General features: G+C 42.3%; 1 protein-coding gene across 3 annotated transcripts; it reads left to right on the top strand.

The window, feature by feature from the left end:
* The first annotated feature begins 25,302 nt into the window (after positions 1–25,302).
* Positions 25,303–51,695, top strand: AADAT (aminoadipate aminotransferase). 3 transcript variants are annotated; one of them, XM_065404913.1, is made up of 14 exons: positions 25,303–25,369; positions 29,083–29,151; positions 33,447–33,615; positions 35,719–35,851; positions 36,677–36,751; positions 38,173–38,379; positions 39,449–39,514; positions 40,893–40,975; positions 42,487–42,583; positions 43,660–43,721; positions 45,852–45,916; positions 49,233–49,339; positions 49,928–50,029; positions 51,369–51,695. In XM_065404913.1, exons 2-14 carry the CDS (start codon positions 29,085–29,087, stop codon positions 51,408–51,410), a joined length of 1,275 nt encoding a protein of 424 aa, XP_065260985.1. In that variant the 5' UTR covers positions 25,303–25,369; positions 29,083–29,084; the 3' UTR covers positions 51,411–51,695. The 3 variants fall into 3 exon arrangements, with proteins under 3 accessions (XP_065260985.1, XP_065260984.1, XP_065260987.1); XM_065404912.1 differs by having other exon boundaries at positions 29,033–29,151; XM_065404915.1 differs by lacking the exons at positions 42,487–42,583; positions 43,660–43,721 and having other exon boundaries at positions 29,033–29,151.
* The last annotated feature ends 20,394 nt before the right edge of the window (positions 51,696–72,089 follow it).

The raw sequence follows: 72,089 nt of genomic DNA, 5'->3' as shown, positions 1-72,089 counted from the left end.
TGCATTATAAATATTCAGCAATATCAGAGGGAATTAAAACAGTTTTGTTGCTAAGTAAAACTGGAAGGCTAGAAACCCCGGGCTGCATATTTCTGAGACTAAGTGGAATAATGCAGTTAATGTAATAGAGACCAGATTAGGTTTCCCATATATTGTAAACAGTTATAATCTATTATCAGTACAGAAAATGAATTTATAGGTTTGATACATTATATGCTCAGACATTATAAATATTCTATAATTATAATGGGTCATTCATTTAAGGCTCTGAGGCTCCAGTTTAGGGATCTGGGATTTAAAACCCTGTGTCAGGATGTAGGAAAGTAAGCCACATGGGATGGTCTAAACCACAAACCGTTTAGAAGTTTTTGCCAGTGAATCCAATTTCCTTCAAATTATTAAGACTCTTTCCCTCAATCTAAACAAGCCATTGTTTGCAAAGCTTTTATAGACAAGCTGGGGAAGCATATTTGGAAAACAAAGGACATGTCAATTGTGGGCAACATGAATGAACTCCTTGAAATAACAGCTGTGTCTTGAGATTACATTAAAAGGTATGTGACCTGGCTGTAAAGCATCCCCATAAAAATGATGCTTCATCCTCCATTCACCATGTCTGACTGGCTTCCCCAGCTTGAGAAGTTTCACTTTAACTCTTAAATACTACTTTTACATAGCTGGGTAGAGGAAAGAGACACAGGAGAGAAGATTCATATGTAGCTGGGACCTAGCTAGTTAACAATATGGTTCAAAACAAAAGCATCTAGCAGAGGAAGGAAATCTGTTGACAAAATTTTCCTAGTCTACAGTCCCACCACCAAGACTTGAAACTTGATAATATAGGACTGGCTGGTTAGCAATGACAACTGTTGAAAAGACTAGCCTACGAGACTATTTCAGCTTCCTTTTGGCCACTGAATCTATGCTGCTATATATGAATTAGGGATAGGAGAAATCAGCCAGGAAAGTTAATTGACCAACTTCATTTCATAGGTGTAAGAACTGCACTCTCTATAGAGATGGGCCAGTGCCAAATGCCCAAATCCAATGTTGGATCCAAGCTTTGCATCTCAGGCCTATTATATTAATTGCATATGGTACAAGAGGCCTTGAAGAAGAAAGAGGGAGGTGTTAGTACCTGTTAGTAAATATTAACCTTTTTAGCCTTTTACTGTATATTAAAATCAGTCTCATTAACTACTCTTTTAGAATCTTTTACAATATTAACAAGGAACATGTCTGATTTCTAAGGCCCAGAGCGTTGGTTCTTAACCTGCCAATGACCTGTATTCAGGAATTTAATGTGGTTGAGTGTTGGGCTATAGCTAATTATCCTCAGCATCTCAGGTCTGAGGGAATCCAGGGAAAGATCCCCTCAAACTAATAAATGGTGTCTCTGCAGAAGCATGTTATAAACAGAACTAGGTGATTGATAAGGGACACTTGTTAATGCAGATGGGTTCTGTAATGGATGAAATAATGACCCATTGAAAGGTGTTTAAATCATAATGTGTTGGTTATCACAGCTGTTAGTAATGAGAATGGAATTAAAAATTCCTTTTTGTTCAATCAGGTAAACTGAGGGTCATAAAAAAATTAGTAATTAGGAAAACAGAACACAAAATTAGTTGTGGAAAACCATTTTTCCCCTCTAAAAATGTGTGTGTTACCCCCTATAAATGACAGAAGTCTCAGGAGTCAGGGTGGGGAATGCAGACTGCCAGCATCCTACTATCTATGTCTACACTGCAATTAGATACCATGATTTACCTAGGGTAGCCAGGCATCCGGTTTTCAACCCGAATGCCCGGTCAAAAAGAGACCCTGGCAGCTCTGGTCAGCACAGCTGACGGGGCCACCAATAGTCTGGTTGGCCACAGCAGCCAGCTCCACATGGCTCCCAGAAGTGGCTGCCATGTCCCTCTGGCTCCTAGGTGCAGGAGCAGGCAGAGGGGTGGCTCCACGCACTGTCCCTGCCTGCACCAAAGGGGCTGCCCCGAGCATCAGTTCCACAGCGCCCATTGGCCAGGAAGCTGAGATAAGCGCCACGTGGAGCGTGCATCCCAAACCCTCTCCCACACCCCAACCTCCTGCCCCAGCCCTGAGCCCCCTCCTGTACCCAAACTCCCTCCCAGATCCTGCAACCCTCCTATACCCCTGCCCCAGCCTGGAGCCCCCTCCTTTACCCCAAACCCCTTATCCTCAGCCACACCCCAGAGCTCTCACCCCCTTCTGCACCCCAACCCGGTGAAAATAAGTGAGTGAACTAGGGTAGGGGGATGCAGTAAGCGGGGGCAGGGCCTTAGGGAAGGGCAAGGGTGTTCAGTTTTCTGCAATCAAAAAGTTGGCAATCCTAGGCTTCTCCAGTTACAGGGCTGTTTAAATGCAGTGCAGACACTTGGGTTCAGGCTGCAGCCTCAGCCTTGGGACCTTCCCACCTTGCAGAGTCCTAGAGCCTGGGCTCCAGACCAGACTAAGCCCAGTAGTCCACAATGCAGTTAAACCTCCCTGCAGCCCAAGTCAGCCAGCACAGGCCAGCTGAGGGTATCTAATTGCAGTATAGATATAGCCAAAGGCCAGCTCTTTACCAGACACCACAGATGGTAATGCATCTATTCTTTCTGTATAGTGATATATTAATCTGATCGATAATCTTGGATTAAATAATTCCATTTGAGCCTGTTAAATTCCGAGGCTTGGAGAAAAGAGGCCTGACAGAGCTAGGTAGAGTGGCATACAAGAGAGACTGACCTATCAGGACAACCCAGTATCCATCAGATCCAGCATCCTGTGATCAACGGTTATCAATGCTTGATACTTGCGAGCCAGCATAAAATATAAAGGGGAAGGAGTAGAGAATTTATTCCCGACTCCAAATTGAGATCACTTATACTATAAAGAATGTGTATTGGTAGTTCTTTGCATTTGTAGCCTAACAATAAATACAGACTCTACCCTAATCTGTACCTTGTCAAACTCACTCCTAGGCAGAGGGCAAGCACAAGGCTGCCACTTAAACTCTCAGAGTAGCCCAGAAGAGTTTTGAAAACCCAAAAAAGTTAAGGGATTTTATCCAATTTATCTTTTTATGAATTACAGGTCAATGTCATATTTATTAAGAGAACCCTACAGGTTGTACAGACTAGTCTGGGGCTGGCAAATCTGAATAGAGTACAGCCAACAATCATGTGAGAAAATGTTAATTAGAGCACAGTAGTCCAGTCTGAAGGACTGAAGAAACCAAACCCAACCTTTCTCATCTTGCTTAGAGCATGAAGAAGAGAAGACTAAGATGGCCACTACCAGCTACAGTGATGTTAATAGCAGAAGAACAGAAGGGGGAAAGTTGTTCATGGAAAACTTAAAACCTCTGTCAAAGGAATAGCTTCTTGGGTGAAATGTCATAACTCCTTGGGAACTTATTAGAAAAGTTTCCAGACTCAAGGATATCCTGGTGTGAGCAGAGATGAGAGCTGGTCAAAAATGGGGGAGGGGGGCGGGGAGATTGAGGAAGCCATTTTCCACTGAAAAAAACAACAGTGTTGAAGTCAAAATGCATTGTGCAATCATGTTGATTTTGGTCACATTTTATTCCAGATGTAAAAATTAAGGAATTCCAACATCAACACCAACATTGTAGGACGTTTAAAATTTTGTTTTGAAATGAAGTCATTTATTTTGTATATTTTTAAAAAGTTGAAGTCTAAATGTATCATTTCGACTTTTCAAAATGAACCCTCCCCCCCCAAATGTTAAACTTTTCTTCAGAGAATTTCTAAATGTTCAGGTTTTGTTCCAATTCTAATCCACATTTTGAAGTCCTCTGTGAAACACCATTTCCATCCTCTGCACAGCTTTAGAAAGTAGCAACAGTTAACCTAGACATCTACATAGCAATTAAACACCTGCAACAGGCCTGGGTCAACTGACTTGGTTTTCAGGGTTCAGGCTGCAGGCTGTAAAACTGCAGTGTAGCTGTTCAGGCTTGGGCTGGAGTCCAAACTCTGGGACCTCCCAAGCGGGAGGAAAAACTCAAGCCCAGGCTCCAATCCAAGCCTGAACATCTACACGGAAGTTTTACAGACCTGCAGCCATGCCTGAATCAACAGACCTAGGCCAGCAGCAGTTGTGCCATGGTCATTTATTCCAGTGTAGATGTACCCCAGTGGACTGCAAGGTTATTACAGGCTTTACAAGATCTGGTGAGCCTGCTCACAAGTTGTGATTGGGCTACACCCAGATACTATAGCTGGCAGATTACTCTCTCTGCCAGATATTTGATGTAACAGTACCACAGAGCCTGCTGACCTGCTATAGAAGGCTACATCTGCCCCACTTCTATCCAAATAGGAAGGGGGAGGGCAATAAACCCAGCTCACTTTCCACACAGATATGATGAAAGCCTTGTCTGTGCAGGAAGTTTAATAAAATCACTTTTTAAACTGATTAAACCAGTGCCAACTCCTACATGGAAGCAATCAATTTACAACTGACATATCTATTTATCTTACATTTATAAATTAAGAAACATCCTGCATACATCCTTCCTGTTTAGCTTTTAGAGGGGAAGGGTCAAGACACAAGTGTACCTTCTTTCAGAGTTACACGAAGAAGTTTTGAAAAGGTCAACCTCTTATTTTTGTGACAGCAAACATTTTGCACATACAGTTCAGTTACAAATGCAAATCTCAGAATTTGCACCTCCTACTACCTGTTTTCCGGTGTAATTTGGGTCATTAGAGGCTCAACTCCTCAGATTTGTAACTGCAGATTTTGTAAGCACAAATTTTGTTTGTTAAAATGGAGCCTTGGCCTCTGAACACACACCACCATACTGTTCTCCACATTGTTACAGTGCACTTTCTGAAGAAACTTCAAGCTTTCTAAACAGGAATATTCCCCAAGGGAAGAGTTATTAGAGTACTAGAGGAACGGATTTTCCACAAAGACTATTTAAAGTCCACGGGAGGAGGGGGGAGAAAATCCTATTAGCTAGCTCAAACCTTATAAGACTTCAAAAAGGTATCCTTTGAAGTTTAGGAAAGGCCTTTGAAGTGACCAAATATGTAAAGGGAAGTTTAAAGAATGTGTATTGCAGGATGCCAAAAATATCCACAGAGAATTTCTATAAATTGAAAAAAGCAACAGAGGGTCCTGTGGGCACCTTTAAGACTAACAGAAGTATTGGGAGCATAAGCTTTTGTGGGTAAGAACCTCACTTCTTCAGACGCAAGTAATGGAAATCTCCAGAGGCAGGTATAAATCAGTATGGAGATAACGAGGTTAGTTCAATCAGGGAGGGTGAGGTGCTCTGCTAGCAGTTGAGGTGTGAACACCAAGGTGTGAACTGCAGTTTCTCCTCCCTTGGTGTTCACACCTCAACTGCTAGCAGAGCACCTCACCCTCCCTGATTGAACTAACCTCGTTATCTCCATACGGATTTATACCTGCCTCTGGAGATTTCCATTACTTGCGTCTGAAGAAGTGAGGTTCTTACCCACAAAAGCTTATGCTCCCAATACTTCTGTTAGTCTTAAAGGTGCCACAGGATCCTCTGTTGCTTTTTACAGATTCAGACTAACACGGCTACCCCTCTGATACTATAAATTGAAAGATACAATGGTAACTGCATTGGACAAGTGACATTCTACCAAGCATGTAAAATTAGCACTGGACACCTCCACAATCAGAGTAAACTGTTGTGAGTTTCTAACAGGGACTGACCCTTTCAGGAGTTAGGAAGCTGGACAGAGCACCTTCTTTCCAGAGCTAGGGACAATCAGACTGAGCTATGCACTGCTTTTGATCGGTACAGAGCTGGATGATTGTGTATGTATGTTTGTTATTACAGGCACAGTCTTTAATGTTTAAGAACTTGCTGTAAGCATCCTGTTTGACACTGGCCACTGCATGCTTTATGATCCCATACAGACACAATCACTCATTCTAGTTTAGGATTCTTATTGAATGAAGCCACTTAAAGCTATTTTCTAATTGTAGGATATTGCAATTTTGGGTACTTGAATGTATGTCTGTGCTAATAGAATTTTATGCCTAAGAAAATGTGTGGTTTATTTTTTTAAATATACATTTTATAGCTGCTGTGTTTTCATAAGATTTTAATGTGATTTATTGTATTAGGAAATATTGTGCTAAATAAAGGTTATTTGTTTTTGAAGAATTACTGCCTGAGGGTCAATCCTTTGAGCAGAAAGCTGTATCCGTGTCCTCCCAAGGGTTAAGAGTTAGTCTGTTCTGGGGAGTTTTCCACAAGTTGGAGGGAAACCCGCTAATAAAACCCTGCCAATTCCTCTAGGGCTGGCCACCTCCCGTTACCTACTTAATGCAGAAAAAAAATTGACAATTGGTTTACTGGTATAGGCAGGCCATTATAGGGGTGCCATAGATCAGATTTTGGGGTAACATGGGAGCCTAAACTGTTCCCAGTGGTTCTTATCACATCTTCCAATGACTTTTTATTCCAAGGCCCTGGTGCCCACCATGCTGACGCCTGTTCCCGTTAGCCCCTTCCCCCTGTGGCTGGCAAGCAGTTAATTATGGCACAAGTGTGGATAGCCCCATTTCCCCTGTGACTCGCTCATTTACTCCAGTGACTCTGCTCACCGTGTTAATCACTGTTTCCTGAGAGAAGCAGTGTGGACAGGTCAGAGTCTGACATCTGGTAGAACATTGTTTACCTTTGGTAGGTAGAAATATACTCACTTTACAGGAGGGACAATTGAAGTGCAAACATCCCATTTTCAAAAGAGCCTAAGTGACTTGGGAGCTTAGGTCCCATTGAAAAGGCTCCTAAATGCCAAAGTCACTTAGGAAAAATGGGACTTAGGCACTTTTGAAAATTCTACCCATCAATGCCTTACTCAAGGATGCATTGTAGGTCTGTTAGAAGGAATGGGAACAGAAATCAAGAATCATAGATTCCAGCCTTGAACCCTAGCCTTGTTCTGTAAAAGTCTGCTATACTTGACTCTGTTTAGATTAATCCCATTCTGTCTGATGGTCAGTAGGGAATGCTATATGAGTTAATAGAGGCAGTGCTCACTGAACCAAAACCACATTGCTTTAGGTATGGACACCCTTGATCTTCAGCTTGGAGTGCAAGCCTGCTGACGTGCTGAACTGGAGTATCTTGTTACTTTGGGTGAAAACCTGGCCACAATCAAGTCAATGCAAAACTCCCATTGACTTCAATAGGGCCAGGACTTCACCCCTAATTTATTAAGCATCCACTAGTCAAGTGTATCAGCAAATAATTGTTAGTCCACATGAAGTTCTTTTAAGACATGAGAATGAATCCTGACAGATTTATACTCTTCATCTGTACACTACCCCTCAGCGTAGATATTCAACGCAAAATATGTCAGGCCACAACAAGTCAGTGGCCCACCTCATCTGGTGTTCTGCCTTCAATAGTGGATTATACCCAAGGCTCCAAAGAAGCTGGAAAAAACCCACACAATGCAATACAGGAAGGTAAAATGCTTCACTATGCCATCTAGTTATCCTGCCCTGAGAACCCTTTTAATTTCTGCATATACTTATGCAACTGAAGTCTTATTTGTATCGATATCTGCCTTTTTAATCTTCCTAATTTATATCACTTGATAATATCCTGAAGTTCCATAGGTTAACCACTGAGCTTTAAAAAGCCCTTCCTTTTTATCCATTTTAAATTTATTACCTTTTATACATGAAAGCAAACAAACAGGGAGAGAGAAACAATAGCAACTGCAGAGCATAGAGCATTTGATGAATGCTAAGCTACCATTAGAGTGCTGTTCATAGACTATGAGATAGAGTCAACTTCATCATTCTTACTGAAAGTGCGATTGCTTCCTCTGAATAGGTTGACAGAGTGGTACAAGTTCATAGATTATTGCTGCTTGCAGAACGGTTTATCATCTTCTAAATTCAGTGAGGTATGAAAAATGCAGAAAGCTAATGTTTTTGTAAACCACACAGTCATACAAATGAACTTGGTTGATGCTGTGTCTGAGGATTTTGAATCCTATCCCAGACAAGGCAGAAGGGAAACCTATGTGGAAGTTGTCTCAGACACCAGTCCTGAAAAATGGGATACAGCACATAAGGATACTGGAACCACAATTCAGTTGAAATGGAGAAGCAGCTATACAGAGTGACAGGAAGCACTTAGGCCTTGGGGGAGAAAGGGTTACACTACTAAGGTGGAGACAACTGTATTTGGATGTACTTGAAGAGGGGAGATGCTAGATTCAAGGTCTCTGGGGCATCCATTACTCCTGGAGATTACAGTGGGGGAGTGGAAGATTCTTAGCACCTTGCTGGATCAGGCTGACTTGGGATATGTCCACAACAGCAATAAGATGAACGGGCTTATTAGGTAGCATCCTTGGGGCAATTGTAGCTACCAAACATGTCCACCAGCTAATGGATGGGGGGGAAATGTCCACATATGAACAGCTCTGAACTATTAATAAGGAGTCATGAACCTAAGGTTGTGCACAGAGCCAGTACTCCCACCACATAAAGACAAGCTTATTACAGAAATGGACACCAGGAGCCCTACTGGTATGCAGCAAGCTAACAAGAGAGCAGCTTCATATGAAGAACATGAGGGGCAACTGGTCAAATGTGTGAGGAAGCCCATGTCCTGAAAATTCCCTTGCTCAAGGTCAGATCAAGAATGCAAAATCTGTGTGTTTTTTAAATGTGAGAGCAATGTACGAAGCTACTAAAACAATTAAAGAAATGGATAGATATTATCTTGATGTCCTTTGAATCAATAAATGTAGATGGACAGATTCCAACTATGTTAGAGAAACAAATAAGACCAGCATCTTCTCCAGGAATGTGGATGGTAGACATGAGGCTGGCTCAGAAATCCCAATGTCAAATCAAACAGAGCAGGCAATGATTGAGTGGGAAACTCAAAGAAAGAATTATTAGAGTTTGTTACTTTGAAGACTCTAGTCTGAAAGCAAGCAATCATACAATGGCACATACCAACCAATGAAAAGCCAGATGAGGAAAACAATGCTTTTTATGATTTGTTACAGGATGTATTAAGCAAGGTCCCAAAATATGATAGTGACTATGGGTAATTTTGAACACAGGAGGTTGGAAGTAACAATGGGGGTAGGATAAAGTGATGGGCAACTGCAGCAGGATATGGACCAGAATGGTTAACTATTAGTAGAAATGTATAGTGTGAGCAGCCTAGTGATAGGTGGAACAATATTCCCTCTGAAGTACATGAAGTGACACGGAACTCCCCAAATGGTATGACAAAGAACCAGGTGAAATGCAGAAGTAATCCAGGAACATCCAATGTATGTGCATATAGAAGAGCAGATATGAGCAGCGACCATAACCTTGATATCACTAAATTGAAGATCAAGTTGAAGATGAAGGTGAAAAGACAACTGCCCATCAATAGTGCACAATTGAAAGACAAGCACAAAAAATGCTTTTCAGCCTGGAGTGAAGAATAGGTTCCGTGTTCGAATAGCATTAACTGAAGAAAACCAAGAGGTTGATACTCTGTGGGAAATCATAGCATGCTGTCTAGAAAGTGAAAAGACAGTTCTATCACCAAAACCTAAAAAGGGAAGAATGGATTGGTGATACTATTTGGCCAGTAGTGGAAAAGAGAAGAATTGTAAAGCAAAAACTCATGAAAGCTAAGATGTGAAGAGACAAGCAAGCAGCAAGAAAACAGAGCTCTAGACAGAGGTAAAGAGGAGTACTTGCTAGATTAAGTTTTAAAGAGACTTGTAGATGTAGGTTTTCACTTGTAACTCTTGCTAACTTTATTTTACTTGGCATCACTTCACCTATGTCCCATTGTTAGTATATTGGTTTTATTCTTCCATTTAAACACAGTGCTGAGTTGGTTTATAGTAAAGGTATATTTCAGGGGTAGGCAACCTATGGCATGCGTGCCGAAGGCGGCACGCAAGCTGATTTTCACTGGCACTCACACTGTCCAGGTCCTGGCCACCGGTCCGGGAGGCTCTGCATTTTAATTTAATTTTAAATGAAGCTTCTTAAACATTTTAAAAACCTTATTTACTTTACATACAACAATAGTTGAGTTATATATTATAGACTTATAGAAAGAGACTTTTTAAAAAGTTAAAATGTATTACTGGCACACGAAACCTTAAATTAGAGTGAATAAATGAAGACTCGGCACACCACTTCTGAAAGGTTGCCGACCCCTGGTATATTTACTCCAGTTGAGTTAACAGCTTGTCACGTTTGTCTTTTTAGAGGAATAAACTAACTACAGTAACTCCTCACTTAAAGTCGTCCTGGTTTACGTTGTTTCATTGCTGATCAATTAGAGAACATGGTTGTTTAAAGTTGCACAATGTTATAATCCCTTATAACATTGTTTGGCAGCCGCCTCCTTTGTCCACTGCTTGCAGAAAGAGGAGTCCATTGAAACTTGCTGGTGGGGGCTTGGAACCAGGGTGGACTGGAAGCTCCCCCCCCCCCCCATCAGCTCCCCGCTCCCCTAAGTTCCCTGTGCGGCAGCCGGCCAGCAGGCTATCAATAGCCAGCAGTTCAGCTGTCCCTCCCTCCACTGCCATGTGCTGCTCCTGCCCTCTGCCTTGGAGCTGCTCCCGGGAACCTCCTGCTTGCTGTGCGGGGGGGGAGAAAGGGGTGCTAATGTCAGGGTGTCCCCCTCCCCCCTGCTCCTGCCCCCCACTTACCCCATCTCCATAGAGCAGCGGGGGACACGGGAGGGAGCTTTCTGGCAGCAGCGGCTGTCTCAACTTGCTGATCTACTTAAAAAGGCAATCCACTTAGAGTGTGGTCAGCGTACTTAAAGGGGCAATGCACATCTCTCTCTCTCTCTCACACACACACACAGTGTGTGTATCTCTGTCGGATATGCTGTCTCCCCTCCCTCAATTTGTGCTGCCTTGTAGAGTGTGAGGCTACATTAACAACAATGTGTTAATCCTTGAGGGCTCAGCCGAGTGCTAGTTCATCATTTAGCCAGTAAGGCATTCCCTGGGAAATATCCCACCCTCTTACTTCACCATCTCAACCAAGCTTCACAATCATCATCGCTGTGTACAGTATTAAATTGTTTAAAACTGTGTGTGTGGGGGGGGGTCATCATTTGTCTGGTGAAAAAAAATTCCCTGGAACCTAATCCCCCCTATTTACATTAATTCTTATGGGGAAATTGGATTTGCTTAACATTGTTTTGCTTAAAGTCGCATTTTTCAGGAACATAACTACAACGTCAAGCGAGGAGTTACTGTATAATATTTCTCTGAACTGTCCAGCAGAGAGCACAGTTTGGGAGAAATTCGGGACCGGGGCTGTCTAGGCAGACACTCAGGATGTGACATACATGCTTGCAGGCTGGTTGTGAGCAGCCCAGGCTAGGAGCTCCAGCAACAAAGCATTAAGACACCCTGGGTTACAGAGCAAGTGGTGACAACCTCTCACTGGTCAGACTGCAGCCCTGAACACAAACTGGACCCTCACAGTGGTTCCATTGAATTTCTTGGGTTTTTACTTGCATCATTTAGGCTCCTAAAACATTCTTCTGGTTTGTGTTACCATGACATACTAGCTATTTCTCTTTCCTACTTCATATGCAGTTTCACCTACTATGGCTTTTTCACTTCAAAGCCCCACTTTCTCAAAAAGTCAACCTTCTACCCATTTATCCTCTTTTTAGGCTACCTGACAGTTACCCACCATCACAACTTAGCTCATTTTCCTCAGGGCATAGTATGAAATAATTGGAGAGCATGTCCATGCCAAGGACTGAAAATATGGGGTTTATAATGTGTTGATAACAGATTCATGTTGACTACAGAAATTTGCTCCCAGAAAGCCACAATTAATTCCTTTCCACTACAGATGGACATGGGATGTGTGCGAAGGAAATCCAGCTCTCAGCATTAAAAGATCAGAGGACAAGGTAAAATAAGACAGACGTAGAACATCAGTTCAACTTTGCAACTGTCAAATTGAAAGTTAAATTTGCAGCAGATTAGATTATACAGAAAGGAAGAATGTTGTCCCCAAATTAGACATCTGCGTTAACCTTACAGTTCACACTAGCATGTGCTGAAAATTTTAAAAATAATGTCATGTATATGAAAGAAATCTAATGCTAGAGTCAGGGTAAATTTTTTTCATGGTGAGAGGCTTAATGATAAAGCAAAAAGGTAAACTTTAAAGAATTTTCTCTTCTCCAATCTGCAAAGTGCATGAGGGTATATACATGCTGAGGCAAAGTGTCTGATGCTGTCTGGAATAGGCAAGTTTAAGAGTAAGTGAAGGAATATAACAGCGTGTCTAGTCTCAAATTCATGCCTAAACATGCCTTTTCTCAGGGCATTGACCATTATGAATTGACAAGTAGTGTGTTTACTTTTAAGTGCTCCTGCCTACACTTGGGTCTCGATCAGCCTATGACCACCCCCACCCCTACGACACTTCTCTTAGAGCTTGTATGGTCCAGACCTGAACACATCTATTTGAAGCCTCTGGGAATGGAAATTAGAAACAGCATGGGAATAAGAACAGCCAGTGGGAGAGGACTAGTTGTGTACTGAACCAGAATTAACTCTGCAAGGGCTGAGCCCTGGGAATGGCACCTTTTGAAATCAAATTAGTGAGCACCCATATCCTAGAAGAGTTACAGATTAGAGTTTGCATGGCATCTCTTGTTCTCCTACAATATGCAACCAAATGACAGGGCTTAGGTTCTGTGGAACAGCATTTATCTAAACATGGTCAGGAGATTTCATTTATATTAGGATTATATTTAGGATATTAACTGGATATATTATTGATCCTTGCTCCATCCAATTTTGGCTTCAGCATCTTAGACAAAAATGTGATTTGAAAAGTGTCTGTTCTGGCTTTCTCTCAGAGCAATGCTGATAATCAGAGTTTATGAAAAAAAATCTATATAAAATATTTAGTTGTACTGGCAACTTTTGAATCAGTACAGTTTGGAATAAGACTATATTTTGAGAAAAATTCTGGAACAGGCATTCAGGATTTCTAGGTTCTATTCTTGGCTCTTTCCAGATGTGACATTGAGACAAAGGGTTAAGCAACTTGCAGGCTAAATGACCCAAATTCTACCTTTAAAGACATATTAGAGAAGTATATAAATGGTAATTAGGGCTAGTTCTTATACATAGTTAAAGCCACGTTAGATAGACTAGAGCTTTGAAATGAAAACCTGTATTGTTAGAGAATTAGAGGTAATACTAATTGTATATAGTTACTTATATCTTGTCAGATGTTAACCATGTAAACAGACAGTTCCTGTCTGTCACTATGTTACATCCAAGTTTCATCAAAATCCCTTTTGATCTTGGAATCAATGTAACAATATCATTGTCTTTATTTCTCTTTGAAATCTGTAATAAATTACAGAGTGGTACAAGTAGAAATCATTTCTTGCTGGTACTGCACTTATGGGAGGGACACAAGGGGGGGTATGTGATCTCCCTACCTGACCCTCCATCTGACTCCTCCGTGCCCCAGCCCCAGCCCAGGGCCCCCAGCTTTTGACAAGTGAAGGGAAATCTGTTCTCACTGTGAATGATGTTTGGAGTCACGTGGGCAAGCTACATGTCCATCACCATCGCCCATACTCTAGTTAGAATGTTCACAGGAAGAGTCCATTAAGTGTAGACAGGTGTTCTCCAGGGTCCACTGTGAGCTAAGTATTCCTTAATGGGCCATTCAACTTGACTTGTCCCTTTATGTTCTGGCTAAGTACCTTATGGGCATTACCACAGGAGCAAACATGTAGATGCCAAGATGATACCTGCATAGAAATAGCATAATCATAAGTACCAGCTATTTCACATACATGACTATTCCCAAGAGAGATTCTGAAAAATCACACTATGTACCTGAGCCCCTATGTGCCAGCACCATGCCCCACTGGAGTTTTGTTATCAGTTATGTAACAGCAGAGATGGAGCCAGTGACATGACTTTGTTTAGCCTAAAAGAGCAAGGTTAATTTTTAGCTGTTCAGGTGTGACTGCGCCTTTGAGCCTAGTCAGTGAAGGCATACTGGCACACATTCAGGTTAATACTTAAACATTGAGGCCAGCTGTAAAATGCAACTGATTTTTCATCTGTTGGATCTTTATTCTTTGTATATGGAAGCATAATATCTCATTTTATAGTGGAAATAGAGTGAGATTTGATCAAAGGATACATTTTTTTAACCTCAAATGAGTTTTTTGACAATGGAAAACAACAAGAAGAAAATCTTCATGAGAGAACAAAGTCTGTATGTCTCCTGATTTATGGGCACCGAGCAACTCTGGGAACAAAACAGGCAATGAGCTCTGCAGATGTGAAAAATTCCTAGAAACTGAAAGATACAATACACACAAAACCTAAAACCATCACATCTACCGCACAGAAAGATACAGAAAAGGGAAGGAGCAGAGAGGAAAGAAAGTATGAATGGAGAAAAGGAGAGGAAATATAAAGAGAAAAGTTTTATAGGAGAATCTTCCTTGATCTTTGAGTTCTCTTTCAGCCAGATATAGTGTATTGTTCCTAGACAGTGGCTTATATGCAATAAGAATTCCCCTAGTGTTTCAGTCCTATATTTGGTCTAACATAGCTCCCAGTGTTACAAGAGGAAATTTCTTTCTTTCACTACTGGTTAGCTGAGTTTTCTTGTTGAATAATTAGATTGAACTCCTTTGTATATTATTCTAGACAGAGACCTACATTTTCCCCCCGTTTTATTGTTTGGTATTAGATTCACCTTGTAATGCCAGGTTCATCATCACACATTTTTCCAAAACATGAAGGTCACATCTGGAAACAATAGCAGCAGAGGTGTCACATGCAGAATAGAAAACAATAAACCCAAAGGGCATGTAGCCAGATATGGAGGGACAGAGGCTGCTCAGCCTGCAAAACCGCAAGAGCTGCTGCCCAAAAGTGCATCTTTCATTTATCCAGTCAACCAGGCCACTTAGGTCCTTTAGTTCTGTGCCCATACTGAATTCAATCAGCTTCTTCATAGCACTGTTCGTGAGTGGAGGACACTAATGACCAACTCCTGTGCCTTTGACATGGTCCTGACCAACGTAAAACAGCAATACATATGCTAACAAACTTAAAGGCTTTGTTTAAATTTGTTAGCATATATATAATATGCTGCTATAGTGCCGTTAAGAATGAATGCAGCAGTGGTGAAAGGAGCAGAGTGCAGCTCCGCCCCCCGCAGCCATGTCCTCTGGCAGGGCTACACAGCTTTGTGGGAGCAGGAGGCAGAGCTGCCAGCATAGGGCCATCCAGCAGCCCCAAGTCTTTCCGGTACCCCTACCAGCTAGAAATCTCTTTCAGGAGTGCAAGTATGGCAGTACTCTCCATACCTGCACTCCTGAAACTACCTATAAATGGTGGGAGATAGGCAGGTGCCTTATGGTAATCCATGCAGCTAATTACTAATGGTACATAGGAAATAGGAGGTTCTGCTTCAAAGCCACAATGCTTCACCCAAGGAATGCCTGCTGTCAAGAAGCTGCCAGAGAACTATAAAAAAATTCTTGGGCCCTGATCCTGTTATCCCAGATCAGCTTAAGCTTTGTCAGGGGAAGCTTGAGTCACAAGACTGAAGTCTCCAGTTCCAATCTGGATGACCCTGATATTGGATTATAACCTATGGAACTAATTCTGAAAGAACTCTTTGCAACTCTAAAGCTCACAATCGCTACTGTGAAAGTGACGAAGAATTCTACTCAGATCTGTATGTATGGTGATCTTTTAAACAATACTCTTTTTTAATAAATCTTAGTTTAGTTAATAAGAATTGGCTGTGAGCATGTATTTGGGTAAAGTCTGAAATATTTGTTGACCTGGTGGACAATGTGGACAATCCTTTGGGATTGGTAGAACTTTTAATATGATGAAAAAGATTTTCAGTAATTCTCATTATATTTGACTTGGCTGTCTGGGTGGCAGCCCAAGGTTGGATTGTTCTGAAGGAACTGTGTTTTTGGCTAAAATCTGGGTAACTAGTAAGGTGTTGTAGAAGCTGTTTTGTTCCTGGATTGGTGAATCTTTAGAAATACCCCCCAGTTTTGAGGACCGCCTGCCCAGTTCTTTGCAGTTGGCCCTGATTGAACAATCTCAGTATTACCCTTCCCCTCCTCTCCCCAATCATACCAGACCTATCCTATTCTTGATGGGAAATGGAGCATAAAAAGGTGGCAGCAACTGCACCAGGATCTGGTACGTGAGAAATGTGTGTGTTTTCTTGCAGTTTGCACATGGGCATTTTCCCCTATTTGTGATTCCCAACAAAGAGGGTGGGAACCACTGCTGTACATCCTGCCACTCCACCCCATCTGTGTGCTGTCAGTCCCACAATACAACTGGACACAAAATGGATTACTTCAAATAGGTCCAAACGAAGAGCACCTTATCACAGCACTGAAGTAGGTTGTCACTTTTGTTTTTATTTTAAGCATTTCATTGGACATCTGTTATCAGCACCACAGTTAGCAGGGCTATTGTGCCACTATGCTTTACAACAGGGGTCGGCAACCTATGACACACGTGCCAAAGACAGCACGCGAGCCAATTTTTAATGGCATGCTACTGCCTGCCGGGGTCCCGCTCAGCCCGCTGCCGAACCCCGGTAGTGGGCTGAGCGGGACCCCGGCAGGCAGCAGCATGCCATTAAAAATCCTGCCCGACCCAGCCCACTCTTCTCCACCCCCCGCCTACTGCTCTATCTGGCGGGGGCAGAAGCAAGCTTGGTCCTGCCGGCTGCTGCTGTACGGCAGGCTCCACCGGCAGCCAAGCTTCCCCCTCCCCCGCCTCTTCCCCCAGCGTGCTGCGTCAAGCCCCAGCTCCTCTCCCTCCCTGCCACCGACGGCCGTTGCGAGGAACGGGGGAAGAGCAGCCCCAGCACCCTCGCTGCTCAGACCAGTAAGGAGGCGGAGAAGAGGCAGGGGGAAGCAGGGTGTATCCCTCCAGCCCCCTGCCATGAGCCACTCAGGGGGCAGGGAGCACCCCCCTGATCCCAGTCCACTGCCCTGACCCCCTGCATCCCCCGCACCCCCCGCACAACCCCATCCCTGATTCCTGCACCCTCCACACATACCCAGCCCCCCCACACCCCATGCCCTGACTCCTGCACCCCCTCACATGCCCCCAGCCCTCTGCCCAGACCCCTGCACCCCCCTTGCACCCCAGCTCCCTGCATCCCCCCACGACCCCATCCCTGACACCTGCACCCTCCACACGTACCCAGCCCCCCCACACCCCTGCCCTGACTCCTGCACCCCCCACATCCCCCCCCCACCCTGAGCACCAGGTTGGCAGCGGGCTGAGCGGGGCCAGTGGCTAGGACCCCAGCTGGCAAGGGGCCGGCAGCCAGAACCCCAGACCAGCAGCGGGCTGAGCGGGGGCGGTACCCCAGACCAGCAGCGGGCCGAGCTGCAGGTCTGGAGTTCCGTCCGCTGGCTCCTGCCAACCGGGGTCCTGGCTGCCGGCCCCGCTCAGCCCGCTGCCAGTTGGGGTTCTAGCTGCCGGTTCCTTGCCAGCTGGGGTCCCAGCCGCCAGCCCCACTCAGCCCACTGCCAACCTGGTGCTCAGGGTGGGGGGGTGCAAGAGTCAAGGCATGGGGTGCGGGGGGGCTGGGTATGTGTGGAGGGTGCAGGAGTCAGGGATGGGGTCATGGGGGGATGCAGGGGGCTGGGGTGTAAAGGGGCAGGGCAGAGGGCTGGGATCAGGGGGTGCTCCCAGCCCCCTGCCCGGCTCACGGCAGGGGGCTGGAGGGATACGCCCCGCTCCTACCCTGCTTCCCCCTGCCTCTTCTCCGCCTCCTTACCGGTCTGAGCAGCGAGAGTGCTGGAGCTGCTCTTCTCCCCTCCCTCGCAAGGGCCATCGGCAGCAGGGAGGAAGAGGAGATGGGGCTCGACGCAGCACGCTGGGGGAAGAGGCGGGGGAGGGGGAAGCTTGGCTGCCGGTGGAGCCTGCCATACAGCAGCAGCCGGCGGGACCAAGCTTGCTTCTGGCCCCTGCCCCCGCCAGAGAGAGCGGTAGGCGGGGGGGGGCGGAGAAGAGCGGGCTGGGTCGGACAGGATTTTTAATGGCACGCTGCTGCCTGCCGGGGTTCAGCAGCGGGCTGAGCGGGACCCCGGCAGGCAGCAGCGTGCCATTAAAAATCGGCACGCGTGCCATAGGTTGCCAACCCCTGCTTTAGACTTTTGGTAGAATTGGCCAGAGAGTTAGCCAGCAGATCTAAGAGACCCCATCCCTACACTAGACCAAACCCCGCTCCGAATTGCTAGGGAGAGCTTATGTTCTTCAGAGTCTGCTAGATCTATTTTGCTGCTGCACATTTGATAGTTTGCCTCATTTAGGACCTTCCATGCAGATAGAGTGCAGCATGAGGTCAGGATGGAAGGAAGTCTCCAGAGATATTTGGGATATTTAACATGGCTGATTTTATTCCTGTCCATTTCTTAAGATCTGATCAAGTCTGTGTCATACTTCCACTTTCATCTGTATCGCTGCTCTGATACCACCACCTTTTAAACTTCTAGTTGTTCCAGCTGCTACTAAGCACTGGCACTAGCTGGAATTAACCGTTAAGATAAAAATGCAGGCAGAAGAATAGCCCAGGCAGGACACCTCACTTCTAGTTTCATAAACTGCCTGCAGTAAAGCAATTACAATCTAATGGAATAAGCAGATAGGATTTTGGCAGGAATTTTTATTTAGTTCAATTTCATGATCACAAAATGAAGTGCACAGCTGCCATCTAGTGGTCAGTTACCATTAGTGCACAGATGTCTCTAATCTTGCCCCTTTTCTACAGGCAACATCTATACTGCTTAGCCCATGTACCACCAAATAATTCTAGTGAATTTTAACACTTCCTGTGGCACACCACAGTGCATGCTAGGCTAGGTCCTTTAATGATGGCCTATTATTTCCTATGGAACAGCATTTAGTTTGCAGGACATTCAGTGTCCTCAATCAGCCCACTGACTGCTCTTTTTTAGGATATATTTATGTGCCTTAAGTTATAGAAACGACAATGGTTCAAGTCACATTACAAAAGTAATTAAGTGTTGTAACAATCTTAAATAATCACAAAAATACTGTAGGTTGAATCTTGGCACAGTCTCATAGCAAGGGCAGCATTTTTTTGGGGGGGGGGGGGGGGGGGGAGTTCAGAAGGGAAAAAAAAAACCTACCAAACCAATCTTTATAATTTATTATATATAAATATAAATAACACTCCTTGGATTTAAACACACACACACACACTCCTGACGTGCACTGCTTTCTAGCCCCTTTGCACTCCTAATATAGGATAATTTGAGTTTAAAAAGAAAAGAGACTGGACCTATAACATAGTCCAACTGTTTTGGGATTTAAGGATGATGGGCGAATGTTTTTAAAGGAAAGAGATACTGTTCCTTAAAATGATGTGGGTCTTACACACTCAGAGAAAAATTTCTTCATGAATTTCACAAGACTTACTACAAATAGCATACACCCTATATAGCAACACAAACATCAGAATAGCTGATAAGTGACTACTCTTACAGAACGTGTAAACAAAGCATTCATTTTGTTTTGTGGTTTATAGGGTATGTAACTGGCGATTAATAAACCGCCAGAAGATCCAAACATTAAATAACCTATATTCTCTAATTTATTTTAGTTTGTTTCAATAATAAAGTACTGAAATCTACTAAGGGCCCCAATAAAGCCCACTGAAATCAGTGTAGCAGGGTTGCCAGTTTGGTCAGCAGGCCTAGCACTCAGGGCCTGCCGCCCTTTTCACCCAATGTGTCCAGGACCCCATAGAGGGGCTTCTACTCAGTCAGCTTCTGAATTGGTAAAACCCTAGTCCTGCCCATCCCAGGGCTAGGCAAAAAGGAATCTGTGGTGGAGAGGGGGATCTGGGCCCTACCACTCCAATGTTTCAGTTTGGGGCATGGCTGATTTTTGATTTAGTCCTTTCCACCAAACCCCCAGAGTCTCAGGACTGATGCAGACAACCCTCATGTCTCCATGGTTCTCTCTACTCCTGGGGTGAGATCTCAAGGTGGGGGGGGGGGAAGGGAGAAAGACTGACAGCTGGATCACCTCAATAAGAGCTTCTTCTGCTCCTGCTGCAGGGCAGCACTCTTTCTGGAAATGCTTCTCTCCTCCCACCTGCCAGGACTGCTAGAGCTCTTTTTATAATGCTCCTTTTCTCAGGAGCATGCTCAAGCAGCACCTGAGGGTATGGCACTCCGTACTACAAAGCCACACCCTGGAATCCCCATATTCAACCACTATTATAATTATGATAGGTTTTGTACAAAGTATGCCTTGTGAGATATCATTTTAAAAGTTTTCATCTGTTGAACTTTATTATCCTGTTGGGTCGTATGTGCTATCATTGTATGTGAAGTTATGCTGTATGTGTTTTACTGAAATATGTTCTGAGGTTAGGAACCCACAACCAGTCTTTCAGGTACAACAATGGAGTAGCCAGATATGCTGATGGCCCATTAAAGGGAATCCACTTTCCCAGCAGCCATCCCAGACTTCTCAGAGAGAGCACCTAGACAATGGAGACTGTTTGACCAATGTATGCAGACCCCACCTCACAAGCCTCGATCTTGCCAGCCGGAAGAAACTATTACTGGGCCTCTCCCTCCCCTCCAGCCCCCAAACTCAACACCTGGAAGACAAAGACTTTGAACTGAGGTTGGTCGTCCCAGGCTGGAAAAGAGCCCCAACCTGTGTATTGAAGGTCTGTAGTCTACTTCTACCATCTGTCAGGGTGACATACTGATTCAAATCCTGTAAAAAGCAACAGAGGGTCCCTGTGGCACCTTTAAGACTAACAGAAGTATTGGAGCATAAGCTTTCGTGGGTGAATGCCCACGTCATCAGACTCTTGCATCTGATGAAGTGGGCATTCACCCACGAAAGCTTATGCTCCAATACTTCTGTTAGTCTTAAAGGTACCACAGGACCCTCTGTTGCTTTTTACAGATTCAGACTAACACGGCTACCCCTCTGATACTTGATTCAAATCCTGTTTAGTTTGTAGAACTCAGGCTGTGAATTTATTTTATTTCTTAGGTAACCAACTTTGATCTGTACACCTGCTACTTATAATCACTTAGAAACCTCTATTTCTGTAGTTAAGATATCGGTTTTATATTTTACCTAAAACAGTGTCTTTTGGTCAACGTGCTTGGGAAACCTCAGCTCAGTGTAGAAAGGCTAGTATGTGCCTTCTCCACATCAAGGGAAGGGCAGACTGGGTAATGAACTTGCCCTGGTCAGAAGCCTGACCAGTGTAAGATGGTCCAGTTCTGGGGTGGAAAACTGGGGAGCTGTAGGGAATTTGCTGGAGCCTCTATTGTTGGCTCATGAGTGGCTGACAAAGCATTCATGTAATTCAATTTGGTGTGTCTCTGCCTGTGGATGTCTGTGTAAGTGCAGTACCTGCCAGAGGTTTGTGACTTAGCAACAGCACCACAGTGTGAGGGGGATAGCCCTCTGTCCCACCAACCTGGGGTCAGTGTTCACATTTCCCCCCAGGAACCCCATCACAGAGGAACAGAGCTTTCTCATCCAGCACCGCTCCAGCCTTTCCCCTGCCTCAGTGAGGGGTTTGTAAACACCTTAGGAGGGAGTCTTTCCACTGACTTCATTGGGTTGCAGATTGTGCCTTGGACAACACAAAAGGTTTAGAAATAAGATTATACACAGGATGACAGATTTAATTGTGTTGAAATCCAACTCACACCTGTTGAATCTAGCATTCCATAAATTCTGTATGCCTCTAGACTAATTCTGATCTGGGACTCCACAATCTCATCTCAGCATCATCACTTTTTAGCCATTATTCCCCCAAAAATACTTTAGGTGAAATCTTGGCCCCATTGAAGTCAATGGTAAATTGATTTTCATTACAACATTGCGAACACTCAAATCAAACTAAACTCTTTCTGCTCCAATGCACATTAAAAAGGTCTGGGAAAGAAACTTTCCATTTTGCATGCATTAATTACATGGAGACACTTGGCAGATATGAAACTGTACAATACCTATTCTTGATAAAGTCCCCTTTAAAAAAATAAAAAATAAATAAAAAAAATAAAAAAAAAAAAAACCACACCACACACAGCCAAAAAGGCATCCTGGTAATCTCCTCTGGCTTGCTGTCCCCATGTTGCAGTCAAACTCTGATCTTCACCTTCAGGCCTCAATACCTTCCAAATACTGGTCTAGGTAACATGTTAACTGACTAACGTGGACAAGGCAATGTGCCTTTAACCCTTGTTCAAGTGGTCAAGTTAAAGCCATGAAGAGAGCCCTCAGGAGTTCACCTGCTGCCAGGGCTACAGAGTGCAATTCAAAGAATTCCAGGACAGCTGTGAAGTGCTATAGTTGTGTAACCTAGATAAGAAGGGGATGTGTAGTAAAAGGGTCAGGAGACGATGGCACTGTTAGGAAAATGGACACTGCAAGGAAAGGTGGAGGCTGTGTGAGGGGTATTGAAGGGAGGCGTGTAGGAGCTGTGGGAGGGATGGGTTGGAGGGCTGGGAGCAAGCGGAGCTGTGTGGCAGTGGTGGTACAGCACCCCTTTCCCCTCTCCTTCTGTCTCACCTGCTTGCGCTCTCTCACCACTGCTGTACCAGGAATGGACTCACCACTGCTGTACCAGGGTTGAGTCACTGGATGCACTTGGGACAGACACTGCCTGCAGCACCATGGTTGGGCCCCACCCAGACTGGTACCACTAGAATGGGGCTTCACCTGCAAAGCTGGGCTGTGCACACAGGTGGCAGTGTGGTTCAGATTTGAGGCAGCTAAGTCCTCTCTAGTTCTAGCCACTCACTGCCTATGCTTAGAAGTAGCAGGGCCATGACTCAGGTGGCCCCACCCCAGCTCATGCCCCCTTTTATCATTTCTACCCTACCCACTTACTCTATAATGTACTCTACATTCCACTCAACTACATGCCCCATATGTCCTCTCTCACTTTGATGCCACACTTTTCAATGCTGTGCTCTACACTTGGGCCCAGATTGAGCAAAGCACCTAAACATGTGCATTGCAACCTTTTCTGTCATCATATCCTTCCTAACAGGCAACCTATTCTGGTTAGTACTACAATAGTGTTCTATACTCCTTTGCCCTTGTGACAGAGTGCTGTTGGCAGCTGTAAAATGAGCCCTTTGTAAGCCAGCATCCTGGTCACTAAGATTACCCAGGGCACTGGAAGCAATTATTGTAGTTGGGATTTGGAAAGGTAGAAGGGAGCGCTTGCACCTGTAGGGTGCCTGATGAGCTAGTAAAGTAATTAGTTTGACAGCTGGGTAGCTCTGAGAAGAAAACAAGCAGCATGAAAGGCTGAGCCAGGGAGGAAGGGGGCTCCATGGAACTACTGTTACAGTGTGATGTACCTGGAGCATAAGTAGTAACGAAGACACTTGGTGGAGGTACCTTGGTGGACTGTGTGTGTTGCTTAATTTTCAGAGAGGGCCAGCCAGCCAGCCCGCCCTCCTAAGAGCTGAAGGGGGAACCCATTCACAGTCCCACATTACTAAAAAGCCTGTGTAGGATTTAAAACAACTCAAATCATTTTACCCTGCAGGACACAAACAAATTTTAAGCACTTTAACCTTCTCTCCAACTGCTCTCCTCTTCCCACCTCCTGTATGATGTGATATTTACTATGATGTATTTACACACACTATCATGGTACTATGTGTAAATTATAATGTAAGTGCTTCAGCTCAGGGCCCTTGCTTTATCCCCGTCTGTAAAGTACAATGCAGAAAACTGCCAATAGCTAAAGAATTAAATAAAAAAAAAATATTTCAAGAATAAACTCAGAAAGCAATTACTTCCTATCACATCAGTTTTAGATGTTGAATGACGCAGGTCCTAGACTGAATCTAGAATGCCTAGCAGAAGCACAACAAGGTTGGACCAGCTACACAATACAGCTTCTGTCTCGGTTTTCCCACCTGTGTGGGTGGCATCTCTTCTACCCATCACCCCTTGGGCCACACACTTCCCCACTCCCCTTTCCAAGAAGCTCTCTTTCCCTCTGCCCACTCAGCACCCCCATAAACTCACACCCAAACCCAAGATTTTCAAAAACAGGCAACTAAAGTTACACTATGATGAAATTTTCAAATGTGTTAGTCTCTAAGGTGCCACAAGTACTCCTGTTCTTTTTGCAGATACAGACTAACAGCTGCTACCCTGAAACCTAAATTAACTTAGGAGCCCAAGTCCCTTTTTCCAAGAGACTTAGGCACCCCAATGTCCAAAACTGAGACTTCGGTGCTGACATTTATTTTATGCCCAGAATTAGGCAAATACTGAGCTGTTTTTTCAAAGTGCTGAGCACCCCTCAACAGGAGATACTGGTGCCTCTGGAGTTTGGGGGGGGGGGGGAGGAGAGAAGATCTGGCCTCTTAGTAAGGTGACTAGATAGCTAGGAACGTAATTTTAGTCTTTTTATTATTTAATCGTGGCCTGAACTCTGATCTGTCCCTCTGCACTTTCACTGCCACCTCCCTAAATAAAATAAAAAAAATAAATTAAAGGAGATATCCTTATCTCCTAGAACTGGAAGGGACCTTGAAAGGTCGAGACCAGCCCCCTGCCTTCACTAGCAGGACCAAGTACTGATTTTGCCCCAGATCCCTAAGGGCCCCCTCAAGGATTGAGCTCACAACCCTGGGTTTAGCAGGGCAATGCTCAAACCACTGAGCTATCCCTCCCCCCATCCCGCTCAGCCAGCAGCTCTGTGGGCGTTTAGCAGGGGGCTGTGACTTCAGCGGGGTTTCACTTTCCCAGTGCTCATGTGCGCTCAGCAGCATATGCCCACCAGGGCGCGTTACAGTTTGCACAGGAGCACGGCTGAAGCCGACCTTGCACCGACCGCATCCGAGCCCGAGCCTGTGCGCGGAGCGGGGATCCCAGCTGCCCGCGAGCTGGGAAGGTGCTGCGGCCCGTGACCGCGGGTGGCTCCTGCCTCTGGGAGGAAGGTCAGTGCGCGCGTCTGCCACGGAGCTAGTGCGGACGGAGCAGTGGCTGCTGCTCTCCGCGTCCCGCTGTCCGGCGCGACCTTACACACCGGCCTACGGCCTTAGACGCTTAGTGCTGCCGGAGCTCGCGCTGCTGTCGGGACAGACACGGGCAGGAGGCGGAGAGTGAGCGCTGCAGGAGCCCCTGTACGCAGCAGGGCCGGGGACGCTGGCGCCTGCGCTCTCCGAAACAGCCACTGAGCGAGCCTCCAGCCTGACCCGCCACGGCCTGCCCGCGGGAGCCAAGTCTCCTGCCAGGTAAGGATCCCCTGCTTTGCGCCCCCATTTTTACAACCAGACGCCGGAGCACTGAAATCCAGTGCAGTCCCCGCAGAGGGAAATATGAAGAGTTATCAGCTCCGTGCTGTTCAGTTTCAGAGAGAAAACACCTGCCTGCAGTGTAGACTAGAAAATCAACTACAAGCTCAGAAATCTACGTAACAGGTTTACATAGAGGTCATACAGTCAGTTACCTACCGGGTAATGCATTGCAGAGGTGGTGAGTGGAACTAGGATCAGTCCAGATATTGATTAAATTTTAATCCAGAAGGAAATTTGAACAGTTTATAGTAATTTCAGAACATGCATTTGATCGGACCATCACCGTCCAAATTCACCTACCTTTTGACTTACCCTATTACTGACAGGGTTAGTACTACTTACACTTGCTTCTGCAGTTGCATGCAATTAGATAGTAACAAGTAACATTAATTTTACTTCTGAATTCTACCCTGCTTCCTTGGATACAGTGAGTTGTATTCTTTCCTGGTGCAATACTGAACAGTCAACAGATACAGTTGGACTAGTATTTCAAAAGTGATATTTTTGTCCTGGGGAAAAGATGAATTCTAGGTCCTGCAGGAAGAGTCTATTTCACTAGCCACATACATTTCTATTTGAAATATTTTCTAGAACATACAGCAACTGATTCTGGTCTCACACTAGTGTAACCAGGAATAGCCTCACTGAAATCAGTACAAATGACACTAGTGGAAAACTGGTGGAAGTGAGAGCAGAATTAGGGCCATGCTTTTGATATCAAGTTTGCAGGTGGATTTTTTTCAGTGAATCAAAAGAAAGTCAATCATCCTAGTAGCTTTCAAAAAACAAAAATGTCAACCTGTTGACAGTGGACTTACTTGCTGACACCTCCCCCTCATGCCTGGAAATAGTATTGTATCTCTTTCCTTTCCAGAAGCTCTCTGCCAACAGTCATTCTGGTCCTGTGATGGTCTAGCAGCTCTACCTGTTCTTGTAGCTTGGCCCTCCAGCCAGTCCCTTCCAGGATAACAGACAATCCAGCATCCTTATATCTGATTCTTAGCTGCAGGTCTTAGCCCCATGGGCCTTACACCATGTTCTTCAGACTATAAATTATTCTTAACACCTTACATCAGAGGGCTTCACACCCCCTTCCCAGTAGCTGGTAGGCAAGCCCAGGTCCACTTACTATGCCAAGCTCCAGTTTAGAAGCCTTAGTATAAGTGCTATCTCCTCAGTCCCTTCATGGGCTCTTTGTAAAAATCAGCACACACACCAGGGCTTCTTCAGAGAGATCCAGGTGATACCCTCCCCATTCAGTGCTTCCTCTTTGCCTTATAGGGGCCTTCCTATGCCCCACAGACCTCTGTACTACCAAAAAGGTAACTATAGTATTTTTCTCTACAACCATCACCTACTCCAGACTGCCTCTTTTTATAGCATCACCCAACTGGGCCTCATCTTTTAATTACACCTGGGCCACCTCCAGGTGCAGCCTGGTGGGTTAATTGACCTACATTAATCCTTTCACCACCTCTGTGGGGTAGGCACCTCATCACACAGTATTCCCAGGATGATTTTTGTAGTCTGATAGGGCAGCAGGAGTTCTTAATTGCATGGTGATGACAGGAAGTTTGAGAATTTTAAGGAATACTAAAATTCTTTCTTCCAGCATTGAGGACCACCACAGTGTCCTATCTCTTTGGTCTTGGTTCTGTTCTGTCTCTTGTAAGCCATAAACACAAACAATGCAAGAGATCTTGTGAGGCTCAGACTGGCACAATATTCCATTCCAGCTGGGGGACAGTAAGATGAGATAACATATTACCCAGTTTCTTCCCCTCTCTGACAGATTAGGACCCAGCAAGTTGTAAGACTGGGCCCATCCATAGTAACATTTTCCTTAAGTTCTAGATACAATTCAGTCTGCCTATGATTATGAAAAACAATGCCTGTTGCTACACTGGAGAGCTTTGGCATGCAGAAGCACAGAGGGCATACAGGAGGTTTTCTTCTACTGCAGCAGGAGACCCTGCAGTTTGAGAATGAAAGGATATTTTAATTGGGTTTTTCATATAAATACAAATAACAGTTAGAAATAATATTACAAACAGGAAGACATTCACTAAAGCGACATTGATTGCTATGTGTTAGTAATCTATAAAATATAAATACAACTATGTACACTTGATTGCTCCAAACTTAAAATACTTTTCATATTTTTTGCCCAGTAGGTGAATTTTTCTTTCACCATCCTTACTAATTGACTTTAGTTACTCTTGTTCTCTATGAACAGATAGGTATTTCCTAACCAGGAAAAATATTGAGGTTTTGGAATTTGTTTTCTTTCTGCATTGGAACAAAACTAAAACCTTTTGAAATTGTTCACAAAACATCTAGGGAGAGTGGGAGAGAGAGCTTCCTAATCACTGGGCTATTGGCTATTCTGAATGGGTGGGTGTCTCTTTCTCTCTCCCTCCCTGCCTCCCTCCAGCCTTTTACATCTGATGGAAATTGTTTACTGTAGTAAGGTCCTTTTGGAGGCAAACGAAAAATCAGTTTGAAACATTTTGAAATACATTCTTAATTATGCATTATTTAAACCACATCTCTGTCTCCTAGTCAGACAAGTGTTGTGATACATTGTGATGGCTTGCATAAGTTAGAGAACTTAAATGCTATACCTAATTCAATTAAAAAAACAAAGCTGGATTCTCATTAGAAAGAGCTGATGGTTGCTTCATATCTGTCACTCTTCTACACTCGTAATTTGTCTTTAAAATTCTATTTCACGTAGAGAAGAAAAAGCTTTACAGTTATTTTGGTTTTTGGGACCAGTGACATAAGCGAAGTATTCAGTTCATCTCGTTCCCTCATACACCTCCAAATTATCCTGATAAATGTGACATGGCTATTTACACTAATCTTAAAATCCAAGGATTTGATCCAAATCTAACTGAAATCAATTGGAGTCTTTCTGGTGACATTATTGGGTGCTGGACTCGACCCCAGAGGAATAAATCCCAGAACAACTGGAATGTATATACTATAATTATTTAATGTAATAACCTGAAATGCTTTATAGATTCTTTTCTCCATTGTGTGGTATACTATCTTAGAAATATAGCATTTCATTCTCTAATGTGAAGTTTGTTTTTTGTCCATTTTCATTTGACAATTTTATTTTCCCCTTCCTCTCCTTGTCTTTTAAATAAACCCAATATAGAGCTGCTACTTACCGGTACTTCCTTTTTTGTGTGTGTGCATCAGAATTGTTGATGTTCCCCAAAAATGTATACAGCTCTCAAAACAGTGATGGTTAACTTCTACAGCAGAAACAAAAAGAGTGAGAGAGAGAGAGCACAAAACCACTATACATTGTTTTGTGAATGGGCTCCCCAAAATAAGAGCCACCTAAACATTCATTAAGAACATTTAAAAAAAGCTATTTTGAATCAATATGAAGGGAATTCATTTTAATTCGATTAAATTGTGAGCTTAACAATGTGATATTCCCGCACTTTAATTATCTTACTAAATGGCACAGTTAAATTGTATGTTGGAGAAGTTTTTTACTGATGGATATTTTTTATGTGTTTACAATCCAATGTCATGAACCATGTTGAAAAGTGATGTTTCCTTTTTCCTTCCTTTTTCTAGTCCGTTGTGTCCCGTTTAACTAATGATCTGAACTGCTGCTTGTCTTATAGACATGAATTACTCTCATTTCATCACTGCAGTAAGTGCAGCAAGAAAGGCATCTCCAATAAGACTTCTGAGTGAGTACACACTGGCCACCCCTCACTGACAGCTCCTAAACCATATTGCCCTGTCTTCTGAACTCAGCCATGACACTGCAGATAAATACCGGAGCAGTCTTACAAGAAAACTGTGGGCAATTATAAGCTAATACATACATAGCTAACAAATATGCTGTGTGTCTTATTTGCTTTCAGTGGATAAAGGCAGAGGTAGCTGAGATCGTTTGCCTTTGATCTATAAAATGAATATGCATTGTACCCAATGGAAACCACCCCACACAGAGAAAAGAAATGGAAATAGTAACACTGTTTAATTCTTTTAAATTCATGCCAGAAAATATTTCTGCCAATGCCCCTGCTTCTGGAGTTGTGGCCGTTAAACTGTGATTTTTATTGCTGAATTTTTATTAGTTGTACAGGTCCAATTGACTATTAGGAAAGATGAGACTGACCTTCAGGAGGACTTCCTCTTGGATTCAATAATTGACTATTATTGAATCCAAGAAGAAGTCCTCCTGAAAGTCAGTCTCATCTTTCCTCACACTTCTGATTGCCTTAGCCGGTCACTTGAAGAAGTCTAAGGCTTAAGGCCAGAAGGGACCATCATGATCATCTAGTCTGATCTCCTGCATATTGTAGGCCAACCCCCCCCCACCCCCACTCCTATAATAGGCCCATAACCTCTAGCTGAATTATTGAAGTCCTCAAATCACGATTTAAAGACTTCAAGTTACAAACAATCCACCGTTTACTCTAGTAAGTTACTCTAGACCGTACCAGCCATATTGATATGTTGAGTAGCTCCTGTACCCTATCAACTTCCTTGGCTGTTTCACTCCATTACTGCTTCTTACTTGCCCCACTCTGTGCAGCTGACTCTAGATGCATACTATACACCAGTGGTTCTCAACCAGGGGTATGCATACTCCTGCGGGTACACAGAGGTATTCCAGGGGCTACATCAACTCATCTAGATATTTGCCTAGTTTTATAACAGGGTACATAAAAAGTGCTAGTGAAGTCAGTAGAGACTCGAGCATGCAGGGGTGTAATCAGAAAGGCCAAAACACAACTGGAGTTGCAGCTAGCAAGGGATGTGAAGAGTAACAAGAAGGGTTTCTACAGGTATGTTAGCAACAAGAAAAAGGTCAGGGAAAGTGAGGGACCCTTAATGAATGGGGGAGGCAACCTAGTGACAGATGATGTGGAAAAAGCTGAAGTACTCAATGCTTTTTTTGCCTCTGTCTTCACAGACAAGGTCAGCTCCCACACTGCTGTCCTGGGCAACACAGTATGGGGAGGAGGTGAGCAGCCCTCAGGGGTGAAAGAACAGGTTAAGAACTATTTAGAAAATCTGGACATGCACAAGTCCATGGATCCAGATCTAATGCATCCAAGGGTGCTGAGGGAGTTGGCTGATGTGATTACAGAGCCATTGGCCATTATCTCTGAAAACTCGTGGTGATCGGGGGAGGTCCCAGACAATTGGAAAAAGGCAAATATAGTGCCCATCTTTAAAAAAGGGTAGAAGGAGAACCTGGGGAACTACAGACCAGTCAGCCTCACCTCAGTCCCTGGAAAAATCATGGAGCAGGTCGTCAAAGAAACCATTTTGAAGCACTTAGAGGAGAGGAAGGTAATCAGGAACAGTCAACATGGATTTACCAAGGGCAAGTCATGCCTGACCAACCTGATTGCCTTCTATGATGAGAGAGCTGGCTCTGTGGATGTGGGGAAAGCAGTGGATGTGATATATCTTGACTTTAGCAAAGCTTCTGATATGATCTCCCACAGCATTCTTGCCAGCAAGTTAAAAAATTATGGATTGGATCAATGGACTATAAGGTGGATAGAAAGCTGGCTAGATTGTTGGGCTCAATGGGTAACGATCAATGACTCGATGTCTAGTTGGCAGCTGGTATCAAGCAGAGTGCCCCAAGGGTCGGTCCTGGGGCCGGTTTTGTTCAACACCTTTATTAATGGTCTGGATGATGGGATGGATTGCACCCTCAGCAAATTCACAGATGACACTAAGCTGGGGGGAGAGGTAGATACGCTGGAGGGTAGGGATAGGGTCCAGAGTGACCTAGACAAATTGGAGGATTGGGCCAAAAGAAATCTGATGAGGTTCAACAAGGACAAGTGCAGAGTCCTGCACTTAGGACGGAAGAATTCCATGCACCACTACAGGCTAGGGACGGACTGGCTAAGCAGCAGTTCTGCAGAAAAGGATCTGGGGATTACAGTGGATGAGAAGCTGGATATGAGTCAGCAGCCTTCAAATACCTGAAGGGGGTTCCAAAGAGGATGGAGCTAGGCTGTTCTCAGTGGTGGCAGATGACAGAACAAGGAGCAATGGTCTCAAGTTGTAGTGGGGGAGGTCTAGGTTGGATATTAGGAAACACTATTTCACTAGGAGGGTGGTGAAGCACTGGAATGGGTTACCTAGGGAGATGCTGGAATCTCCATCCTTGGAGGTTTTTAACCCGGCTTGACAAAGGCCTGGCAGGGATGATTTAGTTGGGAATTGGTCCTGCTTTGAGCAGGGGATTGGACTAGATGACCTCCTGAGGTCTCTTCCAACCCTAATCTTCTATGATTCTATGATTAAAATTTCATACAGGCAAAATGAGAAAGTAAGCAATTTTTCAGTAATAATGTGCTCTGACACTTTTTTAGTTTTATGTCTGATTTTGTAAGCAAGTAGTTTTTGAGTGAAGTGAAACTTGGGGGTACGCAAGACAAATCTGACTCCTGAAAGGGGTACAGTATTCTGGAAAGGTTGAGAACCACTGCTACACACGCTACTGTTGATAGCTGATTGTTCCATATGGCAGGAAAAAGTGCTCCTGTACTGCCAGCTGAGGCCTATGTGGAGACAGTTGCAAAATAAGAGCCTAAAAACATACACCTCTTGTAACTGCTTTTAGACTACATCCCATCACCTCCTCACTGTGGTCAAATTCTTCCCTGGAGTGTAGGCTGGCAGTTGCAATTTCACTTCAGTGTGCGTTATGTGCATGACATCAGGTAAAATTTAGATCTTCTTTGTTTTTCTAGATCGGGGTGGCCAACCTGAGCCTGAAAAGGAGCCAGAATTTACCAATGTACATTGCCAAAGAGCCACAGTAATATGTCAGCAGCCCCCCATCAGCTCCCCCACCCCGTTCCCAGCGCCTCCCACCCAGCAGCAGCCCCGCCAATCAGCACTTCCCCCTCCCTCCCCACACCTCCCGATCAGCTGTTTCATGATGTGCAGGAGGCTCTGGGGAGAAGGGGGAAGGAGCGAGGGCACTGCAGGCTGAGGGGAGGCTGTGGGGAGGAGTGGAGTGGGGACAGGGCTTGTGGCAGAGCCAGGGGTTGAGCAGTGATCACCCCCGGCACATTGGAAAGTTGGTGCCTGTAGCTCCAGCCCAGGAGTCGGTACCTATACAAGGAGACGCATATTAACTTCTGAAGAGCTGCATGTGGCTCCGGAGCCACAGGTTGGCCACCTCTGAACTAGATACTCTTCATTAACCTGCTTCAAGTGGTATTTTGGTAACTTCTGAATTTATAAACAGGAGCATTATGTGGTATGTCTTGTAAACACTAAACAAACTAAACTAAATGTGTTGCTTTCAAAAATAAGAGTTTTCAACATTTTCCCCCACAAAGTATAGCATTAAGATATTAGGTGTTAAAAGTTTAAAAACTAATTATAGTTACAGAAACAGCTTGTTCTAATGATTAGAAAAGCAATCCAGACTGGAGTAAAAAAACTGTTTATAGATTGATTGATTGATTGATTGATTTTAAGAGGAGGTAACTTTCCCTGCAATTTTTCCAGTAAATATTCGGGTCTTACATACCCCATTCTGCTGGATTACACTACTGAAAACTGGAGAATAAGCAGGATTGAGATATCACAGATATCAAACAATTAAAACCTGATTAATAGGAGGTGGAAGAAATTTTTACTCAGACTATTTAAAACATTTCATTTTACCCCTATGTAATTCAAACAGCTGGAAGGAAAGCTATCTGTTAAAGATTCACCATCCATGCCTTTTCAGTTAATGCCAAGAAAGCTCACAATGTATTTTTGAGTCAGCCAAGAAAATAAATGATAAATGTTGGCATGCCTGATATCTAAAAAGACTTCATTATCCAACAAAGCGTACAAACAGGCACAAATCTGCATTAACTTTTCCTCTGCAGGTCCCCTTTAAATATTCTATAGGAAATGAAGGGACGGATGGGGGAAGGTGAAATGTTATATCTTGAATAGGCTAATGAGTAATGGAAGTTTTCTTCCTCATCTTTCACTGTAGCTGAATTGATGCAGAAGTCTCCCCCATCACTAATCTCCTTGGCTGGAGGGGCACCGAACCCCAACACTTTCCCATTTAAGATGGCCACTATTACCACTGGAGATGGAACTGCTGTGAATATTGGGGAGGATTTGATGAAGAGAGCCCTCCAGTACTCTGCCTCAGCAGGGTACTTATGAAGACACTTTATAAGAATAACAATAAATAACAGTTGCTGCTTTAATGGTTGATCTTTACAAACATGTTTTATTAATTGCTTATAATTTTCCCTGTCTGTATATGTGGAAAAAGTGACTAATTATTTGTGAGTGGAGGAATGAATTGACAAGTACCAATATTTATTGATTAACATCAAATAATATTTGAGAGGCCTGAGTCCAGGGTCAGTAACTGTGACAGTGTCCGGTGTATTGCAGCACAGTATTCAGCATATCAAAGTAAACAGCCTTGCAAAGCATTTTCTTTATATCCCCCCAAATCCTGGTTTATTTGGCTCCTGTTTATACCATTGAAAAAACACCACTTATTGTCTGGGGTAGTTAAATTAACTATGATATTTGCCACTGTTAGTACAGGAAATACTGCAGATATCACAGTAAACTCAAACATCACCATGCAGGAAACATGGCTTGTTTTAGTGGCATCCACTGTAGGGGTGTTAAAATAACAGTATTGGTTCATTATTTATGTAATATGAGGACTACTCTGAAATGACAGTGTTCTATTAACGTTGCCTCCTGGATAAAGTGTTAAACATAAAGCTAGTACTTGTGAGACAATTGTCTTGCTGAAAAGGGACTAGTTGGGATACTAACAGTTATGGGTACATCATAATAAGAAATTTTATACCTGGCTTAAAAATATTGTTTAACTGTTTTTTCTGTCATGAGATTGTTTTGCTCTAGAAACACTAGATTTTTTTATTTTTCCTAACACTGAAGTCCTTCTTCAGAGCAGAATGAAAACTCATGTACGGTCCTTTATATTGGGGTCCCTGTGCCACTGTGTGATGTTACTTTGCTAAAATGGTGTCTACCATCACAAGATTTGCAAGTGCCTCTTCAAAACACTGCTGTACTGAGCAGGAAAGCAGCTGTTTTATAGAAACTTGAAATCCATTCACTGTTTTGATTTATTTTCAGATGCCAACCACTTTTTTCCCACTTGTGTTGTTTCCCCCAGCCCCCCAATTTCGTATTGGTGTAACAGCCCAGATTGAATGCAGTAAGGAGTTAGTGCCACATTTTTAAAGGTATTTAGGTGCTGTAAGATGCATAGAGGTGCCTGGCGGGATTTTCAAAAGTACCTAGGTGTGCGCCTGGGAGTTAGGCACCTAGGTGCTTTTAAAAATCCCACTAGGCACCTATCTGCATCTTCAGGCACCTAAATGCCTTTAAAAATCTGGCCCTTAGTCTGCATAAAGTGTGTTCCAAGTGGAGCTGTGCAAAGATTTTTTAACAAAACTCCCCCCCACCCCAAAGCTTAGATTCGGGTTAACTAAAACATCATATGAATTTGTTTAATTGTTTCAGTCAAAAACAAAAAATTCTGAAAAAAATCAAAATGTTTCACTGACATTTTTTAAATGAAATGTTTTGATTTGAAACAACTTCTTGTTTCAAATGTTGCTTCAGTTTTAGTTTTAAAGGTTTAAAAAAACTCAAACAAAATGAAAATTTGTTTGAGCCAAAACAAATTTTTTTCAACTTTTTTGGTTCAGCCAGCAAACTAAAACAAAAAAAGTCATTTATTCACGCACCTCTAGCTACAGACAGAGGCCATACAAGTCACACCTGCCATACCTGGATCTGAAAGGATCACCTCAATGCATGAGACAGAAATTCAGCCTCCGTGCCCATTCAGTCCTTTGTTGACAATCTCTCTGCAGAGGCTGTCAACTGTTTATTGTATTATAGACACTGGTCCCTAAGGGCTTTTTATCTTAAATACACACACACACACACACAGTATTATGTTTCTCTCATTTCATTATCTGAGAGAAAATATTTTAAACCAGTGCTTATACCTATCTGTATTGCTAAATAACAGAGAAAGAGAAACAGACAATTTGGGTAGCAATGTACGCTAGATTTGAAGGGGATTTAAAGGAGCAGAACATAGGGCGACCAGACAGCAAATGTGAAAAATCGGGATGGGGTGGGGGATAATAGGAGCCTATATAAGAAAAAGACCCCAAAATCGGGACATCTGGTCACCCTAGCAGTACAGAATATCAGGATAATAACGATGAGACATAAAATCTGTGTTTCAGAATTCCTGAGTTGTTGTCCTGGCTAAAGGATTTACAGAAGAGTCTCCACAATCCTCCCACTGCCAACTACAGTCCTGATCAGGGCCAAATGGAGATATGTGTCACCACCGGCAGCCAGGAAGGCTTGTCCAAAGTAAGACTAAAAGCAGAATACATTGTGGCTTCTGTAAAATGTAATTACTTGTTGCTTTAAATAGATGTTTGCTTTCAATCACTTGAATTTTATTTCCTTGTATAGGAAAGGCATGCCTACTCTATGATTACAGTTGTTAAGGGTGGCTTGTTAATGAAATGATATATTAAATACCATATCTGAGAAAGTAAATGGAAGTTGGGACAAAACTTTGTCAGACTCTAATGGTCTTCCATGGCTACACAAATATCTAGGATCTTTATTATGAAAGAAAGAGAGAATATCATAAGACATTTTATTCCATTTACTTTCATAATTCTATAGCAAATGATTTTAAGAATCCTGTAGTGGAATGTAGTGGTGCAATCGAATTAGAGTTGGTTGCTGTACGGTAGTTTTTATTGTGCAATAAGATATGTTTGTAAGAAGATATTGTTCTGAGTAAGTTGGTTTTCAATTGGATGATCTTCTCTCTCTCTTTCTCACACACACACACACACACACACAGTTGACCCTTTCTATAATTGAAAAACTTTTGTATTGTGATAGAATATTGTTAAATGTCAGTATTTTTTTTTCCAGAAGACAGAGTTGTCCTGTTTGAAACTGGCATTCTTCTCCTCTGACTTGTATCTCTCTGTTTGTCTTCCAAAGTGGAACTTAAATCCATTCACTGTTTACCTAGAAGAGTTTACATTGAATTAAATGGTGATGGAAACACTAATATGTAATTAGGATGTGTAGTTCCATTAGAGCCGGCAGCAGTATGCAGAATGTCCAGTAAAATCATACAGTCTTGTAAAGTAAATGCTTCCCATTTTGTAGGTGTTTGAGATGCTTATTAACCCTGGAGACAACATCCTTTTGGACACACCCACCTATCCTGGGACTCTAGCAGCTGTGAGTAGTGTTTCAGTATGAAAAGTTGTGAAAGTTACAATGATCATCACCTTGGGACACAAATCTACATTAAAACATATGGGCTGCCTCACTATTGTAAATGCATCTAAGACCTCATCCAGACTAGAGTTTTTGAGCCTGTTCTGACTTAAATTGGTTGGCATTGATGAACTAATACAATTGTAAATGCAAATGTTTGTCCCACACAATGTTTTGTTCTGGAGCCCAGTTCACCCTAATCCTAGGTTTCTATAGAGAATCACAGTAGAGATGAGATGAGATCTTTCTGATAAAGTCAGTCTAAATGCAAGTGCATGATCAGTGAGATTCCTCCTATTTTAGATTCATGGTGCGCCTCTTTCTTAATGATTTAATGACCTGATTTAGTATTCTGTGCCTATAGTAGGATAAAATGGGGATGGGCCTGGAACATGTATGTAGGTGAGGTCCCAGGATATGAGAGCAAGTCAGAGAGGTAACTCTTAAATGACACTAGTTTTTGTGGATCAATATGCACCCTGTGCAATTAAATACAGCCCTTTAATGCTTAATAGTTACAGATTAGGAGAAATGCTGGAATAAATCCTATACCACTCAATATTTCACTTGACATCTGGGTAATATTGTTTCGTATACTATATTTTTGACATACCTTTTGATTATGCAATGGGCCCATATATTGAGGGCATTGTCGTTTCAGCAGCAATTTGTTTATAACCTAATAAATACAGGGTTAAATAGTACAAAAATAGAAATTCCACAGAAATAAAACTACAGGGACTTTTGTTAATTTTTGCTATAACTTCACACATCGCTATTGTCCCATGTCACTCATTAACATTACTGAAATCTCAGTCCCATTGCTGAACATAATACCCGTTCAGAGCAGTTATTCTTCCTCCCTTTGTCAGGGCAGAGCAGGTTATAGTTCTGTCAGTTCAACTGAAACTGCATTTCTAATTATTGCACTGTTGAGAGACCTGAAGCTTATCTGTACTTTTGCATTGGAGTGTTGAAATGTGAGGGATCCCACTGCAGTAGAATCCACAACGAACTCCTGGGCTCCTCAGATGTGATGCCATGTGCCTGATAGGCAGGCATGTAGTAATAGTTTATCTTGGACCAACCAAGACTTATCAGAGTCTATATAACTGGTTTTAAATATTGGGAGCACAAGGTGATCTAGTTAAATTACATTCTGAGGGTTATACAATGTGTTCAGAGAAACTTTCCCTTGAATCATGAGCTAAGCAAGTTTGAAATCAATGCAACTCGTTTATAACTATCTAGTTCAATCTAGATTTAAGGGCAGATACTGCATTGCTGAAGTTCTGTAACATCAGAGACATAATCATAATTTCAGAATTACAGACTCAGTGACTGAGATTTGTCTCCTATTTTGTTTGTTCCCCTCCCCCCAGCTAAGACCTTTGGGCTGCAACATAATCAATGTTCCCAGTGACCAATACGGTATTATTCCAAAAGCCCTGAAAGAAATTCTTTCCAGATGGAGCCCAGAAGATGTCAGAAAGCACAACAACAGTCCCAAATTCCTGTACACCATTCCAAATGGTGGCAATCCCACTGGAACCTCATTGACTACTGACCGCAAAAAGGAGATATATCAGGTATGCAGTGAGAGCCTGGCATCACAGCTTTCATGTAGGGAATAGACAAATGTGGGGTTTTCAGTTTGAGGAATTCCACTGCAAAACCAGCACACCTTATAAGCAACTGAATAGCAAATGTTGCTAAAAATCTCATGCCCCATTACTATATCAACCTCTTGTGTGCCCTGCCACTTCTCCCAGGTCTTCCCTTATTGGTTTTCCTGCATGATTGGGGTGATCTAGTGAGTATAGTGTAGTAAATTATAGTCCTTTGTAGCCATACCAACCATTGTGCTGACTTATATGTTGTGTTTACTCACTGGGCCCTGGTACAAGCCTAAAGAGGTGTTCGACAAGGATAAAAACCAACTCTATCTAATGAGATAGAAGTTGGAGCAACCCTTAGAACTGCAAGGGACACAGGAGGCAGATGTGCTCATTGACAACACAATGAAGGTAGCTGTCAGGATCACATGCCCATAGAGATGCAGGGTAGTTTTTACTACTCCCTATTTTGGAAGTGCGATTCTCTATAACAAGAAAAGAAAATGTATAATATAACCCTTGCACTCAGTGCATTTTCTTTTTTAATTTTTTTTTTTTTTTTTTTTTTTTAAGAAAATTACATAGAAATCAGTTAAGCTAACATTCTAAGTAACCACCTGGCTAGAGAAAATATTCAAAGTGCCATGCTTTAAAAGCATGAGATCTAAGGTCCATGCATACAAATGTGTCCAAAATTGCCATTCAAACTGGTAGGTGAGAAACACATAATTTTTCTGCATGCAGCGGTCCAAACCGTGCTCACAAATATAGGCACATTATTGCACATGGAACCCGGGCTTCAGTTTTTCAAAATTTGGCCCAATTAGAGCTGCTATTTTTACCAGTTCACATACTTTTGCAGTTACATGAGTTGGTAAATTTAGCATTTGAAGGCGACTCTTGACGTGATGTTTGTGTGCTGAATCAGCAGAATACAGAGCAGCTTACAGGGCAATGAATATAAATAACTGGGATTACATAGGGACTATTTTTATTACATTTCAATAAACCTTTACATTTTGGGGTTTAATTTCTTTTTTAGCTTGCAAGACAGTATAATTTCCTTGTAATAGAAGATGATCCTTATTATTTTCTTCAGTTTGATAAGGTAAGTTGTCATTTGTACTGATTGGTATCAATATTTCTTTGGGTTCAGAAAAGAATTAATACTTGGACAACTGTGGCTCAAACTACATGCTACTCGTATTTAGTAGATTGTCAGATTAAATTAAGGCATTACTAGTAAACACTCAGTCATGAAATTTTTAATTACATGCCTCTTCAGCCATCATGTTGCATCAGTCCTTGTCAATTACAGTGCGTCAAATTCTTCAGTTTTTAAGTGAGGAAAATTCCCATTGACTCCATTGGGGCTGTACTAGCAGATATGCCTCCGAGCCAAGGCTGCCTCAGGCACATACAGATATACCCCTTAAAAGGGCATTCCATTGTAGAGGGAATGGGATGCAAGGCATGGGAGAAGTCATACAGGCTGTATTGCCTTTTCTTTCTAATCTCTGCCTTCATCCAATGCAGCCCACCCTGCCTCCACCCCTTCTCCTTGTGCAGATCTCAACCCATGGAGATTGGTCACGGGAATAGGGAGAATAGTGCCACAAAGGCAACTGCCACCCTCCCTGACACACAGTGGGAGGGGGTGGGTGCTCAGATCCACACTTGCAGGGTCTCCTCCATACATGGATCTGGGTGGGGGCGGTGACCTGGCCCTCACTTAAGTACATAACTTCAGGATTAAGATCAGCTTTTACGGAGAGTAACACCCCTCCCTTAGCAGCTAATGGCTGCTGAGTAGGTCGATGGAATGAGTACAGTTTAATATTTTTCTTTCTGTAACAAGGTTCTCCCCTTCCTTTTGGGGGTGAGGAGGAGTCTGGTTTGCTTGGGCTAGCAGAACTGAATGCCTGCGTGGAACTCTTATAAGCATGTGGGCATGCAGAAATTGTCAGTATAGTAGCCGAACTTCTGCTCTGGGAATTAGAATCTGTGCTGAACTCAGGAGGGTGATCTTACCAAATCCCCAATTCTGAGGGATGTCCTCCAGTTTCTCCTAAAGGGAAACTGCAAGCTTAGGGAAAACATTAAAGAACATATTCCCCTCCACTCAGTAAAAGTATTTTGACAGAGAGCTGGGTATTTGGCTCTGACCTCCTATCATAGTTCCAGGTAGAAACTCCAGCACCTAGCATTTGTGCGGGGTTAGAGGTAAAGGAATTTCTGATTGACTCTTTCCTGACATTCAGGTGACCCTATCATCACACCACAGTAGGGTGCTACTCTAAACAGTCATTTGTCAGGCAGGTACTGGACTTTGATACTAGTTGTGCATCTCCAAAACCAGGATTTTGTCATATGATACATCACCCCTTGAGTCAAGAAATACTGAAGTCTGTGTTAGTAATAAGTAAAGCCTTGGTGTAAGCCTTATTAGCTACTTGAATTTTAAACTCTCATTCTTTTCTTTCAAGCCTTGGGCTCCAACCTTCCTCTCAATGGATGTTGATGGTCGAGTTATCAGGACTGACTCTTTCTCTAAAATTCTCTCCTCTGGGTAAGGTCTGTTTCAGACTGTCGCCTGCTGGTTAGCACAGGCTGCAGAGTCAAGAGACATGGGATTCTAGTCCTGAGTTTGCACCTTCACTTCGTGAAGGTAGGCAAGTCACTCAGCCTCTCTGTGCCTTGGTTTTCCCATCTGTAATATGCGAATAGTGACCTACCCGCTGTTGCAAAGTGCACTGAGATCTTCAACTGTTCACGACCTGCTCATCTCCCGTTCCCTCCATGTCCTGGCAGTCACCTATTAATCATGTTTATTACAGTAGGGCCTAGGGCCCAACCAAGAGTAGAGCCCTGCTCTGCTAGGCACTGTGCAAACACAGAGTAATACATGGTCACCGGAGCCCACTCCCCTTCTGACAGCCTCTGAAGCCACTGTCTCCTATGACAGCCTGTCCTTACACACAACCTGTCCTCAGTTTTCCCTAAACTAGAGGACCATGATGGAGGCGTTAGACTCCTCCTCTCTGGTTCTTGATGTTCTCGCCTCCCTTGGCTTTCATAGCACTGGCTTCTCTCCCTACCTCTGACCATTCCTTCAGAACTTTTTTGGCATGTTGTCGTCCTCTCTCCTACAGTCCACGAGAAATAACAGGGCTCTTTCCCTGGGCATCTTCTCTTCTAGCTTTACACCTTTCCTTCAACCACCATCTTTTGCTGAGGACTTGCAAGTCTGTTCTCCACTCCTCACAACTCCTTGCACTCAGTCCTAATTTTCTGGCTGTAGTGTACATTACTTTTAATGAATCTTAGCAAGCTACATGAATCCTCGCCTCGCAGTTAGTGAGTTGTGAGCTCTCCCTGAGACTCTAATGAAATAAAGAAAGAAGGTAATATGATGGAAATATGGTTGCACTTTGAAAAGTGACCCTACAAAAAATGATGTCATGTAGTTCCATCTTTGTCATTCAAAGACATGTGTAAACTTACTCCATTTATTTTCCTCTAACTGCAAACTCAACCTGGAATCAGAGTCAAGCAAGGATTTGTTTGAATCTGACAATATGAATAAAGCTTCTTTTAGTTCATGAACACAAAAACAATCCTGTTCATTCTCTTTACTAGCAGTGCTAAATGGAAGTAAATATAGTAAACACTGTGTTGCCAACTTCACACTATTTGGTGTTTGATAGACTCGCTCTTGTAAACTTGTGGTGATGTGAGAATCTCAGCTTGCTTTTTTTCCCTAGCCATTATGATTTCAGAGAAAAGTTTAAAAATATGACCCACGTATGCCCTAAAAGCTCAGAAACTACAAGGCAAATTGAAATAACCAAAGAACATTTTTAAAAAATCATCTCATGATTATTAAGCCAGTCTCTTCCCTTTTAACTCGAATTAGCAGATGTGACTCTGAATACACACAGGGAGCAGATCCATTAAGGTTCCAATTTTCCATAGTTGCTGTTTGGACGATAGCCATATTTTGGCTCAAATTCTCTGCTGATATAATTTCAAGGATTAGTGGACTGTATATGTAGTAATGTTCTTCTTCTTTTCCCCTAGGTTGAGAATAGGCTTTTTAACTGGCCCCAAACCACTTATTGACAGAGTTATTCTGCATATACAAGTCTCAACAATGCACACCAGCACTTTCACACAGGCAAGTGCCATCTCCGAGAATTGGGAAGGTGTTACCCGAATTGTATTTATAAAAATAAAATGGTTTCTCAAACATAGTAACTGGGAGGAGGGGCAAAAAATCTTTTATAATCCTTAGCCATTTTTTCAGCATGGCTTTCAGGAAAATTTATATTACAAATTCTTCCAAGGGAAGAAAGAACAACGCAGAGAGGAAGACCAAGGTTTGTCTGGAGGGTGTTCTAATAGATGTGAAAAACATTGCTCCAAAGTATAGGCCTCTCTTTACTTTTATGTAATAGGTTATTGAGGCTTAACGGAGTTAGGGATCAATGGGAGTTGTGTGCTCTATGGCCTTAGGCTCCTTTGAAAATCCCACCCTGAAGAGCTGCAGAATAAATGGAGAGGATTTGGAATTTTTATTTGGTGCAGTGCTTGTAAGTCAGTGTGGCGAACTGGTGAACGCTGCTGGTGCTGTATAAGTAGCATGCTATCTATTGCCCCTTCCCTTCCAGACAGTGCTCAAAGGGTGTGTTAGGGTAGAATGAAGTATATCCTCCCCTCTCCCCCTGCCTACTAGGTCATCATTGACCCATTCCTGAGCCCTGCCCTCCCCTCTATCACAGTCAGCTCTAAGGTTCTGCCCAGAGCTTAAATTAGACTTTGCACTCCCAACCCTCTTTTCAGCTCCCCAATTTCACCATGGAGATAGAATAAAAGTGGGGAGACTAATAAAGGAAATAAACATGTATTAAATTCAAAGCTGTATATGTTTCCCTCCCTTTCCTTTCCAAATTCCCACATTTGTCTTCCCCTATCCGTTCCTCTTTCCTTCAGACTCCCTAATATTTCCATTTCCTCATGGGACTGCTATAGCTCCGGCTTCCTAATGGCCCTTTGCCGGTTTCCTGGTGGACCTTTTGTATTACCAAGGGGTTTGAAGGTAAAGGAAGAGATGGCTTCAGGAGTCCAAGGATGTGACCTCTGCCCTTGCAGGATGTTTAATATTATATTAATATCATTTTTAAAAGCTTTTGTTTGGTGGCTGACTATCCTGTTTAAAGAATGGGATTTACTGTGTGGGTTTTATTTCTGTAGCTTATGATTGCACAGCTTCTTCAGCAGTGGGGAGAAAAGGGTTTCCTGGAGCACGTAGACAGGTAGTGCCCTTATATTCAATATACTATATTGTGGGGGTTTGGTTCTCTTTTAATTACTGTCATGTCTCTAAGTATAATGTTTAAAGGGAGTGTCACGCTGACTGGAGTGACTCACGACCGTTAGTGCCTGCCTTAGGTCAGACTGTCAAAAACAGGACAGACACCCCAAACTAGTGGTATGTTCTATAATTAGATTTCACCAACCCAGTAACAAATGTGAACTCCCGGATCACTATAACATGGAGTCACAAACAGTCCCTTTGGGCTTTCCAGTCTATCTTGCCACCCAGACAAGCTGGACGTAGTGTTAAATGGTCACTGACTCCAGGGCCGGCTCCAGGCACCAGCTTAACAAGCAGGTGCTTGGGGCGGCCAAGGGAGAGGGGCGGCACCTGCGGCAATTCGGGGGTGGCAGGTCCCTCACTCCCTCTAGGAGCGAAGGACCTGCCACTGAACTGCCGCCACCGATCGCGGCTTTTTTTTTTTTTTTTTTTCCGCTTCGGGCGACAGAAATGCTGGAGCCGGCCCTGACTGACACACAAACACACAAAATATTCAGGTTGCTCCCAGTCTCAAGAGACCAGTCACTTACCTCAGGTCAATTTGTATCTTAGATCTCACACCAAAAACAATGCTTATAGCTAAGGTTACGATTTTGTCATGGACAGGTCAGGGCAATAAACAAAAATTCACAGAAACCATGATCTGTCCCTGACTTTTACTAAAAACATCCCTGACAAAATGAGGTTCCAGCACACTGCCCTGCTGCATGCAGTGGCTGGGAGCTGCGGCCCCCTGCGCAGTGGCTGGGAGCTGGGGGAGATCCCCAGCCGCCCTGTAGGGCTGGGAGCTGGGGGGGGAGGGCGCTGCCCACGGTAGCTGAGCAGCTGCCGGGGTCCCTTCGCCGCCAGCTGGGGGAGCTCCAGGGTCCCCCCGCTGCCCTGCAGGGCTGGGAGCTGGGGGGACCCCACCACCTGCACGGCTGAGAGCTGCCGGAGTCCCTCCACTGCCCGCGGCAGTTGGGGGGCAGCGCCGGTGGTGGCTGGTCAGTTGTGGGGGTCCCCTGCCACACGTGGCAGCTGGGCTGCTGCTGGAGGGTCCACCGCTACCACCGCCGGTGGCTGGGCTGCAGTGGTGCCCCAATGTCACAGAGGTCTCCAGAAGTCACAGATTCTGTGATTTCCGTGACCGCCGTGGCATAATCATAGCCTTACCTATAGCCAATCCTGTAATAAACTAACTAAAGGTTTATTAACTAGGAAAAAGAAATAAGAGTTATTTACAGGTTAAAGCAAGCAAACATATGCACAAATGAGTTGCCATCTATGGTTCCTACAGATGACAGAGATGTACTAATCTGTCAATTCAAAATGTCTTTCAGGGTGGACCCAAGGGTAGCCCCTAGGGATCTCTGCCTGAGTTTAGTGTCCCTGGCCCTGTGTGTTCAAACAGTAAAGAGATGAACAATTTTCTTGTGACCATCTTTTATCTTTTACACTTAGCCTTCCAGCCCATGAGTAACTGCCTTGCATGTAGCAGTTCCAAGGTGTGATAGAGCCATCCACCAATCCTTTGTATTGTGATGTTCCTTAATGCCTGGTTTAATCTTGACAGGCCTCCTGAATGGGTATGGGGGGATGATTCCTGTGCCTGGGTTCACAAGTTCAGAGCAAACATTTTCAAAGTTATAAAGCCAAACTTACATATTTCCTTATAGCATGGGATACGGACATTACAACTGATATTAATGCATGCAGCTACTTACAGGCATTTCATAGAGTCTAAACACTAAATACATTCTGATAAGACTAATACTTATTTTGAACAAAACTAGCAAACAGATGAGCTGGTTTGGTTTTCAGCTATGACTTTGTCAGTGCTCAGCTGACACCTACAAACTTGGCAAGAGCTGGCACCTGGTTTACCAGCATCACAGGGAACTGGAACAATGTTAGGATCTGTTACCTGAAGGTCCCACAGCACTGGGCAGCATAACATAATCTGCACAGTTTTGTAATAGGCATATGGCAGTTGTATAAAGTTATTTGTACCTAACCATTTGTGGATTTAGCTCAGATGGGATCTTTCTCTATATCTATCTATAAAAAAATTTGAATTGTTTGTCTCCAGGGTAGTGGAGTTCTACAGGGCCCAGCGAGATGCAATGCTTGCTGCAGCAGACAAGTGGTTAAAAGGTTAGTGAATGCAAACACAGCTTATATTTTCAAGCTGTTTTTCTCTGACTCCTGTTAATCAACTCCATTTTCAAGAACAATCACTAAGGTATATTTGCAGAATTAAGTGATTAATAGGCAACATGGACAATTTAAAGGTGTTCTGGGTGTTTTTTTTCCCTTTTGTTTGAACTTTGAATATCCAAACCTAAGATTATCTGATGTTCCTATTTTCTAAACTATTTGAAATGAGGGAGTGCTCAGAGGAAAGCCTCCCCATGCTGCTGTGTCAGGCAGCCATGCAAACAACATTTATTTCAGTGCAGTACGTTCAGTACTTTTTTCTTTACAGTACCTCTTTCTACGTATAAAGCTGTACCTTAATGACAAACATTTTAAAAGAATTGCACAAATAGTGCATGATGAGCTGTCAGGGTTGTAACAGATTGTGATAGTTAATCACAGTGCAAAGGAGTAACATGATTCTCATAGACTTTAAGGTCAGAAGGGTGATCATCTAGTCTGACCTCCTGCACATTGCAGGCCACAGAACCTCACCCATACACTCCTCAAATAGACCCGTGACCGAGTTACTGAAGTCCTCAAATCATGGCTTAAAGACTTCAAGTTACAGAGAATCCACCATTTACTCTAGTTTAAACCTGCAAGTGACCTGTGCCCCAGGCTGCGGAGGAAGGCAAAAAAAACCCCAGGGTCTCTGCCAATCTGACCTGGGGGAAAATTCCTTCACGACCCCAAATATGGCGATCAGTTAGACCCTGAGCATGTGGGAAAGACCCACCAGGCAGATATCAGGGAAAGAATTCTCTGTAGTAACTCAGAGCTCTCCCCATCTAGTGTCCCATCTTCAGCAGTTGGGGATTTTTGCTACTTGCAGTCGCCAATGGGCCACATGCCATCATAGGCAGTCCCATCATACCATCCCCTCCATCAGCTTATCAAGCTCAGTCTTGAAGCCAGTTAGGTTTTTTGCTCCCCTTGGACGGCTGCTCCAGAACTTCACTCCTCTGATGGTTAGAAACTTTTGTCTAATTTCAAGCCTAACTTTGTTGATGGTCAGTTTATAGCCATTTGTTCTTGTGTCCACATTGGCACTGAACTTAACTCCTATCCCTCCCTGGTATTTATCTCTCTGATGTATTTATAGAGAGATACAATAACACAGTCAATATCAGTACCTGAGTCCTGATATTCAGAGCCTAGCATGGCATGGCAATAGCTATCTAAGAGATTGCCTTTCCCTTCACAACTAAGATCTCCAGCAGCAACTGTGTTCCACTGAAACCATGAACCTGTCAGCCGGTAGGGACTTGTGAGAGCAGGAGCTGAAACTGTCACAGGAGCTGGACCTAACCCATCTATCTGTGGTATTTATATGGCCCCTATTTTTATAGTATCTGAGAGCTTCACCATCTTTACCCTTACAGTTCCCCTGTGAGGTAAGGAAGCATTATTATCCCCCTTTTACAGGATGGGGAACTGAGGCCCAGAGAGACTTTGGGAGAGTCTACACTGCAAAAAACAAATAAATAAAACGGTTCTTAACTTGACTTAAAATACCCATGAAAACACAGCAATTGGGCTTTTAGCTCAGATTAACAGCTCGAGCTAAAGCCTATAGGGAAGCCTGGGATTGAACTCAAACTGCTAACCTGAGTTAAAAGCCAAGTTGATGTGTCTTCCTTGCTGCTTTTAGCCAAGTTAAGAATACATATTTTACTGCAGTGTAGACATAACCTAGGTGACTTGCCCAAGAGAACACAGGAAGCCTGTTTTAGGCCATGTCTACATTACCACTTATGTTGGCAAAATTTATGTCACTCGGGGGTCTCAAAAAACACACCCCCTTGAGCAACATATATTTTGCCGGCATAAGTGGCAGTGTGCACAGCACTACGTCAGCGGGAGAGCTTCTTCCGCCAACTTAGCCATCGCTGCTCCCGTCGGCATAGAGCAGCTACATGAGAGATCTTACTGCAACGCAGCTGCATCGGTACAGCCACTGTAAGGTCTCTAGTGTAGACATAACTTTAGATCTGGAAACTGAACCCGGGTCTCCCAGCCAAGTCCCAAGCTAGCATCCTGAGCACTGGAACATCCCTCTTCTCTGCCCATGGAACTCACTCCCTCAAGAGCGAAGAGTGACCATGGGCCTCACTGCACTCAGAACCAAATGCAAACGCCTTTTATTTGACCAACTCTTCTCACAGTTTAGTCATAGAGGGAAGTGAGGGTGAGAGAAAGGAGAAAACAAAACAAAAATACCTTTTGCAATTCTGCTACCTTTCAAGCTGCTACAGTACGTGGAGAGGAAAGAGAATTTTGTTAGTTTTCGTTGTTAATTTTGGGAGCTGCTCAGATACATGGTGGTGAGGGCCATAAGAGTATCTTCACCTTCACCTATCCAGCCAAACTAAAGAATTAAAATAAATCTGGTAAAGCCATTTTGCAGAAAAGGCTAAAGTCATGAAAATCTTCCTTTTGCTGAAGTAACTGGCTTCTTACTTTATGAAGATTCACATAACTAGCAAGTTGAGGCTTTGGAGTATTCTGTGAGAGGTCTTTATTCTATAGAGTAGTTTATAATTAAGCTGCTGGTAATGATCAAATGTACCTAATAGGAATAGGGGCAGATGGCAAGTGAAACAAACAACCCAGTATATTCATACAATGTACACATGTAATAAAGCTGGAGCCAAAAAAATCAGGAGTGTTTGGATTATTGTCCTGCCAAAAAACTATCAAAGATTGCCTCGAGGTACAAGGGAATGTGTACAGTAAAACTGCCGACTAAAGCAGTAAGATTCCTTTCTGTGTTCTTCCCTTCTTTTCTTATGTGGAAAAACATAACATTTTAACTAAAAATGAAAAAAATATTCTCTTTCTAACCATGTCTACATTATGCAACACATTAAGATTGCATTTATGGTAATTATGGTACTAAAGGAGCTGGCATTTAAAAAGGATGTTTTGATTACATGTGTTTAGTTGTTTTTTCAGAAATCAGCCTACCATTGTACCTTCAGTGCACCTGTTGGGCAGTCTGTAATCCAACTGAGAGAGAATCCAGAGCATCCATTTTCAAAAATACCATAAAACAAAGTAGTGTCAGCATTACTGAATTACATCTGTATTAATTTTGTCAGGGGGGACCTTAAATTCTGCAGGTAAAATCTTGGCTCCATTGACGTCAATGGCAAAAGTCCCACTGACTTCATTGGTGGCAGGATTTCACCCTATCTTTGTGTGTTTGGTGTATCCATTGCAGAAGGCACAGAGCGTATCTTTGTTTGATTTTTCTGTTTTCTCTTTCCAGGTCTGGCAGACTGGCATGCTCCTGCTGCTGGCATGTTTCTATGGATTAAAATTAAGGGAGTTTCTGACACACAACAGCTGATCATGGAAAAAGCTTTGCAGAAAGAAGTAGGAAAAATGTCTGCTGATCTTAAAATGTAGTGGGAGGGAAGGGTTAAATAAACTACTATTTGAGTGCAACTCCAACTGTGCATTATTAGGACTGCAAATTTTGAACAGGCATATAGTAACATATTCTAATAACTCTCCTTACTAATGAAATATCTGCATGGTTAATCTACATCTTTAATATGTTTGTTTAGTTCAGCCTCAAAACAGATACAGAGAGAGCTAGCCTAACTATCCATTGTTTCTATTTTAATAAGAGAAATTAAGTGTAGTTTATTCAATAATTTGTAAAGACAAGTGTTACGCAAAGACATCAGCTTATGAGTCAGAAAGGAACCTAGAGATTTACTTCTCTGATACTTATAAAGCACGAGAATGATAAGATAGAACCTGCCTATAGTCAAATAACTAGGTTCTGTCTTTTTGTTGTGAAATATTTGATTCCAGTTTTTGTAGTCTGCCTTCCCTTTTTGGAAGGAAGGAATGGATTAACCCTCTTTGTGAGACCATTATTCAGCAATGAGCTATTTAATATTTTTTTAAATTAAGAAGAAATTTGTAACTAAATGGCTAATCAATTTCTTTTAGGTATTACTGGTTCCTGGGGGAGCATTTAACATTGATAGCTCAGTTCCTAGTTCTTATGTCAGAGCTTCTTTCTCTCTGTCTTCTCCAGCCCAGATGGATCAGGTGAGTGCAGTATGATTTGCTGTACATTCCTGAAAAGAATATTCCTCATGCAGTAATTGTTGTTTTGCTCCCTTACTTTTTCCCTACACGTTTTAACCAGCTCTCTATATTGTATAGTTATCTCTCTCTTTTCCATTTCCAGTCGGCTTTTGTTTGTTTGTTTTGGTAAGTACTGTTTGAGCAGTACTTCTGAAACTCCCTTAACTGTTCCTTGCACATATTCTTATCTAGAAGAATTGTAGTGTGCTGAATCTTTAGTGTCTCTTAAGATGCACCTGCCTTCTTCAATTTTACTTATTCCCATCAGATCTCACTCGCTGATGCAGCTGTCACTGAAGTCAGTGCAAGTGTAGCTACTCATTTAGTGTGAATAGGAGCAACCACCTGTCTTATTTCCCAAAGTTTGCCATCCTCAAATCTAATTCCCTTTACTCCACTGTTTTCTGTGTACCGATTCCTTATTATTAAACAAGCTCAAGATGACCAGTATCAGGCTTCCCCGTTATTCTCACATTCAGTTTCTCCTGAGTAGTCAGTAGCACATTGGAGATGGTCTCTCCTCTAATTCAGTCTCTCTATACTTCATGATTTCGGAACTAATCTGTGTTATTTAAGAACATCTTGGATATAATGGTTTTATTTGTGATTGAGTACACATCATTGTATAGAGGGAGTGGGGAGCAATTAGCTGCCCAGAGTATAGCGTTCCATTGTTTCAAGTGCCTTGAGAATTTTCCCATGTCTTTGGTCTTACTTTACTTCAGTCATTAAGGTGTGTAGCTGATGTCTAGTTATGCTTCTCCTTTGTTGGTCATCCCTTCATCATTACCTAAAGAATTTCACAATCATATTGTCTCTAGTCAAATTGCATCTTGCTGGCATTGCACATGATATATAACACCTCTCTTCCTTCTTTTCTCTCTCCTGTATGAGATTATACCCCTCTGTGTTACTGTTGCAGTTATGAGAATCCTTCTGCTAGGCTTCATTAATGCCCACTAGATTATAGATGCCGTGAGGTGACATAACAGTACTCTTGTTGATTCATATATTTGTCCTTCTGTTTCAGAAGAACTCCATCTTTTCTTCTAATTTTTTATGTTGAAAGAACATGCCAGATTATTTAAGTGGAAGCTCTCCCCACTTTCTTGAACACTTAATGCACTATTAATATCAAATTGAATAGGGAACACGAAGCTTTACAATAAAGTTCTAAGACTTCACACAGCTGGGTTCCCCTGTGGTTAAAATAGTTTCAGAAATTCTACTTAAGATTTAGTATATTGCCTGCTTATCTAATGCTGGGATGTGAACATTAACCATCTTGCTTTCATTGTAGGCTTTTCAGAGGCTGGCTGAGCTTATAAAAGAAACTGTATGAAGAGAGCAAATGAAAACCATCTAGCAAATTAAAAGTCCCCTTCAAAAAATCTGCACCTTTATTAAAAGAGGATTTCATAATGACATTTAAGGAGCAAGCCACAATACAGTGTATATTTCCTTGGTTGGTATGAATGCTTTGGGTATTTAAAACATGAATAGAAGATCGCCAAAAGACCTCAGAACATGCCTTTTGATAGGGAGTGCAGAAAGCTATAGTTTAATTAGAAATTATCTCGTTCAACCTATTAACTCCTTTTTATGACAGGCAATATCATATAAAAAGACTATTATTCCAAATTGCAATGCAGCTATAGTATATGGTTATGTGCACAGTAGCAATAGTGTAGTTGAAGAAGAGATAATTCCATTCTAAACCACTCTTCATTTTCCCATAACGTCCTCAAAATTGTGCTGAATCTTCTCACACCAGAACTTTTCCAAAAGTGAATTTTAAAAGAAGGTTTGAACAAATTCTATTCCGTCATTTTGAATTATTGGCGGAGGGAATAGCTTTTCTACTTAGCAAATAAATCAACTTTTGAAATAACTCAGGGATGAACTACATAACTTTTGACTTGACATGAGACATGCGTGACAACTGCAGTCCTTGCTAAATTTGGCTGGGAAAGGACTTAATTTTTAAAAATGGTATACTTGGTATGTACAGTAAATTATCTTCTTACTTCAACTACACTATTGCTATTGTGCACATAACCATATACTATACATATGCTATTTTTAGGTGCACATTTCAAACTGTGGAAAAACTGTATTGATGAGAAAGTGTTTCACTCAGAATCCTCTTAACCCAACCCTTCCTGAACCCTAAAATCATATTGCACCAGCAAATTAACTAATGTTTGGTCAGAGTAAATTGACTTAGGCACTTTTGAAAACTTAAACCTGAGCAAATGCAATTAGACTCTGGTTACAAATAAAAGGAAATTAGTTTGCACTCTTTGCCATGGGACAGTTTAATTTGATCTGAATCACTTGAGCAACATTTTTGCTGACATAAGTGGTAGTGTAGACATGGCTTTAGACCGGGGTGGGCAAACATCTGGGTGGGGAAATTGTATGCAGGGTCGGGGCAGGGGGTTGGGGTGTGGGAGGGGGTGCGGTGTGCAGGAAGGGGCTCAGGGCAAGGGATTGGGGCAGAGGGGTGCGGGGTGTATGAGGGGGCTCTGGGTGCAGGTGGGGTTCGGGCTCCGGCCCGGTGCCGCTTACCTAAAGCGGCTCCGGGGTGGCAGCAGCGCGCATCAGGGCCAAGGCAGGCTTCCTGCATGCATGCCCTGGCCCCACGCCGCGCTGCTCCAGGAAGCGCTGCGGCCCCTGGGGGAGGGAGGACGGAGGGCTCCGCGTGCTCTTCCCTTGCCGTGCCTCCAGGTACCTCCCCCGAAGCTCCCATTGGCTGCAGTTCCCCATTCCCGGCCAATGGGAGCTGCGGGGGGCAGTGCCTGGAGGCAAGGGCAACGCACGGAGCCCTCTGCCCCCACCTCACCCCAGGGCCACAGGGAAGTGGTGCCGGCCGCTTCTGAGAGCGGCGCAGGGCCCGCGGTGCCACGGGGGGTAATCCCGGGGGCTGGATCCAAAGCCCTGAGGGGCCGGATCCAGCCCGCGGGCCGCAGTTTAGCCACCCTTGCTTTAGACTGTAAGCTCTTTGGGGCAGGAGCTGTCATTCACTACATGTTTTAATTGTGCCTACTGCAATGCGGCCCAACCTGGTTGTGCCCTTTAGGTGCTACTACAATATAAATGTTTATTATTAATAATAGAGTGAAATGTGAGGTTTTTACTCTATTTCTTTTCTCAACCACATATATTAATGTGAAAGGCTATTCTTAGAACATTATGAAATGAGTTTTTTGTTAGCTTCCAAAGGGCAAATATTTGAAATCTCAAAGCACACATGAAATTTGGAAAACATAGTATATGGTGGAATGAGATGACATACCTAGTTAATTAAAATAAATGAGTTTTATTTAACAAGGAAATAAACGTCAATGATATTTTAAACTGATTTTTCTGGATGAATTGCTTTTTTTAAACAGAATTAGAGTAAAAATGTTTGACCAAAAGTGCCAAGTATTAGTCAATTTTTTATCAGCAAGATTTTGCACAGAAGTAAGGCACATATGTATTCATTTTGCAGAATGCAAGCAAAATGCAGTTCCATTTGCTGCCTGCCTGACTTTTTTTTTTTTTAATAATAGTCAATTTAATATGAAGAGAATTTTTGTTTTCTGACTGTGATGAAACATCTAAAATGATGCTAACATCCTGACGAATGCAAAGCTGCTTGAATGAACAATGACAATCAGGTTATCTGTGTGCTTATTGTCTCACTGAGCTTCTCAAAGCATGAGTCCTCATCTTCTGGGATAGAACATTCAAGAGAATTAACGGTTCCTGGATGAAATCAGCTGGAGACGGGGGTAAAATATCAAGCAACAGCTACAGGCAGATGAACTAATAAGGCAAATGGGATTTGGATATGAGTTGGGATATCGTTTCTCAGTATTTAAATAGCTGGGGAGTTTTAAAGAAAAAAATCACTACTTTGCAGCGCTGGATTTCAACAGTTGGAGGAATTTAGCACACCCCAGTTGGTGGGGGAGCTCTGTTTCCCCATCCCCCACCTTGGCCCCACCTTTGCTTGGGCTAGCAGTGGCAAGCCCCTCCAGCAGCACCACAATGGGTCCCTCCACAGCAACTGATCTGCACTGGTGGTAGTGTAAGGTCCTCTTGCTGGATGCTAGCCGCAGGCTCAGGCAGTTATCATTCCATTGGTTACACTCGGGTTACGATTTCAGTTTCAGGTTAACTTGTTTTCTAAAGACAGCTTAGACTCTAGCCTCATATTGTGACACCAGGAGCTCAGGCCCTATGCCCAGGCCTGCATTGTTTGTGCCTTAATCCAGCCCTGCTGCCTCTTCCAGTTATACAGGTTTCATTTGCATGGTATCTCTGCTGACGTATAACTAGTTCTCCAATTGTCTTCAACAGGAAAAAGAATTAAAACTGTACAAAAAAACCCCATGTATTTCTGATGTAAAAGGACCTTTTAAAAATGCTTTAAAACCTTCACTGGATCCACATAAAAACTTTATACTGGAATTGCTATATTTTGTAAGGAATGCGATGCTGCCTCACATTGCAATGGGCCAACACATATAATAACCCTTTCCAAATCCCTGGCACAGAGGCAGTTCAACTCACTAAACAAGTCTTCTCAACAAGAACCAGGACACCCCCCAATGATTTTCTGGCTGCAATAAGAGAAAATTAAAAACTTATTTTTTGCACGCAGCCAATAAATCTTATAGTAGCCTAACTTTTACAGGAAAGATGCTTTGGGCAAGTTGCCTATGACTCAGAAAGGAAAAAATACAAAATTTTCCTCATTCTCTAATCCTATTTGTCTAATGCCTAAATTGCTAGCCTCTCTGAGCCTGAAAGAATCAAAGCCCCATTGGGTCCTTGATTTTGAGTTATCTGTTCTGGCCCTACTGTGTGACCTATGGGATCAACTGCAACAACAAAGGCCAAATAGTGAGTTTTGAATACTCACAGCAAACTATTTAATCAACTATCTTGGGATTTAAAAATAAAAGTTTGGTTTTTTTAAATGAAGTAAATTAGAATACCAAATACATTTAAGGAACTGGTGATCAGCTTTTAGCCATTCTGCAAGCAGATAAAGAGACTAAATTTGCCGAGTAAATTATTTACACAACTCTATTAATATCCATTAAGCATAATGCTCCCAATACTTCTGTTAGTCTTAAAGGTGCCACAGGACCCTCTGTTGCATTAAGCATAATACATTCCATATAGGCATTGATTTTTTCACAAATACTCTCCTGTTCCTTGGCTCCACCATTAGCTAGCCGACCATTCCATCCCTCTTAAGTTAATAGCTCCTTGATTTTAAAACCAGAATCCCACCAGCATACAGTTAAGATTAATGCATAAATCATTTATTGTGTAAAAACATTGTGCTGATAAAGTTTGAGACCACAAAGGAGATTAGGGGACAGTGTGTGTGTTTAAAGGTACAGTATGATTGTCCTCTAATAAACTGTGAGGCAAAAGGGGAGCGGGGAAGATTGTGCTGGATATTATGGTGTGTTAGATAATTCCTGATCATCATCCCAATGAGTTTCTCCTGAAGACTCATTTAGTTTTGTCTTTTTTCCTTGGGTAATTTCTAGTCTGTTTTATTTCAAAACTATTCTAAAAATTAACTTTAATACTCGTTCATCTCATCTATGTGGTTTTAAAGTTTTCATATGTAATTTTCTACATATATAGTAGCTGCAGATATCTTCAGTTACACCTTTAAAATGTGGATACAAATAAACCAGGATACATATTAAGAGCACTGATTTATCTGACTTTGAACTACTTGACTTTGTTTCCTAACTTGTTTTGTTTTCTGTTTCTGATTGAACTGTTTTTGAACAGCCCACTGGAGGAAGTATTTCAGGAGAGGATGGAGTTATTGTGTATGGTTTGGGATGTTTCAGTTCATATCATTCTGGATGAAAAGTGCTCTGTAAATGTTAGTTAATATTGCTACTATTTTGTAGTTATTCTAAAATTACTACTTGGAACGCTAAGACCTCCTGTTTCCCATGATGGCTAGTCCAAAGTTCGTATATTTTCTATATGAAGATGGCTAAAGGTCTTATAGATGCTACTCCTAAAGAGTATTCCTGAACTGCACTGACATGATTAGTGATTAAAGATCTGTTGCTTATTGTGCAATGTTTGGACACTATTTCTTTTTCAAATCTTATACACTTGTACAGAACCAGACCTGCATTAATATTACATATTAACAGGCTCTGTTATGCTCTGGGAAATTTTAACTTTAAACAGCTGTTTAGTATCTTAGCTTATAAACAACTTTGGACTATAAATTTGGGTACATATGGGAAAAAAGAAATGATCTTTGACCTCAGGTTTGGCAAAGGGATTTCTTCCACCTTCCTTGAAAACTTCTGGTCCTGGGCACTGACAGTGGTGGGATACTGGACTACATGGAGCATGGTCTGATTCAGTCTAGTAGTTCCTATGTATATTCCGGAAGAGTTTCATATTCCATAACTTCTGAGTTTACTGGTTAGACCATAGATCCACCTGGTAATGCCCAGAATGCTTCAGTGGAAGGCAAAAATGTCACAATAACTAAAAATAATACATCTAGGGAAAATTTTTCAAACCACCTAAGTGAGTTAGTTGGCTAACTCCCATTTTCCAAAATGACTTGGGCATGTAGGGCCATATTTTCAAAGATATTGAGGTACCTAAAGCTGAAGGTAGGTACCTAAAGCTGAAGGTAGGCACCTAATGGGATTTTCAAAAGCACATAAATCCCACCAGTTACCTGTCTGCATCCTTTCGTGCCTCATTGTCTTTGAAAATCTGGCCCTAAGTGCTTAAGTCATTTTGGAAAATGGGATTTAGCCACCTAACTCACTTAGGTGGTTTGAAATTATTTCCCTAGTTGTATTATACATTTTTTGTTATTGTCACATTTTTTGCTTTCTGTCGAGACATTCTGGGCACTACAGGCTCTTAGGATCCCATGTCTCATTGAAAGGTCAATGGTGCCTTAGGATCCTAAGTGCCTAAGTTAATTTTGAAAATGGGACTTGGGCTCCTAAGTCACATGGGTGCTTTTAAAAATTGTATCCCTTGTGCATATGGACACTAAGGAAAAAGATGCCCAACTTCTGCAGGAAAGTGAAGTGTTTTCTGTTTCTCTTCTTTAGCCCACTGCATTTTAAACAAAGAATCTGATTACCTATTTGCTGAATCAACATGAATTTCCACCAGTTGAGCTTTATAAAAAGTACATGAAGAATACCTGGTCCAATCAGGCTTCTTAGTGAGTATGCAATGTCCTCCATTACCTAATATCCTACACATGGTGTCACCTGCTCCTCTGTGTGCGGCAGGTACAACCTAGCTGGATGCTGAAAAAGTTCCTGCAGTGGACCTGGTGGCAGATGCTGAACTTGGCAAAAATGCATGCAGCTAACTCTAAATAGTTTATATTACTTTTATAGAGCAATATTTTTAGACTATAGTGGTATTTTTTGCCTTCATATCTCTAAGTTAGTCCTCATTGCACTGAATGAAAAACAATACAACTGAAAGAAAGCTAACAGAAAAGGAGACTGGGCCAAATTCATCTCTGCTGTAAATCAGTTGAAGTTTATGGAGTTACACCAATGCTGAATTTGTCTTTCCCAGCATAGTTCTGCTGACTTATTTCAGGAAAGATTTGTGCAATTACCTCTCGATTTGTGGCTGCCAATGGGATTTTGCTGGTAAAAAGTAAACGTTCTATATGTTCAGAGGTGCTGCTAACACTGAATGATTTAATTACTTTTTCAGTTAGGTACTCCACATGGTTACAACCCACACAGTCTCCCCACTCCCTGTTACCAGATTTGCCCGTTACTTTGGGGTACACTCATTTATTAGGGTTACTCTTCTGGGGGGAGTCTGTAATTTTATCAATGTACTGCTTGTGCTGAGGGGCTGATGATCATATCCTCCCCTAACTTCACCAGCTCCATCCAAATCATGTTCCTAAGGGTCTCCCAGGGTCGGCGCTGCCCAGGGTTGTGGGAGGTAGGGGGATTATAATTGGGAGGGTGACTGGCAGAGTGAGGACCATTATTCACAAATATGATCGCCTGTACTGGCTCTCAGGTAGCCTTTTTGCTGATTTGTCTTTTTAATACACCAGTCTCTTGCAGCAAATCCCCTGCCTGTTAGATTTTTGCCACTAGTTCATTCCAGGTTAGGTGTTCTATATCCACAGCCCCCAGGGTCATTTTTGTCTGAGAATTTAATCCTGCATAAGTGCTCTGTACTAATTCAGGTCCCTGTTAATGGGAAGTGATAATCCCATTCTCTTCTGTCTGGGATAATGAATCAGCGAGAGCTGCCAGCATCTTTTTTCAAATTAGGTAAGCTTCGGGGGGCTCTCCTGGTTTCTGCTCTTCCATTATATATAGTTGGTTTTCTCGTGTCTCAAGCGAGCAACCAAGGGATTTTTTTCAGCCATCTCTACTTCCCTTATTTCACTAATGATAAAAGCCCTTTCACACAGTCACAGTATTGCTCTAAAATCTTTACTTTTAAGGCACAACTCTAACTCCTTATTGCACAGTCCTACAGTTATTCTAAGCACGATTCTTAACTTAAAAGTTACAGGACATTACCAAATATTCTATGAGAGAGGGACCTCGCAAATGGAGTTTAGTCTGAAAAAGGAAAACAGTTTACTCAGGTCTGTGCCTCAGTTTCCCCTCTCCGCAGCAATTACTCAACAAGTACCACATGATTAGGGTCACATGTTGCCCACGTTCCTCCATCAATTTGTTGCCAGATTTGCCCATTACTTTGGGGTATGCTCATTTATTAGGGTTACTCTTCTGGGGGGAGGTGTTTCTGTAATTCTATCAATGTACTGCTTGTGTCACTTGTGTTCTCATATGGAGTTCTACTTCTCCCTTCTGCAAGTTCCCTCCCAATGGAGCTATCCTGCAGGACCTAGGTTCCCCAGGGCTGGGTTCTTCCAGCCCCAGAATCAGACGACCGGGTTAATCAGCACTCCCAAGCTGACCCCTTATGTATTCCTGGACTCAGTAGGGTGGGTTGAACAGCACCGCCAAGCTGTCACCCTCATATGCCACGGGATAGAGTACACCTGAGCAGGCTGGGTCGAGCAGCACTTCCAAGCTGCCACCCTCATATGCCCCAGGTTCAGCATGTCCCTATCCCCACTTTCATGTTACAATAGTTCTGGTACTAACCCACTTGATGAACAAACCCCACAGGATTCATCATGTCACCTGATAATGAAATCCAACTTAAATCTGGTACTTTTCCATTTAGAAGGAGAGGTGGGGACCCAGATAGACAAAAGATTCCTGCCTTGTGCCAAAGCTATAAAAGGGGGTGGAGCAGGACAAAGAGGCGGCCAGTCATGAGAAAACCCCTGCTTACCACCTGAGATGTCTGCTGGAACTAACAAGGAGTGTGCCAGGGGAAAGGATTGGGCCCAGACTAGGAAGGAGTCTAGTCTGTGAAAGAAGCTTATTGGAACATCTCTGAGGGTAAGATATTACCTGTAATCAGTTTCTTAATGTATTAGGCTTAGACTTGTGTGTTTTTGCTTTATTTTGCTTGGTGACTTACTTTGTTCTGTCTGTTATTACTTGAAACCACTTAAATCCTACTTTTTATACTTAATAAAATCACTTTTGTTTATTAACAAACCCAGAGTAAGTGATTAATATCTGGGGGAGCAAATTGCTGTGCATATCTCTCTATCAGTGCTATAGAGGGCGAACAATTTACGAATTAACCCTGTATAAGCTTTATACAGAGTAAAACGGATTTATTTGGAGTTTGGATTATTAGTTAGTTTGGAGTGGGTTATTAGTCCAGAAGCCCTGAAAAATTTCTTTACAGGTGCAAATCAGGTGGTGTTTCATTTCTGCTCAATTTGAAATACAAGGGGTAAAAATAAAGTGCTTTGACAAATGAATAATAACTGTGCTAAATACTGACAGTCACGTAGAATCTTTTATCTAAAGATTAGACATTTTAACAGCTGACTTACTCACAGGATGCAGAGCTATAGAACGTTCTACAGCCCATCTATCTCTCTGTAGTGTATTGACATTCATGGTGTATAATGTTAAATTTGCTAATCTATCAAACACCTGATAAACAAATATTATCTGGCTTATTTTTCAGCCACTATCCAATTAAAAATCATTGATAGTGGCTTGTCACTCACTTTCCTTTGTAAGATCTCTTCCAGTGACAGGCTTTTGGCATTCTGTAGAAGTGATCATTGTCATTTAGTATTTGTTGTTTCTTCAGCTGATGAAAGTAGACTAGTGATGTTTTGTTGGTACCAAATTGACACACTGCTAAATTACTCTCTACTTTTTAATCCATTGGCACCAACATTTCTTTCCCTGGATGTTGATGGGCGAGTCCACGTCTAATATTCTCTCCTGGGTAAAGTCAGCTTAAGAATTCTGTATAAGGAACACTGTAGCATGCAAAGCTGTACCTGCTGTGGGGTTCCGTATATTCTCCTCTCCATTGGTGCAAGTAAATCTTATTAGCACTAGGTCAATACACACTTGTGAACAGACACTAAAAAACAGATATCCTGGCAATTAAGAGTCCCTGTTGCGGTGCTTTAACTCTCTGGAAACTAATTCCCAAATGGATGTCAGTTAGGAACTGGCTGATTTCCAAGATTAAGAGGTGGTTACTATACCAGGAAGATCTTAGGGTTTCTGGTCACTGAGAGATGAGACTGGGCTGGATTCCTGATTGAAGTTTATTGTCTGGTCTGTTTGGGGGGGGCTGTGTGCTAAGCACAGCGGCCTGCTATGCAAGGCTGAGAGCTTCCTAACAAGGCTCTAGCCTGCCATCCTTTGATCCCTAATCCCTTGACGAGGGGACAGGGCTAACTCAGAGAGGCGGTAGCTGGGTCGACAGAAGAATCCCTCCATTGACTTGCGCTGTCTACACCAAAGGTTAGGATGGCTTAACTATGTCTCTCAGTGGTGTGGATTTTTCACACCCCTGACAATTGTAGTTATGCCAATGTAACTTTCCTTTATATCAATATACTGTGATACACACAGTCCCTTTAAATCAGGGGTTCTCAAACTTTTTCGCAGTGTGGCTGGCCCATAACAGAAAGATTGTCTCTTTGCCTTCACACCTTCTACACAATTGTTCAGCCTGTCTTCCCTCCCATTTGCTATTACATCAAATCCCTACAGCAGCTTCATATATTGTTTACATGAAAAAGTAATAGTGCAAAGGTATTTCCTGTATTTCTAGCTGTCTCTTATATAATTTAGCAGCTGGAATCAAGGAAGAGAGCCAGCAGCACTATGACTTGGCTTAGACCACTGATTTTCAGTGAAATATTTGAAGTGCTTTGCTGGATTGGCCCAGAGTGCTCAGCACCTTCCAAGTTTGAGCCACATACAACCAAAGATTGGTCCACACACCACCAGAAGCCCACAGACCACAGTTGGGAACCTCAGCTTTAGATAACTAAAGATTTGCAGTTAGATAAGAAATACCTTGGCAGACAGTGAGGTTATCATGAAGTGTAAAGTAGTACAGGGAAAATTTAAGGTACTAAAATAAGATAATCTATTTATTTTAGATAAAATTGGCACCCCTTTACTTTAAAAATTATACATGTAGGAAGCTGGGCAGTGTCCGCTAAGCTTATCAGAAGGTGGTGGTTATGAAAAGTAATGTTTAGGGTATCTTTGGGAGTGGTTGTCAGTGGGGCCTCAAGGAGAGGTTGCTGAGTTTGTCATGTTATATTAGACAAAAAACAGTTTTGTTTTGTTTTTAAAAAGCATCTTCCTGCTTTCTATTGGCAGCTCCAGCAGAATTCTGTGGTTAATGTGCTATCACCTTCATGGTCCGTGCGTAGGTATCCCAGAGAAGGATTAAGTGATCAAAGTTATATCTCAAAAGAAACAAAAAAAAGTACTAATATTCTGAATTGCCTCTTGTTGGAATTATTATTTATTATGCAGGATATTACCAGGATGATAATTTAACCATAAAGTCCTTTGTTAAATCCAAAGGCCAAATGGTATTTATGCAATTGCTCTAAACATGCCTGAAAAGCCTAAATAATTAAGCAGTTTACTACATCCAAATGGTAACAAAACATTTATAAGCATTTGATCAAGATACTTACAAATGGGCTAAAGCCAAGGGTACTTAGACCCCAGCTCCAACTTGTTCAGACAGGTATAAGCAATGACCCTTTAAGAGATTACTTTTTTATACCCTTTAACAAACAAGTGATGTCATTGCAAATTATTGGAATTTAGCTAAGACCAGATGACGGAGTTTCTTATGCAGACAATTATTTACTGCACCTGGTACCCAATTAACTGTTTTATTTCTATCACTTTAGGCCAAACCTTTCTCCAGATGTAAAAGATAAACCAAGAGAGCCTTTTAGCCCTTCTTAGCGACAAACTTTCAAAACCTGAGCTCCAAATTGCACGTGCAAAAGATATTCCATTTGAAAAGCATGTATTTGTGTGCACAAATACAGTGTCTGTTTATGAATATTTACCCAATTTGAAAATGTAAATGGTTGTTTCATGAATACAAATTCTAGTCTGCATGTCCACTCACTTTTGAGAGAGAGGCCTGAATTTTTAAAGTTTGGCCCTAGAGATCGAATGTCTCTTAGTCAGCTAGCCCAGAGTTAATGTAGATTCCAGATGAGCTTCCAAAGATGTAGATTCCTTCAGAGTGTTGGTATAATTCAAGATAACCTGCAGTCATTTTTAAAAAAATAATTCTCTCAACTGTGGCAATGTGCATCAACTGGCTCATAGTTAGGTGAAGAGCGGTGTAGGAGCATAGACCCACATTAGATTTGGGTGAACTATGATTTTAAATTGAGTTGGGATATTAGCATGAGCAATAGGCTCAAAACATGGAACCAAAAATAAATAGTGAAATCATGAGAAAGAAGAGTTGTGTTAAACTTGTAGTGACCTTTCAAAATACCAGTATTATCTTTTTTCTTAGATGCTGCTGTTCTCTGAGCAAGTATATAACACTAGTAGCTCAGATCCCAGTTTGTGTGTGAGAGCTTCTTTCTCTCCCTTCTCAAGAGCAGACAGATCAGGTTAGTGCAGTTTACCCTGTTTAGCAGCCCCCAGATGAACGGATTAATCTGATTTTGTTGTTCATATGAAGGTGTTCACATTCAGACAGCATTCTGGCTTGCAGCCCTCTTTTTCTCTCATTTTTTTCTGCCAAGGTAAAATTTGCAACTATTTATTGCACAGCATTATGCCTGAGGAATTTTTTCTCATAGGTTTAAAATCTCAATGTTAAACAGGTCCATTGGTGCAATAGTTGCAAGTTAGAGTTGATTTATGGGATGTGCATGTAATTCCCCTTTGTATTAACAGAAGTTACATGCACATGTTGACAGAAACTGCTGCAGAGTTTCGCTTTTACTTGATTGACATAACTTTCCTCCTGATGATTTGTGTCCAAATCTCATCTGGGAAGGTTAATTCACAGTATGTATCTGGTGAATGTACAAATCAGTAGCAATTCTCGGGTTCCCATCTTCAACTCCGGTTAGTCCCTGAGCACAGGCAAGTATCACATTGTAACATCTAGCATAGGGTTACCATATTTCAGCAAGCAAAAAAGAGGACGGGAGGAGCCCCGCCCTAGCCCCGCTCCTTCCCCTTCCACTCCCTCCCCACGCTCCTTGTCCCCTGACTGCCCCCTCCTGGGACCCCTGCCCCTAACTGCCCCCCAGGACTCCACCCCCTACCTAAGCCTCCCTGCCTCTTGATCATCTGCCGCCTGCCTCTGGGCAGCTCCATCAAGGTGAGGGCTCCCTGTCCCTCCCTCCCCACCCAGCCTGGCAGCCAGCACTTCCCTCCTGCCTACCCCCAGCCCTGCAGCCTGCCCCCAGCACCGTTCAAAAAATATGTAATTTCGTTTTAACGCAGCCCTCACTAGAACGCGGGACTTGGCATGGATCCCAAGTCCTGCGTTCTAGCGAAGGTCCGGTGTATTATGCAATAAGTGCCGAATTGTGTAATATAGCTGTTGTAGAAATGTATGGAAAGCCCGTGTTCGCTCACAGCATGCGTCCCCACTACTGCGGCGCCACATTACCATTGGCCCTCCTCTCCCCCTCCGACTACTATTCTAGAAATTCTGAGTGCCCAGCGCAGTGTCTACAGTGTTTGTAATCTTTGTCGCGTGTACTCTACTGAAATAGCATAATAAACCCGTAGCTTTACATTTTAATTCAATCGTCTGATACCCCCTTTTAATTTTAAAATATGGATCGGTTAGTTGTTAAGAAAAGGAGCAGACAAACTGAATTATAATGAATGTGCTGATAGTAGTGCAAACACCTCGGACTCCTTGGTTAAGAACTTACATGAAGATAATGCCGCCACCAGTTCCAGTGCGTGCAATAAACTGAGTAATGACCAACAGCAACAGACTTTGTCTCTTAGTTCAGGTCAGTGTAGTTCCTATTCAAAGCCATTAAACATTTCATCTGATGACCCGGTCTGTGATATTCCAAAAAATAGATAAGGACCTCTAGATAATCGAGACTGGCGTTCTAATCAGCCTAGATTGAGCATGTTTCCCGGAAGTAAAATAGGGAATAAACAAAGAAGTTTTCAGTCCAATTGGTATGAAAAGTATAGATGGTTAGAATATAGCCCATCAAAAAATGCAGCATTTTGCTTTTACTGCCATTTCTTCTCCTCTAATGATGCGGCAAACAAAGGTCACACTGATCCAGCATTTATTGATAAGGGATTCAGAAACTGGAATAGGGCTAACAAATGTTTTAAAAACCACCAACTTTCAAAATCTCATGTGTTGAGCTGTTCTTCAAGTTTTAATGAAGGGAAACCTATTGATGTATTGTTGGATGAGGGCAAGCAGGCTTATCTGTCTAAACAAGAAGAACGGTGCCATAACTGAAGTGTAATGGAGCGACTGATTGACATTGTTCTGTGTTTGGTGAAAGGTGGGAGACTATTCAGGGGTCACAATGAAAAAGCTGACAGTTTTGAGAAAGGTTTATTTCTAAATCTTGTCAATATGCATCAAAAATATGATCCCGTAATGGCAAAGCATGTGCAACAATCTCCTCAAAACGCTACCTATCTGAGTAATCGCATCCAAAATTATTTAATTGTGGCCTTGCACAACATTGTGCAACAAAAGATTGAGTCTTCACTAAATGGAAAAATGGTCTCAATAACTGCCAACGACACTACTGACTATGGACACCATGAACAGATGTCCATTGTGGTGCGGTATTTTGACAATGAAAAACATAGTCCAGTTGAACATTTTGTGTCTGTTCAGAGACTATTAACAGTTGATGCTCAGTCTATTTTTGACCAGTTAAATGACGTCATTGGCATTCTTAAAATTGACTGGTCATCAGTGATGTCTGTCTGTTTTGATGGCACAGCTACTATGTCTGGATGTACTGCGGGAGTTCAAATGAAATGTAAAGAAAGAAACAGTGAAATACTCTATGTACACTGCTATGCGCATTGTTTGAACCTCATCCTAGTAGATGCATGCACTTCAAGTAAACAAAACAGAACTGTCTTTGATTTTTTTGGTGTTATTCAGACTCTTTATGCCTTCATGGAGGGGAGTCCTGTGCGACATGCAGTAATGGAGAAGATTTCACAAGAAGTAGGATCCCAGTTGATGACTTTGAAGTCACTGTCAAACACAAGATGGGCATGCAGAGCAGAAGCAGTGGCTGCTGTAAAACAAAACTACTCCATCATTTTACAAGCTTTACAAGAGATTATCGAAACAACTCGCCTTGCTGATCCTAAAATAAAAGCCAGGGGCCTTATCCATGAACTAAATTCATTCAAGTTCATCTTTGCCCTTCACATGATGCACCCTGTTCTCCAGATGGTGGTAAAAGTGAGTAAGGCTCTTCAAGCTCCAGATCTCAACTTACTTACTGCAATGACAGGGGTGAAAAGCTTGCGTAACTCTTTGGCTGTGATGAGAAGTGGCCCAGAATATTTTCAATCTATTTTCAATGACAGTGTGAAAATGTGTGTAGAGAATATATCGATTCCCCCAGTTAAGAGGAGAAAAATGTCCACTCATATTGATGACACATTTGAGTCCCAGCATCACTTTGATACAAAAGAGGAGCAGGAGAGAATAACTTCATTTTACCCACTCCTAGACTCAGTGATTACCGGCATTGACCAGCGATTTGAACAGAAGACTTGTAAAATTGTGACTGCAATGGGAAAACTGCTGAGCTTAGACATTGGCAGGGACGATATGAGAATCATTGCCAACAAAATTAAAGTGTCCTTGGATGAGTTGGAAGATGAAGTCGGATTGCTTCAGGTTTATGATGGCTCTGTTCCTAAAGGTAGCACTACGAACACCACCAGAGAGTGGCTTGATTGGCTAAAGGAATCGGATCGGACTTCCATGTTCCAGGCCTTTTACAAATCTATTCAATGCTTTGCTGCAGTCTTACCTGTTACAAGCTGTTCATGTGAAAGAGCCTTTTCGAAACTAGCACATGTAAAAAACAAACTAAGAAGTACAATGTCCCAACAGCGCCTCGACTCACTCATGATTTTGTACATTGAACAAGAATTGGCTTTGTCAGTTAATTACAATGATGTGATTGAGGAATTTAAGTCCATAACACCTGGTGAGCGACGTCTCATTCTCTAGGACAGGAAGATGAAGAAACTTTAATCTGTTTTGGTCAATTTGGGTTAGCTCAGTATCTGGTTAAAGATAAAGATCATGAAAATTGACTGTATCTTTGTATACACCTGGTTATCACTACAGCAAAAATTTGGTATATTGTGTCTCATTTTTTAAGTTTGTATTTAATTAAAGTTTAGTTGTTAACTAAACTTAATTTTTTTTAAATTAAGTTTTAGTTTCTTTAGTTTGTTTGATTAAATAAAATAATGTTCTTAATGATTGATTCAATAAATGTTCGCCTTTTAAAAATAATTCCCTGGGTGCACACCCTAATGAAATGCGCTGCGCATGCCTATGAGCTGGGGTGACTCTTCTTTGTGCTATTGATAGCCTTGATCCACTGTAACACCTGCTGTGCAGAATCAGTTTAATAGGAGCCCCAGAAATTTATATCTACAACATAGGAAAAATGCTCATTCTTCTCACTTTTTTTTTTTCTTAACTGAAGTAATCATACATGCCTGTTGATCTTGGTACAATATAAACTAAGGAATCACTTTGTACTTAATTAATTTTATATTCTCTTTTATATGTTTTAAATCATATATTTACAACACTTCAACATAACTGTATTATGAATACAGAACAACATCCTCTCATCCCATTACATTTTCTTTACCTAATCATTTGGTTGTAAACCTATGTTTAAAAATGCTTTTGGTTATATTAGGAGTTTCAAAGTCAGGGCTCCTTTTTCTGAGAAGGGCTTATTTTCGGGAATACTTTCCTTGGAAGATCATTCGACAATAAAGCAAGGACTGGAGGCGTTGGATTCATTGTCAAGAAAGAAAGAGTTCCAAGGATAGTCAGCTGTGACATCATATCACCCTGGATAGCAGTTCTCACGCTTCAGACAAAACAAAGGAAAACGATTAAAATTATTCAGGTGTATGCTCCCATGCAGCAAGTGGAAGATGAAGAAATGGAACATTTCTATGAAGAGCTGGAGGAGGTAATGCAGAAAAGATCCACCTACACAATTGTCCAAGGGGACTTCAATGCAATAGTAGGTGGAAAGGAAAGCGAGAAAGAAAAGTATGTGGGAAAATTTGGTAAAGGTGTAAGAAATGATCACAGAGCATGTCTGGTTGCATTCACAGAGGCAAACCACCTCCACACAATGAACACAATATTTCAAAAAGAACAGCATCAGCACTGGACATGGAAAAGCCTGGCTGGAGTCACACTGAATCAGATTGATTATGTAATGATGGATACTAGAAGAACCTTCAATGATGTAGCGACAATAGGAGAACAAATCATTTTCACAGGCTCAGACCATCATATATTGCGCTCAAAACGATGTGTTGACAATGTCTATGAAGACTGAGTTAAGAAAAGCCAGAAACCAAAGCAAAAATGGCACTTCAATTAAGAGGTATTTGCACAGGAAGTAAGTGAAATGGACCTTGAGTATAAGGTCCATAAGAACATTGATGAGGACTATGAAGAGTTTATTTTGCAGATAATCTCATCAGCTAAAAAGGCAAAGGCATTGAAAATGCAAGCAGAGGATCAGCGAGGAAACTGAATCTGATGGCGAGGAGGGTGCGCATTAAATTAGAAGGAAAAATGGGCGAAGAATACAGAACACCATGCAAAGAAATCTGTGTGAAGATGAAAGAAGACTATGAAGACTTTAGAAAGAAGAAATTGAGAGAGGCAGCCAAAAAGAACGAGAGTCTGAAGAAGGTAAAAAGAGATGTTAGGCTGAAACAGATTATCCCAGCAGCGCTGAAAGATGAAAATGGTGAAAGGACATCGGAAAGGAGCAAGATGAATGAAATATGTACAAAATTCTACAATGACCTCTACTCCTCGCATGTCAATGTCCAGAGTACACTGTCAAGACAGCAGGTTACAGAAGAAGTTCCTGACGTTATGTGGAAAGAAATTGAATATGCAGTTCGTAACATAACGACAGGGAAGAGTCCGGAACTGGATGATGTTTGGCCGGAATATCTTAAAGCAGAAGAAGATACTCTCTTCAAAGCATTGGCACAACAGTTCACCATCTACATCAATAGCAAGCATGTTCCAGATGCATGGAAGAAATCAGAAACAATACTATTGATGAAGAAAGGTGATCCAGAAGAACTGAGCCACTACCATCCAATCACACTCCTCTCACAAGTGTATAAAGTCTTCACCTGCATCATACTCAAATTGGATTAAGAAGGATCTTGAAATGCACGAAAGCAGAGAACAAGCTGGTTTCTGCTCAGGGAATTCAACAATTGATAACATCCACTCAGTTCGGCAGCTCATCGAAAAATGCAAGGAATATAAAGTACCATTGTGTATTGCATTTGTCAACTACAAAAAAGCATTCGACTCAGTAGAGATTAATGCTGTACTCAACACGCTCAATGAAATCAGAATCAACCTGAGGTACATCGACCTGCTGGAAGAAATTAACTGCAATTGCTTGACAGAGATATTATTCAATGACCCCTGCATTATTACTATACGTAGAGGAGTCAGACAAGGCGACACAATCTCAGCAAAGCTGTTTGCAGCAGTATGGAGTTGCTGTTCAAGAAATTGAACTGGGAATAAGGAATCAGAATTGACGGAGAACAGTTAACGCATCTTCTCTTCACTGATGACTGTGTAATACTGGCAAAGGACACAGCAGAACTGGAGAACAAATTGCAGCAACTGCAAAGGCTTTCACATGATATCGGGTTGGAAGTGAACATGTCGAAGACAAAGTGGATATGGAATGAGCATTGTGCAGAAGGAATCATCACTGTAAATGGGAAAGAAATCGAGGAGGTCGACAAATATATTTACCTGCATCAGCAGCTGAGCAGAGACAACTCATTCTAAGGAGAATGCAGTAGGAGACAAAAGGCAGGGTGGGCAAGTTTCAACAAAATAAATATGTCTCTAACAGATGATGAGCTGCCCATGAAGAAAGGAAAGAACAGTTTAACTTCACTGTTCTGCCAGCAATGATATACGGAGCAGAATGCTGGTCAATGACGAAAGCGGAGGAAGAAAAATTTGCTGTCACCCAGAAAGCAATGGAAAGGTGAATGTGTAAGATATCGCTCTGTGATCGTATACCAAATTAGGAGATCAGAAGACGTACAGAGGTGACCGATGTAATGCAGGCAATGTATGACGCAAAGCGAAGATGGGCACGTCATGTAATCCGCAGGCAAGACAATAGATGGACAACCTGCATCAGTGACTGGATTCCCAGAGATCTCAAGTGACCGCTGGGCAGACCAAAAACACGCTGGGCTGATTCCATGACAAAACTCTTTGGACAGAAATGGAAAGAACGTGCTTGCAACAAAACAGAATGGTGTGGCGTCGACTTTCGTTCGTGGAGGGACGGATGAGGACAAGACGGACAAAAGTGACAAAGGTGACCTTCTTTGGTAAATAATTTACAGTATTTTCAAAATAACTGTTCGGGTAAAGTCTGAAGCACACTGATGATGTGGAAGAGTGTGAGTATGAGGAACTATGAGATTATTGTATATTTTCTTGTCACCGTATTAGGAGTAAATCTCATTGGGTTATTATTATAATTCATTGATTATTACTTCTTTGTGTTTGGTTGCTGAAGGGATGCCTCTTCTGAAGACCCTACTGTTTCTCTGGTCTTTTTTCCTACTCCACATCCCTGTTGGTAAGTTTTATTTCTAAATCATTAAAACTTTGTTTTTAAAATTGTAATTTCTTTCATTTTTGTTACATGTCACATTTTTAAGTGTTGTAGTTACCTAAAATAAGTAGTGCCCAGGTTTGTTTGTTTTTTAAATCAGGACTCTCAACAAATTCCCAAGATAGGGTCAATTTTCTCAAGTGGGCTATGAGGAAAATTTCCATTAGTAATGTTGTCTTGAAGTTGCGTCTCATTTACCCTCCTTCGTAACAATTTTCTAAAAAACAGCATACTGTGTACTGGCTACAGACTTCACTTTAATTTTCCTCAACTTCTACTAGCAGATCCTCAGATTTCATACATTGAAATTTTCACCAGCTGAGGATGTGTTCCTTAGTGTTTTCTTCATTTCTACCTCTATTTCTCCAGTCTATTTCCAACTTGCTATTTAGGTCTGTCTATCTTGCCACAAACTATTTTCCAATCATTTTTACTACCTTTCTGTCTCAGTGACTGAATTTTTCCAGAACAGCTCTTTAGCGGGTTCTTCTTTTCCATGGAGGTATTATAAGGGAGGTGCTTCAGTGTCTATGTATGGCCTGCAGGAACAAGCCTATAAAGGAAATTCTAGTTTACACTGTGTGTCTTCTTCACCAGAAGAAGATGACAAAAGTATTGCAAAGCCTCCTAAGGATTATCTTGTATAGAAGGCCTCCCCAGGAACTCTAGGCCAGCTCATGCTGGAGCCCCAACACAACACAGAGGTGTGACTGGGACATTCCAAGGCATGCTGAGGGCATGGCCAGCTTCAGGGCCCAATTTTGGGACAAGCGACCCAGGCTTGGGGTGCTGTAAAGTAGGCAAAAGTTTAACAAATGGAGGGGAGGCACCGAAGCACGTTACTATACCTAGTTATTCTGCAGTGACAATAACTCATAGGGATCGCTGCAGCTGGGGCCCAGGTTAGGGCTGTTCTAATCTGGACTGTGCCCCTTCTCCCTCATTGGGGGTAGCGCTAGCGCATAGACCATAACACTTAGCGATGCGACTGCTATTGCAATGTTCATGGTAGTAGTAACAGGTAGTAAAAACGTTTTGTTTTATAGAATATATAATCCAAGTAAAAGAGATATTGTTGCTAAATATTGAAATAAGTCCTGTAATGTTTTATAAAAGTAGAAAGTGAAGTGAAAAATAACTATGTTACTTCCTTCTGGGCATAGATATAAAGTTATGTTAGGACCTCTCATTTCTCTCCAAAGTGACCATTCAATAAAATAAAATACAAATATTAGACAATAGGAAAGGCAGGCTGGGGAGCAGAGAGAGGATCAGGCCTTGGAAGATGGTTCCAATTTTCTTTTGCCATCTAGAACAGAACGAAAATGAGCTCCTTTTGAAGCTCTGGCAGGAAACTGATGGTTGTGGTCCTTGGTAAGACACAGTGGTGAAAGACAAATGCACTTCTAGTCTCCCTTATGAAGTACAAGCTGCCTTAAATGGTACCATTTCAGAAGTGCCTCCACATTTTCCCCAGACATGCACACAAACATTAAACACACTCTAATGGGCTAACTGTAACACAACCACAAAGAGTAACCCCAGCTTCTGAACAACAGACTCTCACTAGCCATTCTAAATCCAGCAAGGTCCCTTTATTACCCTGCCCCTAAT

Source organism: Emys orbicularis, chromosome 5 (genome assembly GCF_028017835.1).
Source record: "Emys orbicularis isolate rEmyOrb1 chromosome 5, rEmyOrb1.hap1, whole genome shotgun sequence".
NCBI lineage: Eukaryota > Metazoa > Chordata > Testudines > Emydidae > Emys > Emys orbicularis.
The sequence above is the reverse complement of the archived record's forward strand: the minus strand, read 5'-3'. Positions and strand labels throughout refer to the sequence as shown.

Coding starts and splice junctions, on each gene's coding strand:
- AADAT (XM_065404913.1), top strand. CDS start 29,085: ATGAATTACTCTCATTTCATCACTGCAGTAAGTGCAGCAAGAAAGGCA. Junction 36,752..38,172: donor ATCCTGGGACTCTAGCAGCT/GTGAGTAGTGTT, acceptor CCCTCCCCCCAG/CTAAGACCTTTGGGCTGCAA. Junction 38,380..39,448: donor GCAAAAAGGAGATATATCAG/GTATGCAGTGAG, acceptor TTTCTTTTTTAG/CTTGCAAGACAGTATAATTT.